Source organism: Triticum urartu, chromosome 3A, assembly GCF_056163025.1.
Source record: "Triticum urartu cultivar PI428250 chromosome 3A, HENAU_Tu73, whole genome shotgun sequence".
In the NCBI taxonomy this organism is placed as follows: domain Eukaryota; kingdom Viridiplantae; phylum Streptophyta; class Magnoliopsida; order Poales; family Poaceae; genus Triticum; species Triticum urartu.
Genome location: NC_141875.1, coordinates 434,322,860 through 434,394,385, shown reverse-complemented (window position 1 = coordinate 434,394,385; position 71,526 = coordinate 434,322,860). Strand labels below are relative to the sequence as shown.

Here is a 71,526-nt window from a genome sequence, read left to right as displayed (position 1 = left end):
ACAAATGTTTGGGTTTCAACTCTTGTGTGATAGTATAGTTTGATGCAATGAACGGACCCCGAATGACAAACCCGCTACACCAGCTCTTGCCTACCTCACCCTTCCATCCCCACCCCCACCGGCGACAACCTCCATCCCCTGCCATTGGATTTTGACATGCATGGTTGTATGTTAAACCTTAAGGATTTCATACACCCGTCAAAGCAGATGATTTATTTCTGATATATACTTGAAAGCCCTTATCTTGGTGCCTCTTAATACATATATATACACCTAATAATCAAGAGAAAATGATGCTTCTTTTGCCAAATGTTTACAAATTTCTAAACTAAATCAAGAAATTTGACGATGTATCTTTTATATTTTTCGGCGAGGAAGTTAGCGTTGTGTCCATGACTAATGGTGAAGTTGTGACATTCTAAGTTTCACAATGATAACCCACAGGTATAGGGGATCGCAACAGTTTTCGAGGGTAGAGTATTCAACCCAAATTTATTGATTCGACACAATGGGAGCCAAAGAATATTCTCAAGTATTAGCAGCTGAGTTGTCAATTCAACCACACCTGGAAACTTAATATCTGCAGCAAAGTATTTAGTAGCAAAGTAATATGATAGTAGTGGTAACGGTAGCAAAAGGTAACGGTAGCAAAAGTAATGTTTTTGGTATTTTGTAGTGATGATAACAATAGCAACGGAAAAGTAAATAAGCGAAGAACAATATATGGAAAGCTCGTAGGAAATGGATCAGTGATGGAGAATTATGTCGGATGAGGTTCATCATGTAATAATCATAACATAGGGTGACACAGAACTAGCTCCAATTCATCAATGTGATGTAGGCATGTATTCCGAACATAGTCATACGTGCTTATGTAAAAGAACTTGCATGACATCTTTTGTCCTACCCTCCCGTGGCAGCGGAGTCCTAACGGAAACTAAGAGATATTAAGGCCTCCTTTTAATAGAGTACCGGACCAAAGCATTAACACATAGTGAATACATGAACTCCTCAAACTATGGTCATCACCGGTAAGTATCCCGATTATTGTCACTTCGGGGTTAACGGATCATAACACATAATAGGTAACTATAGACTTGCAAGATAGGATCAAGAAATCTCATATATTGATGAAAACATAATAGGTTCAGATCTGAAATCATGGCACTCGGGCCCTAGTGACAAGCATTAAGCATAGAAAAGTCATAGCAACATCAATCTCGGAACATAGTGGATACTAGGGATCAAACCCTAACAAAACTAACTCGATTACGTGATAAATCTCATCCAACCCATCACCGTCCAACAAGCCTATGATGGAATTACTCACGCACGGCGGTGAGCATCATGAAATTGGTGATGGAGGAAGGTTGATGATGACGATGGCGACGGATTCCCCTCTCCGGAGCCCCGAACGGACTCCAGATCAGCCCTCCCAAGAGGTTTTAGGGCTTGGCGGCGGCTCCATATCGTAAAACGCGATGAATTCTTCTCTCTGAAACCAAATATATAGAGTTGGAGTTGAGGTCGGAGGAGCTCTAGGGGGCCCACGAGGTAGGGGGCGCGCCCCCCACCCTCGTGGACAGGTGGTGAGCCCCTGGTCTTCATCTTTTGCAAGGATTTCTTATTATTTCTGAATAGATGTTCCGTGAAGTTTCAGGTCATTCTGAGAACTTTTGTTTCTGCACATAAATAACACCATAGCAATTCTGCTGAAAACAACGTCAGTCCGGGTTAGTTCCATTCAAATCATGCAAGTTAGAGTCCAAAACAAGGGCAAAAGTGTTTGGAAAAGTAGATACGACGGAGACGTATCAACTCCCCCAAGCTTAAACATTTGCTTGTCCTCAAGCAATTCAGTTGATAAACTGAAAGTGATAAAGAAAAACTTTTACAAACTCTGATTGCTCATGTTGTTGTAAATATGTAAAGCCAGCATTCAAGTTTTCAGCAAATATTATGACTAACCACATTCACAATAACGCTTAGGTCTCAAGTTTACTCTTATCAATGGCATAATCAACTAGCGAGCACTAATAATAAATCTCGGATGACAACACTTTCTCAAAACAATCATAATATGATATAACAAGATGGTATCTCGCTAGCCCTTTCTGAGACCGCAAAACATAAATGCAGAGCACCTTTAAAGATCAAGGACTGACTAGACATTGTAATTCATGGTAAAAGAGATCCAGTCAAGTCATACTCAATGTAAACTAACAATAATGAGTGCAAATGACAGTGGTGCTCTCCAACTGGTGCTTTTTAATAAGAAGATGATGACTCAACATGAAAGTAAATAGATAGGCCCTTCGCAGAGGAAAGCAGGGATTTGTAGAGGTGCCAGAGCTCGGTTTTGAAATAGAGATGGATAATATTTTGAGCGGTATACTTTCATTGTCAACATAACAACCAAGAGATGGCGATATCTTCCATGCTACACACATTATAGGCGGTTCCCAAACAGAATGGTAAAGTTTATACTCCCCCTCCACCAACAAGCATCAATCCATGGCTTGCTTGAAATAACGAGTGCCTCCAACTAAGAGCAGTCCCGGGGGAGTTTTGTTTGCAATTATTTTGATTTAGTTTGCATAAAGCATGGGACTGGGCATCCCGGTGACCAGCCATTTTCTCGTGAGTGAGGAGCGGAGTCCACTCCTCTTGAGAATAACCCGCCTAACATGGAAGATACGGACAGCCCTAGTTGATACATGAGCTATTCGAGCATACAAAACAGGATATTTATTTGAAGGTTTAGAGTTTGGCACATACAAATTTACTTGGAACGGCAGGTAGATACCGCATATAGGTAGGTATGGTGGACTCATATGGAATAACTTTGGGGTTTAAGGGATTGGATGCACAAGCAGTGTTCCCGCTTAGTACAGGTGAAGGCTAGCAAAAGACTGGGAAGCGACCAGCTAGAGAGCAACAACAGTCATGAACATGCATTAAAATTAATAGAACACCGAATGCAAGCATGAGTAGGATATAATCCACCATGATCCTAAATATCGTGAAGGCTATGTTGATTTTGTTTCAACTACATGCGTGAACATGCGCCAAGTCAAGTCACTTAAACCATTCAGAGAAGGATACCACCCTGTCATACCACATCACAACCATTTTAATAGCATGTTGGCACGCAAGGTAAACCATTATAAGCTCCTAACTAATCAAGCATGGCACAAGAAACTATGATCTCTAGTTGTCATTGCAAACATGTTTATTCATAATAGGCCGAATCAGGAACGATGAACTAATCATATTTACAAAAACAAGAGAGGTCGAGTTCATATCAGCCTTTCTCATCTCAGTCAATCCATCATATATCATCATAATTGCCTTTCACTTGCACGACCGAACGATGTGAATAAAAATAATAGTGCACGTGCATTGGACTAAACTGGAATCTGCAAGCATTCAATAAACAGGAGAAGACAAGGCAATATGGGCCCTTTTGTCAGATCAACAATAATGCATATAAGAGCCACTTCAACAATTTAATCATGGTCTTCTCCTATCGACCCCCAAAGAAAAGAAAAGAAATAAAACTATTTACACGGGAAAACTCCCAACAAGCAAAAGAAGAACAGGAAATCTTTTTGGGTTTTCTTTTTAATTACTACTACAAGCATGGAAAGTAAACTAATTAAAAACTACAACTAAATTTTTTTGGTTTTTCTTAAGGTTTTATTAAACACACAAGAAGAAAGCACAAATAGGAAAATAAACTAGCATGGATGATACAATGAAAAAGTATGAGCACCGACATCTAGCAATGGGTGTGTGAACATGAATATAATGTCGGTGAGAAATACATACTCCCCCAAGCTTAGGCTTTTTGCCTAAGTTGGTCTATGGCCACGGTTGGCCTGGCGGATATCCATAATAATAGTTGTGGTCGTACTGCGATGAAGAAGACTCTGATTGCCACTGGTTGGCAATCATATCTGGATCCCAATGGTAATCATACTGTCGTGGAGGATCAACTTGTGGTTCTGATTTTGGCTTTGTGGCTGATGTAGGGTTCCGGTAGGTGTGAATAGCCTCTAACGGAACAAGGTAGTGGCCTGAAGATAAATCAAACAAGGAAGGAGGAGGCAGGGTAATAGTCTCAGGATGATGTTTATGAAAGAACAATTTGTATTTAAGCTCCCCTTCCCTATTCTTAACAATAAAATCGTGTGCCACCATACTCTTATAATCTAAATAAACACGAGGCAGCAATTTTTCTTCCTTCTCATAATGCCTAATAGGTATGTTAAAATGTGCAGGTAGGCGTGAAGCATAGATGCCTCCAAAGATGGGGCCCTTTGTACGGTTCAGACTTAACCGTTTAGCAATAATACCGCCCATACTAACAGAGTTATCACTGAATAAACCATGGAACAAAATAATAATATCAGGAACACTAAGGTTTCCACAGTTTCCGCGACCAATTAAGCAACGACTAGCAAATATTGCAAAGTAGCGTAAAACAGGAAAATGTATGCTAGTGATTCGTGCATCGGAAACCTTCCTCGTTTCCCCTGCAGTGATGGTATCAATAAACCCATCCACATCGCCGCGATGTGGTTCCTCTGTCGTGCCCTCGAAAGGGACCAAACAAACCCGACAAAAATCATAAAGTGACATCCCCTTATGCTCATCATATAAATAAAACTCTACCATAGGTGGTGAGCTCCTAGAATGGAAATGAACGTTTTGCACAAAGATATTTGTGAGTAAGAGATACTGGTCGCGTTGGTCGTGGAGGAAGGCGGTGAGGCCTGCATTCTCAGCCAATTCATAAAAATCATCATAAATCCCGGCTGCTCTTAAGAAATCATCGGAAGGCCATTCACACGACCGAACCTCCGCGGTGCGAGGCAGATTATATTTGGGCTTCTGTGCCTTTTCCTTCGAGCTTCGGCTCGATGAGCCCCTCAAGATTCTCTTCATTATTTTCTGGAAAATTCTGAAATTTTTAGTAACTTCAAAATAAAAGTAAACCAAACTCAATAATATTGATAGCAACTACTCCTACAAGTGCCTAGAGCCTATATCATGCATCAAAACTACTTTTGACCATATAAATTTGACATGCAAGCTCAAGAACAGGGTCACCTAAGCAGCACAAATTTGCAATGAATAAAGCACTAGAACAAAAACTAATTGGACCAATGGAGGAGTCACATACCAAGGAACAATCTCCCCAAGCAGTTTTTTGAGAGGTGCTTTGAGCAAGGAGATCGAAAATGGCAGCAATGAGCTTGGACTCGGGTTTGAGCTGGATATTCGTGTTTGTGGGAGGAAGAAGGAGTGTGTGGGTGCAGGAATAAGTGGAGGAGGGCCACCGTGAGCCCACGAGGCAGGGGGCGCGCCCCTGACCCTCGTGGCCAGGTGCCAGCTCCTCCTGCTGTGTTCTCAGTGCCAAATATTCTCAAATATTCCAGAAAAAATCATATTTAAATTTCAAGGCATTTGGAGAACTTTATTTTCACGGTATTTTTATATTGCACGGATAAATCAGATGACAGGCAGAAAAATACTTATTTTATTTTATTTAATATAAGTAACAGAAAGTAGAAAGAGGGTACAGAAGGTTATGCCTTCTAGTTTCATCCATCTCATGCTCATCAAAAGGAATCCACTAACAAGGTTGTTCAAGTCTTGTTAACGAACTCATTTCGAATAACATAGAACCAGAGAAATTTCGAATAATACTATGTTACCTCAATGGGGATATGCACATCCCCAATAATAAGAATATCGTATTTCTTCTTGACAGTAGGAAGAGGAAATTCAAAACCTCCAAATATAATCGATGGAATTTTTCCAATAGAGTTGATACTATGAACTTGAGGTTGTTTCCTCGGAAAGTGTACCGTATGCTCATTACCATTAACATGAAAAGTGACATTGCCTTTAGTGCAATCAATAACAGTCCCTGCAGCATTCAAAAAGGGTCTTCCAAGAATAATAGACATACTATCGTCCTCGGAAATATCAAGAATAACAAAGTCCGTTAAAATAGTAACGTTTGCAACTACAACAGGCACATCCTCACAAATACCGACAGGTATAGCAATTGATTTATCAGCCATTTGCAAAGATATTTCAGTAGGTGTCAACTTATTCAAATCGAGTCTACGATATAAAGAGAGAAGCATAACACTAACACCGGCTCCAAGATCACATAAAGCAGTTTTAACATAGTTTCTTTTAATGGAGCATGGTATAGTGGGTACTCTTGGATCTCCAAGTTTCTTTGGTATTCCACCTTTAAAAGTATAATTAGCAAGCATGGTGGAAATTTCAGCTTCCCGTATCTTTCTTTTATTTGTAACAATATCTTTCATGTACTTAGCATAAGGATTCATTTTAAGCATATCAGTTAATCGCATACGCAAAAAGATAGGTCTAATCATTTCAGCAAAGCGCTCAAAATCCTCATCATCCTTTTTCTTGGATGGTTTGGGAGGAAAAGGCATGGGTTTCTGAACCCAAGGCTCTCTTTCCTTACCGTGTTTCCTAGCAACAAAGTCTTTCTTATCATAAAGTTGATTCTTTGATTGTGGGTTATCAAGATCAACAGCAGGTTCAATTTCTACATCATTATCATTACTAGATTGAGCATCATCATGAACATTATCATTAACTTTATCACTAGTTTCAGGTTCATTACCAGATTGTGTTTCAGCATCAGAGATAGAAATATTATTTGGATTCTCACGTGTTTCAGTAATAGGTTCACTAGAAGCATGCAAAGTCCTATCATTTTTCTTTTTCATCCTATTAGAAGGACTAATTGCATCCACATTATTTCTCTGAGAATCTTGCTCAATTCTCTTAGGATGGCCTTCAGGATACAAAGGTTCCTGAGTCATTTTACCACCTCTAGTCATAACTCTAACAGCATTATCATTATTCTTACTATTCAATTCATTGAGCAAATCATTTTGAGCTTTAAGTACTTGTTCTACTTGAGTGGTAACCATAGAAGCATGTTTACTAATAATTTTAAGTTGACCTTTGACATTAGCCATATAATCACCCAAGTGTTCAAGCATATTTGAATTGTATTTCAATTGTCTACCAAAATAAGCATTGAAGTCTTCTTACTTAGCCATAAATTTATCAAACTCATCTAAGTATGGGCTAGCAAATTTAGTAAATGGGATTTGAGCTTTATCATATCTATAGAGAGAATTTACCTTTACTACCTGTGTCGGGTTATCAAGACCATGAATTTCTTCAATAGGTGATGGATTAAGATCATATGTTTCTTCAACATGCGGTAAATTAAGACTGTGTATTTCTTCAATAGGAGGTAAATTCTTAACATCTTTAGCTTTAATACCTTTTTCTTTCATAGATTTCTTTACCTCTTGCATATCTTCAGGCCTGAGAAATAGTATATACCCCTCTTCTTCGGAGTTGGTTTAGGAATAGGCTCAGGGGCTGGCTCGGGAAGTGTCCAATTATTTTCATTTGTCAACATATTATTCAATAGAATTTCAGCTTCATCCGGTGTTCTTTCCCTGAAAACAGAACCAGCACAACTATCCAGGTAATCTCTGGAAGCATCGGTTAGTCCATTATAAAAGATATCAAGTATTTCATTTTTCTTAAGAGGATGATCAGGCAAAGCATTAAGTAACTTGAGAAGCCTCCCCCAAGCTTGTGGGAGACTCTCTTCTTCAATTTGCACAAAATTATATATATTCCTTAAAGCAACTTGTTTCTTATGAGTAGGGAAATATTTAGCAGAGAAGTAATAAATCATATCCTGGGGACTACGCACACAACCAGGATCAAGAGAATTAAACCATATCTTAGCATCACCCTTTAATGAGAACAGAAATATTTTAAGGATATAAAAGTAGCGAGTTCTCTCATCATTAGTGAACAGGGTGGCTATATCATTTAATTTAGTAAGATGTGCCACAACAGTTTTAGATTCATAGCCATGAAAAGAATCAGATTCAACCAAAGTAATTATATCAGGATCAACAGAGAATTCATAATCCTTATCAGTAACAAGGATAGGTGAAGTAGAAAAAGCAGGGTCGGGTTTCATCCTAGCATTTAGAGATTGCTTATTCCATTTAGCTAATAACCTCTTAAGTTCATTGTAACGCCCCAAGACCGGAGCTTCAGGTGCCTTCCATGTTTCCCGGGTTTCGTTGTGTGATTTGTTTGGTCCGTTGCATTTCATCTTTGCATCATGTGCATTGCATCATGTCATCATGCAACCCGTTTTTAAACTCACTAAATAAATTGCATGGATCTTCGGTCCATTTAAACCGAGGGAATTTACATGGTGATTCTCTTTATAACATATCCTCCCGATATTAGGGAGCTATATCAAATCTTCCATTTTCGGAATCACCTATAACACACTTGCAATTTATCACATGCCCTTTTCCGCTTCAAGTTGGTCCCCAAACTTTTCCTGTAATTTCTTTCGTCACGTCCCCGAGCTCCACCTAAATTCTCAACATTTCTGGTGCACTTCAAAACCCTAGCACTAGTTCAAACCATTTGATTAAACTCAAATGAGTTTGAATTCATATCTTCGAATCTTGCCGCTTCTAATTTTCTCGGACCATGCACATTTTTAAGAGTCCGGAAAAATTGTCCTCGTGCCCAGATTCCGCCCCTACCATCTCTTTCTTTTCCTTCTCTTTCTCTGTTTTTGTTTTAAAAAGGAAAAGAGTGAGAGAGGAGGAAAGCCAGCCCAGCTGGGCCTCCCTCCCTCATGCGCCGGCCCAAGGCCAGGCCCAATCAGCAGCCCAGCCGCACCCCACTCCTTTTCTAACCCTAGCCCGATCCCCTCGTCATCTCCCTCTCCCTTGTTTCTCTCCCCTGCCGCCGCCAGGAAGCCGATTCCCTCGATCCCTCTCCTCGCCTCGTCAGTCTCTGCACGCAGGCGCGGCCATCTCCTCGACCCCCTGCACAATCCACATCACCCTCCTCTCCTACCTCGCCCCTCTGCTTCTCCTCGCGTCGCCCGGAGTGCTCTCGCGCCGCCACCGCGGCTCTACTGGACACCGGCGACCAGGGGCGCCGCCACCAGTTCTCCGCCTCGCCTAGAGCTCGAAGACCGCCCGCCATAGGTGCCGTTGCCGGCTGCCGCCCCATCACCATGCGGTCCTCCTCCACCTCCGTTCCATGGCGTTGTGGCCCCGTTGTTTTCCCTGCCTCTCTTTTGCGCCAGGGACTTAAGCCCTCCACCGCGTGGCGCCGCCTTGCTGCCTTCCCCGCCGTCGGCTTGCTACCTTCGCCGGACCTCCTCCGCCTCCAAGGTCGCCGCTGCTCTGGCCGCAACCACCTCCGGTCTTCAACCCCGACGCCCGACCCAGCCATCTTCGGTTACTACCTCGCTGGCTTCGTCGCTCCTCTTGTCACTGCCAAGACGCGACAACCAAGGAAGCCCAAGGCCGCCTTCGTGGCTTTCGTCAAGTTCGAGCGCCGTTGAACGAGGGTTTTCGCCTTGCTCATTTTGGGACGCGACAAGTTCCTCTCCGAAAGTACGTCTACATGATGATACGAGAACAAGTACCGTTGACCTCCGAAGAACATGGTTTTGCCGAGTACCCCTTTGTTTTGTCAAGACCTTCAAGTCCCTTGACGACAAGTGCATGACTATGCGGATTGTACCAAGTACCCCTTCGTTTCAGCGTGACCGGCAAGTCCGAAGACCCCAAGTACCACGACAACCCCGAAGGGATTCAAATCCGTCAAGTTCCTCTACCGATGACTCGAACGGCTACGACCGAGTACCAATATCGTCGACCCTCGAAAAAAACCCGTGGACGTCAAGTTCCGTGTCGTTGACCTCGAACCTCTACGAAAACGTGTACGACTACTTCCATGGCCGAAGATCCGTGTACAACTACCGTCACCGAAGGCCGTCGAGTGAACGTCTACCCACATCGTGTATTTGACCAAGTTCGATGACGACCTCCGAAGAACTCGGATTCGCCAAGTTCTACTACCGTCGCACTCGGGAACCTTGGATTCGTCAAGTACCTCTCTGAAACCGAACGTGATCCACTACTTCCCTCGAAGACCCATGAACGACTACTTCCACTACGAACTCGTTCCACCCGAAATGCATGCTTCGAAGGTATAACCCCGATACGACCGCCCGTGGACCGAATGCTTGCGATGTATGAGTTGAACCATGTGTTGCTCCGTGTCCGAGTTGTTCTTTGCGAGTTCCTCGTTGCCATGCCGTCCACCCGTGGGAACCCGGCAACCGGGATCACCCCATCATCTTGCTTGACACACTCACTCCCACTTCCTTTTGCACCGGTATCCCTGTGAGCTACCGGAACCGATATGTTGTCATGGCATCATTTTCGGATTCATCACCGTGGCACCCTTTCTTTCCACCACGATGACAAAATGCCCCATATATTATAACATGCCAACATTTTCATAAATTCTGCATAAAACTTGCTCATGTCATTCGCATCATGATAATAACATCGAAAATGTTTAAAATTGTTGTTGCACCAAATTGCTAAATGCATATGAGGATTTACCGGATTCGTTATTTGTTATATACGGCCCATTTAAATTGTTTAGATGGTGTAGTTTTGTTATGCCTCATCTCTTGCCATGTTTAACAACATTTAATATTGTTGGGTACCTAAACGAGAGAGAACTAAATAATTGATGTGGTGTTCCGTCAATATGCAACGAGTTGCATATTGAGCTCCACTTAACTTGTAGTTTTGTTTGTGCCCTTTGCCATGTCATGCATATTTAAACCGGACATGCATCATACTTGGTTGTGCATCATGCCATGTTATGTGATGGTTGTTTACTATGTTGTTTGTTTCTTTCCGGTTGTTTCCCTCGTTAGCTTCGGTTCCGTTCCGGAGTTGTGAGGATCCGTTGGCTTTGTCTGTTTGTCTTCTTCATGGAATCGTTCTTCTTCCTTGCGGGATCTCAGGCAAGATGACCATACCCTCGAAATCACTTCTATCTTTGCTTGCTAGATGCTTGCTCTTTTGCTATGCCTATGCTACGATACCTACCACTTGCTTATCATGCCTCCCATATTGTTGAGCCAAGCCTCTAACCCACCTTGTCCTAGCAAACCGTTGTTTGGCTATGTTACCGCTTTGCTCAGCCCCTCTTATAGTGTTGTTAGTTGCAGGTGAAGATTGGAGTTTGTTCCTTGTTGGAACGTGGATATTATTGTTGGGATATCACAATATCTCTTATTTAATTAATGCATCTATATACTTGGTAAAGGGTGGAAGGCTCGACCTTATGCCTAGTGTTTTGTTCCACTCTTGCCACCCTAGTTTCCGTCATATCGTGTATGTTCCCGGATTTTGTGTTCCTTACGTGGTTGGGTTATAATGGGAACCCCTTGACAGTTTGCCTTGAATAAAACTCCTCCAGCAAGGCCCAACCTTGGTTTTACCATTCGCCACCTAGCCTTTTTCCCTTGGGAGTCGCGCATCCCGAGGGTCATCTTTATTTTTAAACCCCCGGGCCAGTGCTTGTCTAAGTGTTGGTCCAACCCAGAGCACCGTGCGGGGCCGTCCCTTGGCAACTTGGGTTACGTTGGCTCCCGTACGCTTAGCTTATCCGGTGTGCCCTGAGAACGAGATATGTGCAGCTCCTATCGGGATTTGTCGGCACAGCGGGTGGTCTTGCTGGACTTGTTTTACCATTGTTGAGGATGTCTTGTAACCAGGATTCCGAGTCTGATCGGGTCTTCCCGCTAGAAGAAGTATCCTTCATTGACCGTGAGAGCTTGTGATGGGCTAAGTTGGGACTCCCCTGTAGGGATTTGAACTTTTGAAAGCCGTGCCCGCGGTTATGGGCAGATGGGAATTTGTTAATGTCCGGTTGTAGACAACCTGAAGTTGATCTTAATTAAAATACATCAACCGCGTGTGTAACCGTGATGGTCTCTTCTCGGCGGAGTCCGGGAAGTGAACATGGTGTTGGAGTAATGCTTGACGTAGGTTGTTCTAGGATCACTTCTTGATCATTAGTTGTTCGACCGTGCTTTTGCCTTCTCTTCTCACTCTCTTTTGCGAATATATTTAGCCACCATATATGCTAGTCGCTTGCTGCAGCTCCACCTCATACCTTTTACCCTTCCTATAAGCTTAAATAGTCTTGATCGCGAGGGTGTGAGATTGCTGAGTCCCCGTGACTCACAGATACTTCCAAAACCAGCTTGCATGTGCCGTTGAATCGTGCAGATGACGCAACCAAGATCAAGGAGGAGCTCGATGAAGATCTCGTCCTTGTGTTGTGTCGTTCTAGTTGATAAGCAGTGGAGCCCAGTCGGGACGATCGGGGATCTGTGTAGCATTTGGGGTAGTCTTCTTTTATTTTGGTTCCGTAGTCGGACCTTGAGTGTATTTGGTTGATGTAATGCTTTAATCATGTAATTGTGTGAAGTGGCGATTGTAAGCCAACTATGTATCTCTTTCCCTTATGTATTACATGGGTTGTGTGAAGATTACCTCACTTGCGACATTGCTTTCAATGTGGTTATGCCTCTAAGTCGTGCTTCGACACGTGGGAGATATAGCCGCATCGAGGGCGTTACAAGTTGGTATCAGAGCCTTCCCCGACCTTAGGAGCCCCCTGCTTGATCGAATCGCTGGCGTTATTGAGTCTAGAAATGTTTTGAGTCATTTAGGATTATATATATCGGAGAGTTAGGAATTCTTTTTACTCCTCAGTCCCTTCGTCGCTCTGGTGAGGCATCCTGACGTAGAGTTTTGACTCTTCTCTTCTCAAATTTCACTAAAAAAATTTAGGATCACGCAGGTATCTTGGAATCGTTCCGATGGTTTTGTGACGAGAACATTGTTCTTGGTGCCTCCTGTCATTTAGGGGTTGTGGCAGTGTCCCGGGGAGTTGAGCTCCGAGGTGTTGTCGTCACAATTTTATCATTGCAGTTCTGGAATACCTGAGATTAGTTTTTGCCGACATCGAAAATCTCTTTTATGCAGTTGTTGGTGAGATAACCTCGACGCCACCCAGTACTGGGGCGGGAGTTCAGGAGTATTGCCATAACTCGTATAACGGATGCTTTTCGAAGGTTGAGGTAGACGATTTCCGAAGGTTTCTTGGTTATGTGTTGAAGGATGGATACAGCTGGATGTAGGATTTGCTAGTTTTGGGTGAGATATTATGCTTCCCCTGTATCCCCAACACCCGATTGCATAACCGAAATTTTTTGGGAGTTTATAAGTGGGAATTCAAGTAGCTCTTAGGATATCTTTCCGATGGATGTATGATATGAAATTGGGGTTCGACGTCTAGTGGTCCGCCTATTCACGGTTGGTTTTACGGTGGTCTCGTTGTGTCTTAAAGAGTCCTTGGCTATGCCGACTCGGGGACGCTTCGTATGTCATGTGCACTGCCTTGTACATGATGGTGTTGTACAATCGAGCCCGTGTAGGCCCCACCACGAAAACTTCAGATGAAATATCTATCATATGTTTGTTCCGGCTTATTCTGCAAACCAATCCTTTGTGTTGTTTTTGAGTTGTGGTATTCGAGTTGCTTCGGAGTCAAATATTGATTCCATACCTTTCTTAAGTGGTGTTCTCATATTTCTATGTGGATACTAATCATTCTTGATCATCGAGAATGTCATGTCAATCCTTTTCAACCGGCGTGTTTCTCTTCAAGTGGATCCGATCATTTCAACATCCGCAAGATCAATTATCAGTTCTTCTCAACGATGTTTGTTTCATCCGTCTCCAAGTTGCTTTTGTTTTCCCTCCCACCCACCCTTCTTCAAGGACTCAGTTTTCTTAATCAAATATCCATTTTATTCATGTGAAGTCTCTTCGTTCTTTTCAGTCAATGTTCGTATCCGGTGTTTGTCATGAAGATTCTAACGGAGCTTCTAGTTTATCATTCTTCGTTCTTTTTTCTTCTCCGGTGGATTCAAGTCAAGCCTTGTCGATCATATCTTTTCCTCGTTACAAATGTTTTCTCTTGCCGGTGCACCTCATATTCATTCACCTCTCGCTATCCATTTGTTCCGGAGTGCTCAAGATATCTCGAAGATTCGTGTTTCCACTCTGCTTTTGTTCCAGCTCTTTCGAGGATGTTATCTCATTCAAGCCATTTAATTCAACCGGTGCAATCTCTCTTTTCAAGTAATCATTCTACGGTGTTTCTTTTGAGTGGGCCCTAACCCACAGGTCTTTTCCCAGGATCTTACCTCACTCTTCTTATTTTTCCGGAGTTATTCTCAAATTCATTTCAAAATTGACGTAAGAATGAATTGTCATCAGTCAATTGCCTTTCTCCAAGATCTTTCAAATTCTTTTCATCGTTGGTCCAACCTTTCCATTTTTCATCCCGGAGTATCTCGACAATTTGATGGTGTTTCTCATCGTCATTCCCAGATATTGAAGACCGAAGAAGAGTTTCTCTTTAACCTTGCTCCATTCTCTTCAAGATTCATGATTCTAGCTTGATGCCTTCCTCTCATAATTGTTTTCTATTGTGAGAATTCTTTTCACCCATCTGGAGTAATTCATAGTATTTTCAGTTTGATTCGCCGAAGGCCATCATTTCTGGATTATTCATTACAGCTTTCAGCTCTCATTTTCAATTCTTACCGGTGCATCCTTCAAGTGTTCTCTAATCAGTTTATGATCTCTTCGTTCTCTTGTATCTAAATTCCCCCAAGCATCTTCATTCGTTCTCTAATTCTTCCCGGTGTTTCACTATCTTTTCCTTGATCGTTTTTAATTCTTACGGTGGTTCATTCAAGTTTCTCTTCTTTCGTTTATCATTCAATTTATTTCTTATTTCTATCCTACCGGTGGTTCGTTCAAGACCTCTCTCAAGCTGACGTTATATCTATCTTAACCCTTTCTACGGGAATAAGTGGTATGCAAAAATCCGTTGATTGTCATCAATTTAATTGGTGAAGGATAAGCATAATGTAATTCTTATTCTTGTTTCATCCAAATGATTCAATTCCTTATTCCGGAGCCTCATCAAAATTCTCGGTCGAACTTGATTCATCCTTTCTTTTCACTGAGTTCCAAGTTCTCTCAATTATCTCGTCACAGAGATCCATCGAAAGCATTACAAGGTTTCACATTGTGTTTTCAACTTCTCTTTCTTTTCGTTATCCTTTTGATTACTGGAGTTCTTCATGGAGGCTCTACATGTCGGTTCATCAAAGATTTAATTCCTTCTCGAAGTGTTCTTTGAGATTCTTTTCAGAGGAACTCAAGCATTCTTCATCTTGCAATCCGGAGTGCAATTCTTTCTTCCGTACCATTTAAGGTGCTGCTATGTCACTCTTGACAATTTGAGTTCATGTTTCATGATTCATATGTCGTTAAGAATGAGATATTTTAAATCCATCAATCTCTTCTTTGGAGTTATCTTGGGTTATATTTCACCTAAAGCCTTCCCTAAGGATTGTTGCTATCTATGGTGCTTATAAAGGACCCAAGTTCTTCTTTATCCTCCCGGTGAAATACTTTCTCGTCTCCTTGTTCATATCAACCCAATTCTTTTCCCGTGAGTGGCAGGTTGTCACCTCATAATTTGAGATGTATTCCACAAGACCATATCAAGCTTATCCTTTCATTGTTGGTTTCCCAACAACTCCGTTCGACCCTTCTCCTAAAGATGCCTCTTCAAGCTCTTTTGTGGCAGAAGTTGGCATTTTCTTCTCCATTCTCCTATCTCAATTATATATCTTCTATTCTTTTGTTCCGGAGGCATTGTGATGTTGCTCTCTTCTACCCATCTTGTTGTTTTGTCATGATAGTGTTCTTTTCTTTGCTTATCCATTCAACCGGAGTGTCGTGTTTTCTTTCAAGCTCTCTCATCTTATCAAATTTTGCATCCCTTCTCAACTGGAGTGCTGTCCAAATTATATCATTCTTATTCCTTCTCTATCTCGTTTTAACCAGAGTGTTGTGACCTTTTTTCTCAAGTTCTTTTCGCCTTATCAAATCTTTCATCTCTTTTCAACCGAAGTGCTACCCGAATCGGCTCTTTCTTTTCCTCTTTCTTAACGGAGTGTCTTCAACTTCGTTCATCTCCGTTTATTCTATTCTCGGAAATGGCTTAACCTTTCAAGGTTCTTTGGTCTCACTCGTTTGTTAAAGAAGCAACTTAGTTTTACCTCTTCTTTTTCCCTCCGGTGCCATCCTAGATCTCAGGACGAGATCCTCTCGTAGTGGTGGAGTGTTGTAATGCCCCAAGACCGGAGCTTCAGGTGCCTTCCATGTTTTCCGGGTTTCGTTGTGTGATTTGTTTGGTCCGTTGCATTTCATCTTTGCATCATGTGCATTGCATCATGTCATCATGCAACCCGTTTTAAAACGCACTAAATAAATTGCATGGATCTTCGGTCCATTTAAACCGAGGGAATTCACATGGTGATTCTCTTCATAACATATCCTCCCGATATTAGGGAGCTATATCAAATCTTCCATTTTCGGAATCACCTATAACACACTTGCAATTTATCACATGCCCTTTTTCGCTTCAAGTTTGGTCCCCAAACTTTTCCTGTAATTTCTTTCGTCATGTCCCCGAGCTCCACCTAAATTCTCAACATTTCTGGTGCACTTCAAAACCCTAGCCCTAGTTCAAACCATTTGATTAAACTCAAATGAGTTTGAATTCATATCTTCGGATCTTGCCACTTCTAATTTTCTCGGACCATGCACATTTTTAAGAGTCCGGGAAAATTGTCCTCGTGCCCAGATTCCGCCCCTACCGTCTCTTTCTTTTCCTTCTCTTTCTCTGTTTTTGTTTTAAAAAGGAAAAGAGTGAGAGAGGAGGAAAGCCAGCCCAGCTGGGCCTCCCTCCCTCACGCGTCGGCCCAAGGCCAGGCCCAATCAGCAGCCTAGCCGCACCCCACTCCTTTTCTAACCCTAGCCCGATCCCCTCGTCATCTCCCTCTCCCTCGTTTCTCTCCCCTGCCGCCGCCAGGAAGCCGATTCCCTCGATCCCTCTCCTCACCTCATCAGTCTCCGCACGCAGGCGCGGCCATCTCCCCGACCCCCCTGCACGATCCACGTCGCCCTCCTCTCCTACCTCGCGCCTCTGCTTCTCCTCGCATCGCCCGGAGTGCTCTCGCGCCGCCACCGCGGCTCTGCCAGACACCGGCGACCAGGAGCGCCGCCACCAGTTCTCCGCCTCGCCTGGAGCTCGAAGACCGCCCGCCACAGGTGCCACTGCCGGCTGCCGCCCCATAACCATGCGGTCCTCCTCCACCTCCGTTCCATGGCGCTGCGGCCCCGTCGTTTTCCCCGCCTCTCTTTTGCGCCAGGGACTTAATCCCTCCGCCGCGTGGCGCCGCCTTGCTGCCTTCCCCGCCGTCGGCTTGCTACCTTCGCCGGACCTCCTCCGCCTCCAAGGTCGCCGCTGCTCTGTCTGCAACCACCTCCGGTCTTCAACCCCGGCGCCCGACCCGGCCATCTTCGGTTACTGCCTCGCTGGCTTCGTCGCTCCTCTTGTCACTGCCAAGACGCGACAACCAGGGAAGCCCAAGGCTGCCTTCGTGGTTTTCATCAAGTTCGAGCGCCGTTGAACAAGGGTTTTCGCCTTGCTCATTTTGGGACGCGACAAGTTCCTCTCCGAAAGTACGTCTACATGATGATACGAGAACAAGTACCGTTGACCTCCGAAGAACATGGTTTTGCCGAGTACCCCTTCGTTTTGTCAAGACCTTCAAGTCCCTCGACGACAAGTGCACGACTACGCGGATTGTACCAAGTACCCCTTCGTTTCGGCGTGACTGGCAATTCCGAAGACCCCAAGTACCACGACAACCCCGAAGGGATTCAAATCCGTCAAGTTCCTCTACCGATGACTCGAACGGCTACGACTAAGTACCAATACCGTCGACCCTCGAAAAAACCCGTGGACGTCAAGTTCCATGTCGTTGACCCCGAACCTCTACGAAAACGTGTACGACTACTTCCGTGGCCGAAGATCCATGTACAACTACCGTCGCCGAAGACCGTTGAGTGAACGTCTACCCACATCGTGTATTTGACCAAGTTCGATGACGACCTCCGAAGAACTCAGATTCGCCAAGTTCTACTACTGTCGCACTCGGGAACCTTGGATTCGTCAAGTACCTCTCCGAAAACGAATGTGATCCACTACTTCCCTCGAAGACCCATGAACGACTACTTCCACTACGAACTCGTTCCGCCCGAAACGCATGCTTCGAAGGTATAACCCCGAGACGACCGCCCGTGGACCGAATGCTTGCGATGTATGAGTTGAACCGTGTGTTGCTCCGTGTCCGAGTTGTTCTTTGCGAGTTCCTCTTTGCCATGCCGTCCACCCGTGGGAACCCGGGAACCGGGATCACCCCATCATCTTGCTTGATACACTCACTCCCACTTCCTTTTGCACCGGTATCCCTGTGAGCTACCGGAACCGATATGTTGTCATGGCATCATTTTCGAATTCATCACCGTGGCACCCTTTCTTTCCACCACGATGACAAAATGCCCCATATATTATAACATGCCAACATTTTCATAAATTCTGCATAAAACTTGCTCATGTCATTCGCATCATGATAATAACATCGAAAATGTTTAAAATTGTTGTTGCACCAAATTGCTAAATGCATATGGGGATTTACCGGATTTGTTATCTGTTGTATCCGACCCCATTTAAATTGTTTAGATGGTGTAGTTTTGTTATGCCTCATCTCTTGCCATGTTTAACAACATTTAATATTGTTGGGTACCTAAACCAGAGAGAACTAAATAATTGATGTGGTGTTCCGTCAATATGCAACGAGTTGCATATTGAGCTCCACTTAACTTGTAGTTTTGTTTGTGCCCTTTGCCATGTCATGCATATTTAAACCGGACATGCATCATACTTGGTTGTGCATCATGCCATGTTATGTGATGGTTGTTTACTATGTTGTTTGTTTCTTTCCGGTTGTTTCCCTCGTTAGCTTCAGTTCCGTTCCGGAGTTGTGAGGATCCGTTGGCTTTGTCCGTTTGTCTTCTTCATGGACTCGTTCTTCTTCCTTGCGGGATCTCAGGCAAGATGACCATACTCTCAAAATCACTTCTATCTTTGCTTGCTAGATGCTCGCTCTTTTGCTATGCCTATGCTACAATACCTACCACTTGCTTATCATGCCTCCCATATTGTTGAGCCAAGCCTCTAACCCACCTTGTCCTAGCAAACCGTTGTTTGGCTATGTTACCGCTTTGCTCAGCCCCTCTTATAGCGTTGTTAGTTGCAGGTGAAGATTGGAGTTTGTTCCTTGTTGGAACGTGGATATTATTGTTGGGATATCACAATATCTCTTATTTAATTAATGCATCTATATACTTGGTAAAGGGTGGAAGGCTCGACCTTATGCCTAGTGTTTTGTTCCACTCTTGCCGCCCTTGTTTCCGTCATATCGGTGTTATGTTCCCGGATTTTGCGTTCCTTACGCGGTTGGGTTATAATGGGAACCCCTTGACAGTTTGCCTTGAATAAAACTCCTCCAGCAAGGCCCAACCTTGGTTTTACCATTCGCCACCTAGCCTTTTTCCCTTGGGAGTCGCGCATCCCGAGGGTCATCTTTATTTTTAAACCCCCGGGCCAGTGCTTGTCTAAGTGTTGGTCCAATCCAGAGCACCGTGCGGGGCCGTCCCTTGACAAACTTGGGTTACATTGGCTCCCGTACGCTTAGCTTATTCGGTGTGCCCTGAGAACGAGATATATGCAGCTCCTATCGGGATTTGTCGGCACAGCGGGTGGTCTTGCTGGACTTGTTTTACCATTGTCGAGGATGTCTTGTAACCGGGATTCCGAGTCTGATAGGGTCTTCCCGCTAGAAGGAATATCCTTCGTTGACCGTGAGAGCTTGTGATGGGCTAAGTTGGGACTCCCCTGCAGGGATTTGAACTTTCGAAAGCCGTGCCCGCGGTTATAGGCAGATGGGAATTTGTTAATGTCCGGTTGTAGAAAATCGGAAGTTGATCTTAACTAAAATACATCAACCGCGTGTGTAACAGTGATGGTCTCTTCTCGGCGGAGTCCGGGAAGTGAACATGGTGTTGGAGTAATGCTTGACGTAGGTTGTTCTAGGATCACTTCTTGATCATTAGTTGTTCGACCGTGCTTTTGCCTTCTCTTCTCGCTCTCTTTTGCGAATATGTTTAGCCACCATATATGCCAGTCGCTTGTTGCAGCTCCACCTCATACATTTTACCCTTCCTATAAGCTTAAATAGTCTTGATCGCGAGGGTGTGAGATTGCTGAGTCCCCGTGACTCACAGATACTTCCAAAACCAGCTTGCAGGTGCCGTTGAACCGTGCAGATGACGCAACCAAGCTCAAGGAGGAGCTCGATGAAGATCTTGTCCTTGTGTTGTTTCGTTCCAGTTGATAAGCAGTGGAGCCCAGTCGGGACGATCGGGGATCTGTGTAGCATTTGGGGTAGTCTTTTTTTATTTTGGTTCCGTAGTCGGACCTTGAGTGTATTTGGTTGATGTAATGCTTTAATCATGTAATTGTGTGAAGTGGCGATTGTAAGCCAACTATGTATCTCTTTCCCTTATGTATTACATGGGTTGTGTGAAGATTACCTCACTTGCGACATTGCTTTCAATGCGGTTATGCCTCTAAGTCGTGCTTCGACACGTGGGAGATATAGCCGCATCGAGGGCGTTACATTCATAACTATCTTTGCAAGCTAGCTAAAGAAGCTTCTTTATCAAAAACATAACCCTTAGGAATAACGGGCAAGTCTTCATCATCACTTTCATCAATATTATCAGATTCAATATTTTCACTCTCTCTAACCCTAACAAGTTGTTCATCAAGAAATTCACCAAGTGGCACAGTAGTATCAAGCATAGAAGTAGTTTCATCATAAGTATCATGCATAGTAGAAGTGGCATCATCAATAACATGCGACATATCAGAACGAATAGCAGAAGTAGGTTTAGGTGTCACAAGCTTACTCAAAACAGAAGGTGAATCAAGTGTAGAGCTAGATGGCAGTTCCCTACCTCCCCTCGTAGTTGAGGGATAAATCTTGGTTTTTGGATCTCTCAAGTTCTTCATAATGATAAGCAGATATAAATCCCAAGTGAATCAAAGAATAGAGCTATGCTCTCCGTCAACGGCGCCAGAAAATAGTCTTGATAACCCACAAGTATAGGGGATCGCAACAGTTTTCGAGGGTAGAGTATTCAACCCAAATTTATTGATTCGACACAAGGGGAGCCAAAGAATATTCTCAAGTATTAGCAGCTGAGTTGTCAATTCAACCACACCTGGAAACTTAATATCTGCAGCAAAGTATTTAGTAGCAAAGTAATATGATAGTAGTGGTAACGGTAGCAAAAGGTAACGGTAGCAAAAGTAATGTTTTTGGTATTTTGTAGTGATGATAACAATAGCAACGGAAAAGTAAATAAGCGAAGAACAATATATGGAAAGCTCGTAGGAAATGGATCAGTGATGGAGAATTATGTCGGGTGAGGTTCATCATGTAATAATCATAACATAGGGTGACACAGAACTAGCTCCAATTCATCAATGTGATGTAGGCATGTATTCCGAACATAGTCATACGTGCTTATGTAAAAGAACTTGCATGACATCTTTTGTCCTACCCTCCCGTGGCAGCGGGGTCCTAACGGAAACTAAGGGATATTAAGGCCTCCTTTTAATAGAGTACCGGACCAAAGCATTAACACATAGTGAATACATGAACTCCTCAAACTACGGTCATCACCGGTAAGTATCCCGATTATTGTCACTTCGGGGTTAATGGATCATAACACATAATAGGTGACTATAGACTTGCAAGATAGGATCAAGAACTCTCATATATTGATGAAAACATAATAGGTTCAGATCTGAAATCATGGCACTCGGGCCATAGTGACAAGCATTAAGCATAGCAAAGTCATAGCAACATCAATCTCAGAACATAGTGGATACTAGGGATCAAACCCTAACAAAACTAACTCGATTACATGATAAATCTCATCCAACCCATCACCGTCCAGCAAGCCTACGATGGAATTACTCACGCACGGCGGTGAGCATCATGAAATTGGTGATGGAGGAAGGTTGATGATGACGATGGCGATGGATTCCCCTCTCCGGAGCCCCGAACGGACTCCAGATCAGCCCTCCCGAGAGGTTTTAGGGCTTGGCGGCGGCTCCGTATCGTAAAACGCGATGAATCCTTCTCTCTGATTTTTTTTCTCTCCGAAACCAAATATATAGAGTTGGAGTTGAGGTCAGAGGAGCTCCAGGGGGCCCACGAGGTAGGGGGGCGCGCCCTAGGGGGGCAGGCACGCCCCCACCCTCGTGGACAGGTGGTGCCCCCTGGTCTTCATCTTTTGCAAGAATTTTTTATTATTTCTGAATAGATGTTCCGTGAAGTTTCAGGTCATTCCGAAAACTTTTGTTTCTGCACATAAATAACACCATAGCAATTCTGCTGAAAACAGCGTCAGTCCGGGTTAGTTCCATTCAAATCATGCAAGTTAGAATCCAAAACAAGGGCAAAAGTGTTTGGAAAAGTAGATACGATGGAGACGTATCACACAACTATATGTCAAAGCATCAATGTCAACCAATGAGGGTTTGACTAATTTTGAAGTATCAGTAGGTTCTGCACAACATGACCCGCAAACATGTGCACTCCTTTCTTCTTTGCCTGCATAATGTCATCCTGCTCCAGCTTACTTGTGGCCTATATTGTATATATTGATGGCAAGTACCAAAAATGAAAAGGTTTCTTCGCTAGAACATGAATAATGAAGTTTTTTATGCCCATTGGCGGATTAAAAAATTGATGTAGCATTTCTATGCCTAAATTATTTGCCGACACCGAATATATTACATAGCAATATATTCTCTACTCTATATATGGCAACTATTAATCCAGATACAGTACCCTTGGTCATCTGTAAGCACCAACCACCCAACAAGTATCTGATGAGGTTTATATGCACTTGTTAATATCCATAATATGATTGTTTAATCTACATGTGTTGCTTTTTTGCTGGTTTGTTCTATTTGAAATGCCAGTTCCTTCACGATAACATCAAATAATACACATAACACACTAGTAAGTACAAATAGGAGAGTGGAAGGGGCGTGTCCTACCTGGCATCGCCTCAGCTTTCTCTCAGGAGGCGCCACAGGAGTGGCGCCCCAACCACTAGTATGCTCTAAGGGCAATACCAATGTCATTGCAAGAGGCCCACCATCATTCTTAAAGCGACCACCTCTCAATCTTTTCTTGTGATGCCCGAGTCACATAATGACACCGACGTGTTACAACGGTCTCCATCGTTTGCAAAGTTGTGTATGGAAGAAGTTTCTCTATGCAACTACACCATCACTAGTCACGAGTACAACATGGACTATTATCTTTGAGATGTTATATCTTTTTGTGCGTGACCTTCCTTGAGACCATCTCTAAGCCATTGGATGAGAAAATATATCACTTTTTCCAAAGACAATAATAAGCCACAAAGGAAGAAGGCATTTGGAGTGCTCCAAGTCTGTTTTGCAGTTGTCCGAGACATTGTGGGAGGACATGCAAAGTATGGGATGCGGAGACATTATAGGAGGTCATGACTCATGACAGTTTGTGTGATCATGCATAATGTAATTGTGGAGTATAAGGGTGACGAAGTATATCACCATATGAAATTTGAGCAGATGTGTGATTCTTTCCGACTTCCTGGGCAGAATCTAGCGACAAATACTCGTGAGCATGAAGTGGGCGATTCGAGAGGAAAACTATATGTCTGAATAAGTTGAATTCAAATTTGAACTTTATTGCAGAACTCCATGTTTGGGTTGTACTTCGTAATATTTATTTTTTGAATTATTGTTGCATTCAGATATTCGCACAATATAATTATGGACAAAGGAATGTGCCCACGGACGTTTTTGGGTGTCCAATGTTTTTTATGTTGTTGAGAAAATTTGGGTGTCCATTTTGAATTATTATTTTTTGAGATTTTGGTCCATTGTGATGGACGAGATGCTGCTTACACGGGTCAAGCCCGACAACCCACTTGCAGGTGGTTCACTCTCTGAACCTGGGCCTGAGGGTACGGATACTCATTCTCAACAGATTGAGCCCATTCGCAGCTGGCGTCGATCCTGACGCAGAAGAGGATCCGCCTGACTGAAGGAGGCGCACGTCCGTCGACAGAGAGGGAGCCACCTGACCTGATCCACAGGCGCGCCGCGGCCAAGCCGCCCGGATGTGTGGTTCTCCCGGCGCCCCTCGATTCCCTCGTCCCCACTGCTGCTCTCCCCGTCGACGACAACGCCAGCGCCACCACTCTCAAGAGTCTTAAACCCTCACTCCTCTCCTTCCACCACCTCTCCACACACACCATCTCTGTCAGACATGGCGCCTTCCGCGACCTGCCCTCTCCACTCCATGGCATCCGTCTCCCGCGCTCTCCGCCCGCGCCCGCGTCTCGCCGCTCCTCGTCTCGGTACGAGCCCCTTTGAAGGGTTTTTCCCCCCACTTCTCCGTTTGTTTGTCTGACCTGGTTTTGCTCGCGTGGATGCAGGGTGCGGACTGAGAGTTGGATGCTCTGTGCCAGCATATGGAAGTGCTGCCACGGAGAAGGCCGAGTGGGGATTGGCCATTGCGCCCTCACCAGCGACCACTCTTGTTCCGGTTGTCAGGTATAATGCTAATTGGACTTGTGAAATTGATCGTGTCTGGGAATGGATTGCCTAATTGCTGGGTTTTATTTTGTCAACACAGTTGCTTTTGTCGAGTGTTGACTGGTCACTATATATACGCTAATGTGAGGTAGGGGAGTTCTATATTCCCACCTTCAACTATATAGTTTTTTTTTACCAAGATAAAATTCTGAACGCTTTATTTTAGTGGTCAAAGAAATAAAGATCCTGTGTCAGAGCTTGCCAGGTTGCAAGTTTTGCAACATGGGAAGATCAAGCTACAGTGTGGGTCATGGTCATGCTCAATTTGGTCCTAGGGTGTGGGGTTCAGGCGCATTGCATGTTTTGGTCCTGGCCTATTGGGGTAGTAGGCATAGGGAGACGTTCGTTTCTTAGGTTTATTGCACTGAACAAACAGTACTCAATGAGTGACTGCAGTGAAATGCGTACAGTTATAGGTGCAATGGAATTCATTTACCTCTTTGCAAACTGATTGCACTTGTCTGTATCTTTTGGTTTGAAGTAAATGGCCATTTTATAGTGATACAACACCAACCAACATTTTTTCCCTTTTGTATTAATAACTCTAGTGGTCAAATTGTTGCTTTGCCATTAGTCCATTACCCACCAGTGAAGCTACTGGTATTTACATTAGTCATGCAATGGAATTCATTTACCTCTTTGCAATCTGTTGAACTTCCATTTCACGCTTTAATCATAGTGCAATTTCTTTTCTAAACTGCATTTTTTTCAATACTTAAATTGAAAATCAGGTGAACAAGTTGTTAAAATTTGTTGCAATGTCTCAACATAAAAGATACTTTATCATGCCCGCCTACCAATACTCTTCAACCACATTTATGCATCACGAAAAGATCCCAAGAAACTCATAGATGTGCAACAGGTAGACAGGTTTTTGCAGGTGCATGCTTAGTTAGTTCTATTCAGGTGCTCACTTAGTTATCCTTTTGCAGGTGCCCACTTAGTTATTTCTTTGCAGGTGCACATTTTCTAAAATGAGGCACATCAATGATTTTATCTTAGATGCACATCTATGCAATTCGGAATTGTGTGTATCTAGACCTACCCATGCAAGCGAAAAATCCACATTCCTCGTTGCTATGTCATGACATCTTCAGTTTTTATTTGAGAGCATTATCGACTATTTGTAACTTTCTGATTAATTTCGCTGATCACTTTTGATAGCTATAAATTATCTCTCCAATTCGTGATATTTGGCGGACTCAGTTTGCCCGTATAGTTTCGTATGAAGATTGAAGAACCATCATCAAATAGCATTAACTTTCTCCAAATAATTTGATTTCGCAAGAACCATCTTAGCTGTGATTTTTGGTCTTTCTTGATTCTCTCATTTGTTTATGCTCCTTGATTGAAGCCACCTGGGCTCAAGGCTCCGTAACCTACTTTAAACGCGATAAGGGAGGGTTCTTCCTCCTTGCTCGCATTTTTTGTATGCTTATTGACCAGATAATTCAAAAATATAATTAGTTTCCGTAAAATTTAAAAACAATTTGTTGTTTTCTCAGGAGCCGTCAAATTTTCTGCAAGGCAGAAGCTAACATTTCTAGTAACCTGCCAGCGAGCAAGCCTACTGGAGCAAGCCAGTACGAGAAAATAGTTGAGCTACTCACTACTCTTTTCCCTGTCTGGGTAAGTTGCTATGAGAGCTTCTGAAAAATTTCAGTTCTCTTGTCTTTAACTGTGTAGTCTCTTTCATTAATTTGATGCAAATCTTTGTAAATCTAGTAACGTGGAGATCACCTTTTGCAGGTCATATTAGGTACAGTTATTGGCATCTACAAGCCATCAATGGTAAACTTTCTCTCACCTATCAACTCTATTACTATGTACTCACAGCTAATGCCTTAACATATTGTATGTATGGTTTCCTACTTTCCTTGGACCTACAGGTCACCTGGTTGGAGACTGATCTTTTTACCGTGGGCCTAGGATTCCTAATGTTGTCAATGGGACTAACATTAACATTTGAAGATTTCAGGAGATGTTTAAGGAATCCATGGACAGTATGTTTCTGCCCCTTGGCCGCATGTATTTGTATAGAAATATTGACGCAGTTCTGTACTTAATACCTTATGAATTGATGTAGAATCTCTTTTGTATGTTCACTGACGTAATAGCTTCTTTGCAGGTTGGTGTGGGATTTCTTGCGCAGTATTTGATCAAACCTATGCTAGGATATGCTATCGCATTGGTAATGCTGACAATAGACATGCATAATACTGTTGATTCAGTTTTACATAATTTAGTGATTGTGGATGTTTAAATTTGTGATGAATAGTCGTATTGTTAGTTTGTTTCTTAACCAACAATTTCTGTATTGCGAAATGAAGTATTTAATTTAAATATTATAATACGTACTAACAATGTATGCACCAAAGGACCAACCGATGTAAAGTTTGATCACTGATCGCATAGTAGCAGGCTCAAGCAATTGTTCAGTCTTCATGACATGCTAAAATGACACTCTCTTTATACATGAGTAACAAGTGTACATGCGATATTCCTGTTTCATCTTTTAGTTTTTTCAAAAGCAAGCAGGTCTCTGAAGAAGTTTTCTTACTTTTGCTACTTACAAACTAATAATGTAGTAATAAGTTAATGTAGTAATAAGTAACAAACAACATATGGTTTCTCATAAATTGTTGCACCTTTGCATGGTGTTATGCAGACCATTTTCTGTGCTAAACAGACTTATGTGAGGACTTCCCAGTTCCCATGTAAAGTTTAAATGAAAACGAGGATAAATGACTCAAATTAATGAACCGGTCTAATATGCTATGCCCCGAAAAGATTTTAAAGTTCAAGAGTTATCCCTGGTTTCAAACTTTCTGATGTTTTCCTCTTATTATATGTCTTGAATTTAGTCAGCGTGACTGACTTTGCTCATTTTATTGTGCACCTCATTATCTTCTTAGTTTTTCAATTACTTTATGCTTGAGTTTAGAAATGTATGAGTTATGTTGGCAAATTGTTTCTCTTTGTTCATGGCTAATCTATTTTTAAACCTAGAATTGCTTGTACAAATGAATATTTGCACTAACATGTGTGCATAAGCCTTCTTCTTTCAGTGTATAATTATCTGCACCTAATTTGCTTTCCTATTTTACAGTCATTGAAGTTATCTGCTCCTCTTGCAACTGGTCTTATTTTGGTCTCATGTTGTCCTGGTGGTCAAGCATCAAACGTTGCAACTTACATATCCAAAGGAAATGTGGCACTTTCAGTTCTTATGACCACGTAAGCTTTGGATATTCTTTGAGAAAAGGCATTTGTTTGGTGCTTGTTTTAATCTATTTATCCATATACGGATGTACCTCCGTCTCTCTTGAATCCCTTCGCCCATTGTGGAAATGAAGCCTTTAGTATTGACTTCTGTTGCAGTTATTAGAATTCCACTAGTGTGCTAACTGTTTTCAAAATTCGCTGTATTATGCGTCACAGAATTTGGGTTATTTTGCATAAAAAGATTGATCTACATTGGTTATTGATATTCTCGCCTGCTTCCATCATAAGTACTAGCTGTCAAATTTATCTGAAGCGATCAACTTAGCACTTTCTGTAGTCCGTACCAAAAATTGCTGCCTACCATGATGGCACACACTGGTTTCAGGCTGCAAATAGGACTTACTATTGAGGATAACATGGTGTAAGTGAAAGTGCAGAATACTTTTTGAATGGGTATAATGCGCCATGTCAATCATGAGATTCTTCTAGCTGTGATTTTTCTTTAAGAAGTTTCTCTGCTGAAACTGAGCAGTGAGCAGCAAACTGTTACTTGCAAATTACTTATGTGGTGCCATTCTGTTTGATTTAATCCAGTAACCTCTTAGATGCCCTCTTACTTTATCTGCTTCCAGTACTATTCTAACAAGATTTTTCTGAATCTTCCAGTTGCTCGACTATTGGTGCTATAGCGATGACACCACTCCTTACTAAACTCCTTGCTGGTCAATTAGTCCCTGTTGATGCTGCAGTAAACACACTATGATCCGTATCTTGAATCAACTGCTTGCTAGTTTAATTGATCAAATCTTAGTTAAAATAAACTCTTTTTGTGCAGGGCTTGGCCATCAGTACTTTTCAGGTTGTTTTAGTACCGACTATCGTTGGAGGTGAATCTTAATTGAAGATCCATTGTACATTATTGTGGCATCATAGAAATGCCTTGTTTGACATATGTTGTGACACTATTTCTGTTTAATTTGCAGTGTTGGCACATGAGTATTTTCCCAAGTTTACCGAGCGGATTATCTCCATAACACCACTGATAGGGGTCATCCTCACCACCTTGCTTTGTGCTAGCCCTGTAAGTCTGTAAACAAACGATCTAATGCTTCAAGCCTTTCTTTCAGCCCATAGTCCACGCTTTGTGTCCTGATGAGAAGACGAGTGGAGTTGTTGCTTGAGTTAATTAGAATGCATTTTGTTGAACTTTAACCTAAATAATGTGTGCTCTCCACAAAGTTTGCAACTTTTATCCCATGAAATGGTGACATTGCCGACATGTAGTACTCATATACTGTTTTGAAGTTCTTATTTTTCAAGTAAATGTTATGCTCTTGTTTGTGATACAGTGCTACTTTCTTTCACTATTATTAATTGAAATTTTACATACAAGATTGGGCAAGTCGCAGAAGTGTTGAAAACTCAAGGTGCTCAACTTATTCTCCCTGTTGCTCTGCTGCATGCTGTTGCATTCGCTCTTGGCTATTGGATCTCGAAATGGTCTTCTTTCGGGGAATCAACTTCTAGAACCATCTCAATTGAGTGTGGGATGCAGGTACACAGATATTCAAATGCTCAGATTTAATATTTTTCTTATCTAGCCGTAGCACTTGTAAGGCCTTTAATAACATTATGGTTCTTGTATTATTTACCTGGATATTAGGAAGGTAAATGTAGTCAATGTATCTATTTAATGCAGTCTTTCGTGCAGTTCCTCATGTAGTTGTTGCTGAAATATTGATGTCTAAATGTGCAAATATGTTATATCTGTTTAATTGTGGTGCACACCAAAAGACCCAAGGATAAGGATAAAGATTTGCCTAGGTTTACATTATCAACACCCTGCTAATTGACCGAGGTAGTTGATAATGTACCTCTTATTCTCGAGTAGTAAATTTCAGTTTGCAGAGCATCAGAATGTGCATTAGCTGGATTGATTTTACTAGTGCATATGAAGTTTACAGCCATTTTGAACACACTCCATGTGTTTAATGCCCTTTTTGTGCTTAATAGTGACATACATTCTTCATGTTTGCAGAGTTCTGCGCTTGGATTTTTACTTGCCCAAAAGCACTTCACAAACCCTCTTGTTGCTGTTCCTTCTGCTGTCAGTGTTGTGTGCATGGCGGTAGGTTTTCTTGTCCTCTCCCCCTCATAATTCTGTAGTCACTAGTAAGTACATTATTGCGTGGTGGTTCATGTCAATATCTGACTGTTCTTTTCTTCACGACAGCTCGGAGGCAGTGCTCTCGCAGTATTCTGGAGAAACAGAGGCCTTCCAGCAGATGACAAGGACGATTTCAAGGAATGAATGAAGCAAAAACAATCCTAGGCTCCAGCTTCTAGTCGTTCCATGTTTTAGTTGAGCGTGGTTACGTCAGAGAATTTTTTATATTCCCATATTTTAGGTATGTAAAACACAAAACAGGATAAGGACGTTTGTTTATTCTAGATAATTGATTATTGGTAGGAAGGACCCTTGTTAATGATTTAGGCAAGGCTTTGCAATTAAGTTTGGTGTGTAATGTATTTTTCATCTTCTAAATAAATAAGCTGCTTCTCAGACAAAGCAGTAATTCGTTTATATATATGGTGTTATGTAGTAGGCCGGTCATATTTGTTGATTGGGTAGCAATTTAATTTGTGAGTCTCTTTGTAGGTTTTTAAAAAAAGGAGGTTTGGTTCTCAAATATTCGGTTACCGTACGTAAAAGCCTGCATCCATACCTGGGCCAGCTGGAAACAGAAGACATTACAGTGAACTATTGTTAGGCAGAATCATGATGAAATCAGTAACGCTGAACTCTGATGTCCCTCCCTAGTCTATTTATCTGTTCCTTTCCTCTTTTGTTTCTTTGTTGCGAGACGAGAGGACCGTGGGTTTTATTCCACAGAAGAAGATGAAAGGGTTACCTTCAGCTGACACTAGCTGCTCGATGCACGGCTGAACTCGCGGTGGACAACTCCGTTGTACTCCTACCAAAATTTGCCACGGCCAGCAACCCTATTCTGCCTCAAATGATTAATCTTACAGAGAATAAACTCGCTAATTCCCTCTGGGACGACGTGTCTCATCATTAGATGACCATGCAAGAACAGCAGAAACAGACGACGTGTCTCATCATTAGATGACCATGCAAGAACAGCAGAAACGCATGTATATGTTCTTGAGGCCATGTTTGTTTAGACTTTTGCTTCTGCTTTTGCACCTTTTCTATTTTGGCAAAAATGCAAAAAAAAACTTTTAAATAGGTGTGTTTTGCTTTGGCTTTTGAATTATATCATCATTTTTTTAGGCAAACTTATCCACCATATAACAATATTGATTCATAAGCCAAAAGACGAAGCAAAAGGCCCCTATTAGGAGCTTTTGTGGCTTTTTTATCTAAGTGAAAAAACATCAAAAGGAGGATGGGGCGTCGACCCGTTGGCTGAGCAGCTGGGGTAGCTGCCAGCCCGCCTGGGTTCAAGCCTCGGCTCTAACAAGCGGCGCTCGTGGAGTTTCTTCTACATAAAAAAAGCCAACAAGAGTTAATCCTTGGATTGATTTCATTTTTTTTAAAACAGCAAAAGCAGAAGTAAAAGCCCACACAAAGAAGGCATGTGAGTTTGATCTTCGGTAACCCCTCACACAAGATTTATAAATCTCCAACGGGTAACTCACAGCCCAATGACATTACAAGGCCCACTTGGCCCACACTAGTTTCCTAGTTTAATTTGAGTACTTAGCGCCTCCACCAGATGATCCTGGATGTCGTGTACTGATCACGGTAGTAACGGTGGGCTGGTGCTGACACCAACTTCTTTCGTGTTCCTCTCCCTGCGGCTGCGGTCGCGCCACCAGCTCTAACCCTAGCTGCAGCCTATCGGATCGGAGCGGAGCGGAGCGGAGGAGGAGCAACCATGGCCTCGTCCAGGGAGGCCTTCCATGCGGATACGGAGGAGAGTACTCCCCTTGTCGGAGTCGGGCAAGCAGCGCTGGAGACCGAGGAGAGGGTGATCCACACCCCAGCTGAGGAGTACGAGGAGAGGTTCCATCGCTTGATTCTAGTCCCGCCCAAGCCGTTCCCGTGGTGGCGGCGGCTCCCCTTCCTCGGACCGGATCCCAACTCCATCCCCGTCCGTCAGCCGCTGAACGATGAACAACTCGAGATGCTTCGCAAGTAAGTAACCCAACCCCTCGCTCCATCCCCGCCCATCCTGTTGAGTATATGTGTTATGTGCATACTGTGTATTGGGCCCGCCTCATAGTTCCTTGTATAGTTGAGATCCATGACCCACCTTTGTACATCATATATACACGCCTATGCACGAAGAGCAATACATCGTGCAATCATACATGGTATCAGTTTTTAGGTTTTCATCCTAGTCTTCCACTGCCGCCGCCGCGCGTCTTCTCCGCGCCGCCGCCGCCGCCACCCAGCCGTCGTTGTCTGCGCGCCGGCCGCCGCTCCTTCCCTCCCTGTGCGCGCTTCCCCAGCCGCCCCGCTAGCCTCGCTCGTGTCGCCTGTGTAGATCGTCGAGGCTCTACACACGTACGTACGGCCAGAATTCATTGAGCTGCCTGCTAGCTTGCTAGCTAGCTGGTTGCACGTACGTGGATCTCGCCTCTCGCATCGCCAGTCGCTCGCCTCGCCAGCTCCTCGCATCGCCCGCTGACGCCACTCGCCTGCATCGCCCTATCGCCTCGCCTGCCGCTGTTTTCACCCCGCATCATCCGAGCCACCGAGCCATGTCGTCCGTCACCTCCTCCGCGTCCACCAACTGCAACCCATTCGCCGACTGTTGGGGATATAACTATTAGGTATGACTCGCCCAGGAGGGGCCGGGTTATACCAACGGCGGTTCATTGTCACAAAGCCCATGAAGGAATCCAAGATGGCGGTTCATGAGGATGACTTATGAGGAGCCCAAGCCCCAAAGGCGGCTTAAGGCCCGTAGGTATAAACCGCCATATATGCATGACTTGTATCGTAAGGCAAGTGTAACTAGTCACCAGGCCGGACCTGTTTATGAGCCGGCCGGGACTCTGTAAGCTGCAGGGCGTCAACCCGTGTATATAAAGGGACGACCCAGCGGTGGTTTAGGAGGAGAGAGAACAAATCGAAAACTAGGTCAAGCGTATTCGCTCCCTGGTGATCGAGACATAAGCAATACCACCTCAAACTGGATTAGGCCTTTACCTTCACCACAAGGGGCCGAACCAGTATAAATTCCTGTGTCCTTTGTCCCGTTTAACCCCTTTAGGCTAACCTAGTGCGATGGCTCCATGACTAAGTCCTCACACTAGGACATCCGCCGTGACAATTCCACGACAGTTGGCGCCCACCGTGGGGCCAGCGCACAGTGGTTTCAAGTTCTTAAAGGACAACTTTGAAGGGATCAAGGGATCCGCCGTGGGCCGGATGACCAAGAGTCACCGCGGCAAGCTCTACATCGACGATGTAGGCTAGGGCCCCGAGGCCGGCTCAATTGAGTACAGGTACCGGGTCCCCTTCGGCGGGATTCATGTTTTCATTGGCAAGATCGGCGAACCGGGCCCTGAGCCGGACATCCGCACTGACATCATCGAGATGGCTCAGCATGCACGACCCGCCTGGGTTCAACCCGCCGTGAAGCACGCCTTCGTTGGATTCCATGGGGCGGAATTTGAAGAAGGATCTGTGTCTGGCGGTGAGACGGCCATCTATTCCGATGGTGAGTCGTGCACATGTGAGACTACTTCATTGTATCAACTGCAAGACGGCAAGCTTGGGGGCTGTTCCGATGGTGACAGTATTCCGGACCCCTATAAGCCGCCAAACCGGGTTGCAATTTTCATGGCCGGTACACAACTGGTGCAGAATTCTTCGACTACGGCGGCAATGATTTCCTGGTCAGTAGCGGCAACGACGGTCGGGGCAGGAGACCCTGTGCGCCTGCCGGCTCAGGTCTTGTCCGACTTATTGGACACTTTGATAACATTGTTGACAACAGAGGTTAATCCGGCGAATCAAGTTCAACATAACGAGGAGGTCGCAAAACTGAGAGATGAGATAGCTCAAGCCAAGGAAGATCTGGCAACTGAGAACGCAAGGATGACTGCGGAGCGAGCCACTTTGGATGCTCACGTGCAACGAATCCAGGCCGATTCCTTCCGGCTCTCGTTGGATCAGAACGCTTCAAACGAAGTCCTGAGGAGAAGGCACTGGAGTCGTCTGCCTTCGGTTTACGAGGCGAGGAACCTCTTCAACCCGCCTGGTGCGGGGACCAGTGACCCGCCAGGGGTAAACCAGGCAGTAGCCGCACTTGGGACTGGAGCGCCGGCTCAACCACGCACGACGGACCTGCCTCGTCAGAATAATATCACACGACATGTGCCGACACCACCGGGTCATTATTCTAACCCTTTGAATAACATGATCGCTGCGGTGTCGCGATTGGCGGCTCTCCCAGTTGAAGGCGAGTCTCCAGCTGCGGTTGAAACACGGAGGGCTAGAGAGCTTCTTCAGACAGCATTGGTGCAACAGGAGGCTTATTCTTATAGTCGTGAGAGGATCCATTCAACCCCTCGCCCAAGCCGAAGTTATAGCAGACACATGGACTCCCCGGCGGTGTCAAGCAGTGAGAAGCGTCGTAACCTGCCCCGTAATACTAAGGCCCTGATGGATCAGGATAGAGCACGTCAGGAGGTTGACCTGGCGGCTCAGTACGCGGCTCATCAACCATCTCCGATTTATCCGACAACTTCGGTGGAGGCAGGCGTGACCTCTAGAAGCACGGGTGTACCATGTTTAGTGATGGCTCTGCGTAATGAGCGTCTGCCCAAGGATTTCAAAGGACCTTGTAAGGTTCCCAACTACACAGCCGACTTACCCCCTGAGGCGTGGATTGAGAGTTATGAGATGGCCATGGACCTGCTGGAGGTTAGCGATGCTGCATGTGCCAAATACTTCACCATGATGCTGGATGGGACAGCTCGTACTTGGTTAAAAGGGCTGCCTGCCAACTCCATCGGGTCGTGGGCCGAGTTAAAAGCCCGGTTTATCCAAAATTTTAAGGATACATGCAAGCAGCCCATGTCGATTGTGGATTTGGATGCCTGCGCCCAAGAAGAGGGCGAGTCAACGACCCATTGGGTGCGCCGGATCAAAGCCATCTTGCATTCATCGGATAACATCAATGCCGGCTCAGCAGTCCTCATGTTAGAGAAGAATTGCCCTTTTTTGCCTCTTAAACAAAAGCTAGGGCGGCTCAAGCGCCACTGCAATGATATGGGGGAGCTGATGGCGGCTCTAATTAAATATGCCGACTCTGATAGTACCAAGGACCCCGAGTCTGATGATGAAAAGCCGGGAAAGGGAAAAAAGAGTGGCAACACCAAGGGTCAGCATCATAACCCGGCAAGCCAGGGGGCAATGGTAAGCGCAAGGCCAATAATAATTCAGATTTTGTGGCCAATACCGATACACAGAATAATGGTCAGCGTCGTAAGGGGAAGCCACCTCCTCGGGCAGGAGGGTCAGGTCTCAATCTTGAGTAGATGCTGAATCAGCCCTGCCCAAAGCATGGTTCGCGGGAAAGACCGTCCAATCACCTTTGGAAGGACTGCTACATTATGAAGGAGTTCAAAAATCCAATTTTTTCCAGAACAATCATGGGCTGGGCGGCGGCTCAGGTTCCCGCTCTCATGGTCCGGGTTACGGTGGTGTCCGTTCTAATTCCGGTTTCCAGGGTCACCCAAGTAATCAAAGCATTCAGAGTGGTTATCACCAACAGTCCGGTCAGGGGAATCAGCAACAGCAATCTGGGTATCAGAGTAACCCAAAACAGTTGAATAGTGGGCAGTACCACGTCTTCACCACAAGTTTATGCAAGCGGGATTAGAAGCTCCATAAAAGGGCGGTGAACGCCGTTGAGCCGGCAGTTCCCCGTTAGTTGCGTTGGTCTGAGCGGCCCATTATGTGGAGTCGTGAGGACCACCAGCCCCGGATTGATAATCCGGGTCACTTGTCCTTGGTGGTGGTGCCTCAGGTTGGAGGATATAAATTCACTAAGGTACTCATGGATGGAGGTAGCAGCATCAATATCCTTTATTATGAAACTTTCCGTCGCATGGGATTGACTGATAAAAATCTTAAACCGTCGAACACTGTCTTTCACGGTGTGGTGCCTGGTAAGTCGGCATACCTAGTTGGTAAGATAGCCCTGGCGGTTGCTTTTGGAGATGATTACGATTCCAGATCTGAGACATTGACCTTCGAAGTGGTTAAGATCAAGAGCCCTTATCATGCTCTGTTTGGGCGGCCGGCTTATGCTAAGTTTATGGCAAGGCCTTGTTATGTTTACTTGCAGCTAAAGATGCCGGGTCACAAGGGCACTATAACAGTGCATGGGAGTCGTAAGATAGCCTTGGAGTGTGAAGAAGGTGACGCTACTTACGCTGAGTCTGTGTGCGCAACAGAGGAGTTGAAGTTTTATAAATACAATGTTAACCCGGCAGACATGACATCTTTGAAAAAGCCAACTACGGAGCATGATCCGGTCTTGAAGTTTAAGTCGGCAGATGACACCAAGCTGGTTGATTTCGTTCCTGGCGATTCATCCAAGAAGTTCAGTGATACGTCTTCGTCGTATCTATAATTTTTGATTGTTCCATGCCAATATTCTACAACTTTCATATACTTTTGGCAACTTTTTATACTATTTTGGGACTAACATATTGATCCAGTGCCCAGTACCAGTTCCTGTTTGTTGCATATTTTTTGTTTCGTAGAATATCCATATCAAACGGAGTCCAAACGGGATAAAACTGACGGAGATTTTTTTTGGAATATATATGATTTTTGGGAAGAAAAATCCACGCGAGACGGTGCCCGAGGGAGGCACGAGGCAGGGGGCGCCCCTAACCCTCGTGGCCACCCTGTAAGGATGTTGATGCCAAGAAAGATAATATCCGGATAGAGATCGTGTTAAAATTTCAGCCCAATCGGAGTTACGGATCTCCGGGAATATAAGAAACGGTGAAAGGAAGAATGTGAGAACGCAGAAACAGAGAGAGACAGAGAGACAGATCCAATCTCGGAGGGTCTCTCGCCCCTCCCACGCCATGGAGGCCAAGGACCAGAGGGGAAACCCTTCTCCCATCTAGAGAGGAGGTCAAGGAAGAAGAAGATGAAGGGCCCCCCTCTCCCCTTCTTTTCCGGTGGCGCCGGAACGCTGCCGTGGCCATCATCATCACCACAATCTTCACCAACAACTTCACCGCCATCATCACCAACTCTTCCCCCCTCTATGAAGTGGTGTAACCTCTCTCTTACCCGCTATAATCTCTACTTAAACATGGTGCTCAACGCTATATATTATTTCCCAATAATGTATGGCTATCCTATGATGTTTGAGTAGATCTGTTTTGTCCTATGGGCTATTTGATGATCAATATTGGTTTGAGTTGCATGTTTTATTACTGGTGCTCTCCGTGTCACGCAAGCGTGAGGTATCCCCACTGTAGGGTGTTGCAATACGTTCATGATTCGCTTATAGTGGGTTGCGTGAGTGATTGAAACACAAACCCGAGTAAGGGGGTTGTTGCATATGGGATAAAGAGGACTTGATGCTTTAATGCTATGGCTGGGTTTTACCTTAATGATCTTTAGTAGTTGTGGATGCTTGCTAGAGTTCTAATCATAAGTGCATATGATGCAAGTAGAGAAATTATGTTAGCTTATGCCTCTCCCTCATATAAAATTGCAATAATGATTACCGGTCTAGTTATCGATTGCCTAGGGACAAATAACTTTCTCGTAACAAAAATCTCTTTACTAAAAATAACTTAGTTGTGTCTTTATCTAAACAGCCCCTACTTTCTATTTACGTGTTCTTTATTATCTTGCAAACCTATCCAAAAACACCTATAAAATACTTCTAGTTTCATACTTGTTCTAGGTAAAGCGAACATTAAGCGTGCGTAGAGTTGTATCGGTGGTCGATAGAACTTGAGGGAATATTTGTTCTACCTTTAGCTCCTTGTTGGGTTCGACACGCCTACTTATCGAAAACTGTTGCGACCCCCTACACTTGTGGGTTATCAAGACCTTTTTCTGGCGCCGTTGCCGGGGAGTAATAGCGTGGGGTGAATATTCTCGTGTGTGCTTGTTTGCTTTATCACTAAGTAACTTTTATTTGCTGTTCTTAGTTGTTATTTATCTTTAGTTATGGATATGGAACACGAAATACCAAAAAAATAGGTGTACTTGCTGCTCATGGAGACGAGGAACCTCCTAAAACCCTCGATGCTCGTTATGTGACAGATATTATGTACTACTTTGATAATCCAGAGAAAACCCCATTCAATTTGGTAATGGGAGACACGTTGGATCAACATGAATACTTTAGGGATTATCGCATGAATCAAAAAGGGAAACTATTATGGGATCAAATTTATATGTTGTATTGGTATGCTAGGCAACTATGCTTGAGATATGATTATACTTGTTGCTCTAGGATGAAGGCTCCACACCTTCCCTTTTCATGTGAATTTAATGATAATGAAACTTTGGCTTCTTATGCTAGAGGTATATATGACTACTATGTTGTGGAACAAATAGAAGAATTTGTTGCTTTTATGGGTGCTTATGAAATTGAATCTATGTTCAAAGAATATCAAAATCTTTATGATTCTCTCTACAGACCTGAAAATTTAGCTATCCTTAAATATTGTTATGAGAATTATGAATACAATTCCGATATTGATGCGTTTATTGAGAAAGTCTCCGCTGTCCCAGAAGAAACTAATATTTTGGAGGAATCTATGGAAGAAGAAATTGATGAAACTGTGAGCTCATTGGATGAAAAAGATGAGGAGGAGAGCGAAGAACAAAAGGATGAAGAGCAGATTGATCACCCGTGCCCACCTTCTAATGAGAGTAACTCTTCAACTCATACATTGTTTAATTTCCCTTCGTGCTTACCGAAGGATGAATGCTATGATAATTGCTATGATCCCATTGATTCTTTTGAAATATCCCTTTTTGATGATGCTTGCTATGCTTGTGGCCAAGATGACAATATGAATTATACTTATGGAGATGAACTTGCTATAGTTCCTTATGTTAAACATGAAATTGTTGCTATTGCACCCACACATGATAGTCCTATTATCTTTTTGAATTCTCCAAACTACACTATATCGGAGAAGTTTGTGCTTATTAAGGATTATATTGATGGGTTGCCTTTTACTACTACACACGATGATTTTGATAGATATAATATACATGTGCTTGCTGCTCCTACTTGCAATTATTATGAGAAAGGAACTATATCTCCACCTCTCTATGTTTCCCACACGATAAAATTTCAAGAAACTGTTTATACTATGCATTGACCTTTACTTTGTGTGCATGAATTGTTCTTTTATGACATGCCGATGCATAGGAAGAGATTTAGACTTTGTTATTTCATGATATATGTTACTTTTTGCTCACTACTAAATTACAAATCATTGTTAATTAAAATTGGCTTTGATATACCTTGGGATCCGGGTGGATTCATTACTTGAGCACTATAGGCCTAGCTTAATGGCTTTAAAGATAGCGCTGCCAGGGAGACAACCCGAAAGTTTTAGAGTCATTTACTTCTGTTGAGTGATTTTATATAGTTTAAAAACAACAAAAATAAAGAGGGGAACCCGAAACTTTTCAAAAAGAGAAGCGAAAGTGAGAAAGACAAGCATTGTTGAAGTGGGAGCTAGCCTTGAACTTTGTTCATGCTCACGGAAACTTTGTGAATCTTGATTACAGAAACTTTTCAGCAAAAATAATTATCCCTTTGTACAATTCCATTGTATTATAAAATAATGTGCCAAGGTTTGCCTTTAGGATGTTTTAGATGCTTGTTGGTTTGTACGGTGCAGGATAGAAACTTTGGCTGTAGTGTGCGATTTTACATTTTTTACTGGAACGTCAAATGGTTCTGATTATTTTTGCACTGTCTTTCTATACAAATTGTTTATTTTTCCTAATTTTGGTAGAATTTTTCAAGTATTAGAAGTATGGTGAATGTTCAGATTATTACAGACTGTTCTGTTTTAGACAGATTCTGTTTTTGATGCATAGTTTGCTTGTTTTGATGAAACTATCGATTCATATCAGTGTATTAAGCCATGACAAAGTTATATTACAGTATACATAATGCAAAAAAATATGAATTGGTTTTCAACAGTACTTAGAGTAGTGATTTGCTTTATTATACTAACGGATCTTACCGAGTTTTCTGTTGAAGTTTTGTGTGGATGAAGTGTTCGATGATCGAGAAGGTCTCGATGTGAGAAGAAGGAAGAGAGGCAAGAGCTCAAGCTTGGGGATTCCTGAGGCACCCCTGTCAGATGTGGGGCTCCGGCTAACCCTTAAGGTTCGAACACTGGGGTGCGCGCGCAGTCTTTCCCTCCCACCAATCAACGCTCTAGCTCGCTAGATCTCACGGACGAACTCGACGAACTCGCAACACAGAAAGACACGGGGTTTATACTGGTTCGGGCCACCGTTGTGGTGTAATACCCTACTCCAGTGTGGTGGTGGTGGATTGCCTCTTGGGCTGATGATGAACAGTACAAGGAAAGAACAGCTTCCTGAGGTTGAGGTGTTCTTGAGCTCGGTGAGCTTGCGTGTGTGGGGTGGTCTGAATGATCCGTCCCACTCTAAGGTGGTGGCTAGTACTATTTATAGAGGCCCTGGTCCTCTTCCCAAATATCGAGCGGGAAGGGAGCCAACAATGGCAGGCTAATTTGAAGGGGACAACTAGTACAAGCTATCCTGACAAAAGTAGTCTTCGCCTGCACAAAGCTCTGGTGGTGACGCCATCTTGGGCTCCACGATGACCTCCGTCTTGCAGTCCATGGTATTGGTCTTGTTGCACCGAAATGGCAACCTTTTCCTGATGCCTCGGTACTCCGTGGCTGCGCTTGCCTCCTTTGCACCAAAGGGGAAACAAGGACGCTGCGCGCGCTGGCGCCCGCCTGGTGTCGATCGTCATGACTCACGTCACGAGAGCCTCTTGAGGTTCGCCTCACCTTGATATTGAAGGAAATATGCCCTAGAGGCAATAATAAAGTTATTATTTATTTCCTTATTTCATGATAAATGTTTATTATTCATGCTAGAATTGTATTAACCGAAAACATAATACATGTGTGAATACATAGACAAACAGAGTGTCACTAGTATGCCTCTACTTGACTAGCTCGTTAATCAAAGATGGTTATGTTTCCTAACCATAGACATGAGTTGTCATTTGATTAATAGGGTCACATCAATAGGAGAATGATGTGATTGACTTGACCCATTCCGTTAGCTTAGCACTTCATTGTTTAGTATGTTGCTATTGCTTTCTTCATGACTTATACATGTTCCTATGACTATGAGATTATGCAACTCCCGTTTACCGGAGGAACACTTTGTGTGCTACCAAACGTCACAATGTAACTAGGTGATTATAAAGGTGCTCTACAGGTGTCTCCGAAGGTACTTGTTGGGTTGGCGTATTTCAAGATTAGGATTTGTCACTCCGATTGTCGGAGAGGTATGTCTGGGCCCTCTCGGTAATGCACATCACTTAAGCCTTGCAAGCATTGCAACTAATGAGTTAGTTGCAGGATGATGTATCACGGAAACGAGTAAAGAGACTTGACGGTAACGAGATTGAACTAGGTATTGAGATACCGACGATCGAATCTCGGGCAAGTAACATACCGATGACAAAGGGAACAACGTATGTTGTTATGCGGTTTGACCGATAAAGATCTTCGTAGAATATGTGGGAGCCAATATGAGCATCTAGGTTCCTCTATTGGTTATTGACCGGAGACGTGTCTCGGTCATGTCTGCATAGTTCTCGAACACGTAGGGTCCACAGGCTTAACGTTTCGATGACGGTTATATTATGAGTTTATGAGTTTTGATGTACCGAAGGTTGTTAGGAGTCTCGGATATGATCACGTACATGAAGAGGAGACTCGAAATGATTGAGACATAAAGATTGATATATTGGAAGCCTATATTTGGATATCGGAAGTGTTCCGGGTGAAATCGGGATTTTACCGGAGTACCGGGGGTTACCGGAACCTCCCCGGGGGCTTATTGGGCCTACATGGGCCTTAGTGGAAATAGAGGGCAGCAAGGGGAGTGTGGGGCGCGCCCCCCCAAGGCCCAAACCGAATTGGTTTAGGGCAAAGGGGGCCGGCCCCCTCTTTCATTCTCCTCCTCTCCCTTTTCTTCCTCCTCTCCTACTCCTACTAGGAATTGGAGGAGTCCTACTCCTAGTGGGAGTAGGACTCCCCCTTTGCGCGCCTCTCCCTGACCGGCCGCCTCCTCCCCTTGCTCCTTTATATACGGGGGCAGGGGACACCCCATAGACACAACAATTGATCATTGATCTCTTAGCCGTGTGCGGTGCCCCCATCCACCATAGTCCACCTCGATAATACTATAGCGGTGCTTAGGCGAAGCCCTGCGTTGGTAAAACATCAATGTCATCACCATGTCGTCGTGTTGACGAAACTCTCCCTCAACACTCGGCTGGATCGGAGTTCGAGGGACGTCATCAGGTTGAACGTGTGCTGAACTCGGAGGTGCCATGCGTTCGGTAGTTGATCGGTCGGATCATGAAGACGTACGACTACATCAACCGCGTTGTGCTAACGCTTCCGCTTTCGGTCTAGAAGGGTACGTGGACAACACTCTCCCCTCTCGTTGCTATGCATTATCATGATCTTGCGTGTGCGTATGATTTTTTTTTTGAAATTACTACGTTCCCCAATAGTGGCATCCGAGCCTGGTTTTATGCGTTGATGTTATATGCACGAGTAGAACACAAGTGAGTCGTGGGCGATATAAGTCATACTGCTTACCAGCATGTCATTCTTTGGTTCGCCGGTATTGTTGGATGAAGCGGCCCGGACCGACATTACGCGTACGCTTACGCGAGACTGGTTCTACCGATGTGCTTTGCACATAGGTGGCTGGCAGGTGTCAGTTTCTCCAACTTTAGTTGAACCGAGTGTGGCTACGCCCGGTCCTTGCAAAGGTTAAAACAACATCAACTTGACAAACTATCGTTGTGGTTTTGATGCGTAGGTAAGAACGGTTCTTGCTAAGCCCGTAGCAGCCACGTAAAACTTGCAACAACAAAGTAGAAGACGTCTAACTTGTTTTTGCAGGGCATGTTGTGATGTGATATGGTCAAGACATGATGCTAAATTTTATTGTATGAGATGATCATGTTTTGTAACCGAGTTATCGGCAACTGGCAGGAGCCATATGGTTGTCGCTTTATTGTATGCAATGCAATCGCCCTGTGATGCTTTACTTTATCTCTAAGCGGTAGCGATAGTTGTAGAAGCATAAGATTGGCGAGACGACAACGATACTACGATGGAGATCAAGGTGTCGCGCCGGTGACGATGGCGATCATGGAGGTGCTTCGGAGATGGAGATCACAAGCACAAGATGATGATGGCCATATCATATCACTTATATTGATTGCATGTGATGTTTATCTTTTATGCATCTTATCTTGCTTTGATTGACGGTAGCATTATAAGATGATCTCTCACTAAATTTCAAGATAAAAGTGTTCTCCCTGAGTATGCACCGTTGCCAAAGTTCGTCGTGCCCAGACACCACATGATGATCGGGTGTGATAAGCTCTACGTCCATCTACAATGGGTGCAAGCCAGTTTTGCACACGCAGAATACTCAGGTTAAACTTGACGAGCCTAGCATATGCAGATATGGCCTCGGAGCACTGAGACCGAAAGGTCGAGCGTGAATCATATAGTAGATATGATAAACATAGTGATGTTCACCATTGAAAACTACTCCATTTCACGTGATGATCGGTTATGGTTTAGTTGATTTGGATCACGTGATCACTTAGAGGATTGGAGGGATGTCTTTCTAAGTGGGAGTTCTTAAGTAATATGATTAATTGAACTTAAATTTATCATGAACTTAGTCCTGGTAGTATTAGCATATCTATGTTGTAGATCAATAGCTCGCGTTTAGCTCCCCTGTTTTATTTTTGATATGTTCCTAGAGAAAACTAAGTTGAAGGATGTTAGTAGAAATGATGCGGATTGGATCCGTGATCTGAGGTTTATCCTCATTGCTGCACAGAAGAATTATGTCCTTGATGCACCGCTAGGTGACAAACCTATTGCAGGAGCAGATGCAGATGTTATGAACGTTTGGCTAGCTCAATATGATGACTACTTGATAGTTTAGGGCACCATGCTTAAACGGCTTAGAATTGAGACTTCAAAGACGTTTTGAACATCATGGACGATATGAGATGTTCCAGGAGTTGAAGTTAATATTTCAAGCAAATACCCGAGTTGAGAGATATGAGGTCTCCAACAAGTTCTATAGCTAAAAGATGGAGGAGAATAGCTCAAGCAATGAGCATGTGCTCAGATTGTCTGGGTACTACAATCGCTTGAATCAAGTGGGAGTTAATCTTCCAGATAAAATAGTGATTGACAGAATTCTCTAGTCACCATCACCAAGTTAGTAGAACTTCATGATGAACTATAATATGCAAGGGATAACGGAAACGATTCCCAAGCTCTTTGTGATGCTGAAATCGACGAAGGTAGAAATCAAGAAAAGCATCAAGTGTTGATGGTAAACAAAACCACTAGTTTCAAGTAAAGGGACAAAGGGAAGAAAGGGCAACTTCAAGAAGAACGACAAGCAAGTTGCTGCTCAAGTGAAAAAACCCAAGTCTGGACCTAAGCTAGAAACTGAGTGCTTCTACTGCAAAGGGACTGGTCACTGGAAGCGGAACTACCCCAAGTAATTAGCGGATAAGAAGGATGGCAAAGTGAACAAAGGTATATTTGATATACATGTTATTGATGTGTACTTTACTAGTGTTTATAGCAACCCCTTAGTATTTGATACTAGTTCAGTTGCTAAGAGTAGTAACTCGAAACAGGAGTTGCAGAATGAACAAAGACTAGTTAAGGGTGAAGTGACGATGTGTATTGGAAGTGGTTCCAAGATTGATATGATCATCATCGCACACTCCCTATACTTTCGGGATTAGTGTTGAACCTAAAATAAATGTTATTTAGTGTTTGCGTTGAGCATGAATATGATTGGATCATGTTTATTGCAATATGGTTATTCATGTAAACTAGAGAATAATTGTTGTTTTGTTTACATGAATAAAACCTTCTATGGTCATACACCCAATGAAAATGGTTTGTTGGATCTCGATCATAGTGATACACATATTCATAATATTGAAGTCAAAAGATGCAAATTTAATAATGATAGTGCAACTTATTTGTGGCACTGCCGTTTAGGTCATATTGGTGTAAAGCGTATGAAGAAACTCCATGCTGATGGGATTTTGGAACCACTTGATTATGAATCACTTGATGCTTGCGAACCATGCCTCATGGGCAAGATGACTAAAACTCCGTTCTCTGGAATAATGGAGCGAGGAATTGACTTATTGGAAATAATACTTACTAATGTATGCGGTCTGATGAGTGTTGAGGCTCGTGGCGGATATCATTATTTTCCGACCTTCACAGATGATTTGAGCAGATATGGGTATATCTACTTGATGAAACACAAGTCTGAAACATTTGAAAAGTTCAAAGTATTTCAGAGTAAAGTGGAGAATCATCGTAACAAGAAAATAAAAGTTTCTATGATATGATCACAGAAGTAAAATATTTGAGTTAACGAGTTTGGCCTTCAGTTAAAACAATGTGAAATAGTTTCACTACTCACGCCACCTGGAACACCATAGTGTAATGGTGTGTCCGAACGTCATAACCGTACTTTATTAGATATAGTGCGATCTATGATGTCTCTTACCGATCTACCACTATCGTTTTGGGGTTATGCATTAGAGACAAATACATTCACGTTAAATAGGGCACCATCTAAATCCGTGGAGATGACACCGTATGAACTGTGGTTTGGCGAGAAACCTAAGTTATCGTTTCTTAAAGTTTGGGACTGCGATGCTTATGAGGAAAAGTTTCAACATGATAAGCTTGACCCAAATTGGAGAAGTAAATCTTCATAGGATACCCAAAAGAAATTGTTGGGTACACCTTCTATCACAGATCCGAAGGCAAGATATTCGTTGCTGAGAATGGATCCTTTGTAGAGAAGGAGTTTCTCTCGAAAGAAGTGAGTGGGAGGAAAGTGGAACTTGATAAGGTAATTGTACCTTCTCCCAAATTGGAAAATAGTTCATCACAGAAATCAGTTCCAGTGATGTCTACGCCAACAAGAGAGGAAGTTAATGATGATAATCATGAAACTTTAGATCAAGTTACTACAGAACTTCGTAGATCAACCAGAGTGAGATCCGCACCAGAGTGGAATTGTCGCAAAAGGTTTTCGACAAGTTCAAGGTGTTGACTACGATGAGAGTTTCTCACTCGTATCTATGCTTAAGTCTGTCCGAATCATGTTAGCAATTGTCACATTTTATGAAATTTGGCAAATGGATAAACAAAGCTGCATTCCTTAATGGACTTATTAAAGAAAAGTTGTATATGATGCAACCAGAAGGTTTTGTCAATCCTAAAGGTACTAACAAAATATGCAAGCTCCAGCGATCCATCTATGGACTGGTGCAACATCTCGGAGTTGGAATATATGCTTTGATAAGTTGATCAAAGCATATAGTTTTATACAGACTTACGGTGAAGCCTGTATTTACAAGAAAGTGAGTGGGAGCACTACAACATTTCTGATAAGTATATGTGAGTGACATATTGTTGATCAGAAATACTGTAGAATTTTCTGGAAAGCATAAAGGAGTATTTGAGAGGAGTTTTTGAAAGAAATACCTCGGTGAAGCTGCTTACATATTGAGCATCAAAATCTATAGAGATAGATCAAGACGCTTGAAAGTTTTTTCAATGAGTACATACCTTGACAAGATTTTGAAGTAGTTCAAAATGGAACAGTCAAAGAAAGAGTTCTTTCCTGTGTTACAAGGTTTGAAATTGAGTAAGACTCAAAGCCCGACCACGGCAGAAGATAGAAAGAGAATGAAAGTCATTCCCTATGCCTCAGCCATAGGTTCTATAAAGTATGCCATGCTGTGTACCAGACCTATTGTATACCCTACACTATGTTTAGCAAGGGAGTACAATAGTGATCTAGGAGTAGATCACTGTACAGCGGTCAAAATTATCCTTACTGGCATAAGGATATATTTCTCGATTATGGAGGTGACAAAAGGTTCGTCGTAAAGGGTTACGTCGATGCAAATTTTGACACTGATCCAGGTGACTCTAAGTCTCAATCTGGATGCATATTGAAAGTGGGAGCAATTAGCTAGAGTAGCTCCGTGCAGAGCATTATTGACATAGAATTTGCCAAATACATACAGATCTGAATGTGGCAGACCCGTTGACTAAACTTCTCTCACAAGCAAATCATGATCACACCTAAGTACTCTTTGGGTATTAATCACATAGCGATGTGAACTAGATTATTGACTCTAGTAAACCCTTTGGGTGTTGGTCACATGACGATGTGAACTATGGGTGTTAATCACATGGTGGTGTGAACTATTGATGTTAAATCACATGGCGATGTGATCTAGATTATTGACTCTAGTGCAAGTGGGAGACTGAAGGAAATATGCCCTAGAGGCAATAATAAATTTATTATTTATTTCCTTATTTCATGATAAATGTTTATTATTCATGCTAGAATTGTATTAACCGGAAACATAATACATGTGTGAATACATAGACAAACAGAGTGTCACTAGTATGCCTCTACTTGACTAGCTCGTTAATCAAAGATGGTTATGTTTCCTAACCATAGACATGAGTTGTCATTTGATTAATGGGATCACATCATTAGGAGAATGATGTGATTGACTTGACCCATTCCGTTAGCTTAGCACTTGATCGTTTAGTATGTTGGTATTGCTTTCTTCATGACTTATACATGTTCCTATGACTATGAGATTATGCAACTCCCGTTTACCGGAGGAACACTTTGTGTGCTACCAAACGTCACAATGTAACTGGGTGATTATAAAGGTGCTCTACAGGTGTCTCCGAAGGTACTTGTTGGGTTGGCGTATTTCGAGATTAGGATTTGTCACTCCGATTGTCGGAGAGGTATCTCTGGGCCCTCTCGGTAATGCACACCACTTAAGCCTTGCAAGCATTGCAACTAATGAGTTAGTTGTAGGATGATGTATTATGGAAACGAGTAAAGAGACTTTCCGGTAACGAGATTGAACTAGGTATTGAGATACCAACGATCGAATCTCGGGCAAGTAACATACCGATGACAAAGGGAACAATGTATGTTGTTATGCGGTCTGACCGATAAAGATCTTCGTAGAATATGTGGGAGCCAATATGAGCATCCAGGTTCTACTATTGGTTATTGATCGGAGACGTGTCTCGGTCATGTCTGCATAGTTCTCAAACCCGTAGGGTCCGCACGCTTAACGTTTCGATGACGGTTATATTATGAGTTTATGAGTTTTGATGCACCGAAGGTTTTTCGGAGTCCCGGATGTGATCACGGACATGACAAGGAGTCTCGAAATGGCCGAGACATAATGATTGATATATTGGAAGCCTATATTTGGATATCGGAAGTGTTCCGGGTGAAATCGGGATTTTACCGGAGTACCGGGGGTTACCGGAACCTCCCCGGGGGCTTAATGGGCCTACATGGGCCTTAGTGGAAATAGAGGGCAGCAAGGGGAGTGTGGGGTGCGCCCCCAAGGCCCAAACCGAATTGGTTTAGGGCAAAGGGGGCCGACCCCCTCTTTCCTTCTCCTCCTCTCCCTTTCCTTCCCCCTCTCCTACTCCTACTAGGAATAGGAGGAGTCCTACTCCTAGTGGGAGTAGGACTCCCCCTTCGCGCGCCTCTCCCTGGCCGTCCGCCTCCTCCCCTTGCTCCTTTATATACGGGGGCAGGGGGCACCCCATAGACACAACAATTGATCATTGATCTCTTAGCCGTGTGCGGTGCCCCCCTCCACCATAGTCTACCTCGATAATACTGTAGCGGTGCTTAGGCGAAGCCCTACGTCGGTAGAACATCAACATCGTCACCACGCCGCCGTGCTGACGAAACTCTCCCTCAACACTCGGCTGGATCGGATTTCGAGGGACGTTATCAGGCTGAATGTGTGCTGAACTCGGAGGTGTCGTGCGTTTAGTACTTCATCGGTCGGATCGTGAAGACGTACGACTACATCAACCGCGTTGTGCTAACGCTTCCGCTTTCGGTCTACAAGGGTACGTGGACAACACTCTCCCCTCTCGTTGCTATGCATCACCATGATCTTGCATGTGTGTAGGAAATTTTCTGAAATTACTACGTTCCCCAACAAATATCTCCGCCCCTCGCGAGCCTGCCTGACTGGACCGCTCGGGAGGAGGTCTTGCGTCGTGCGCCTCGCGAGACTTGGCCCCTCGCGAGGGTCTTGGATGCTTTGTTGGTGAAGATGGGCCGTACGGCCTGCTAGCTCAGCTACGCCGTGGGCCGCAAGCAGGCAAGTCTGGGGACCCCTGTTCCCAGAACACCGGCAGTAGCCCCCGGGCCCAAGGTGCGCTCGAGCTTGGCTTTGCGGCGAAGCCAAGGGTCATGTTCAGAGCAACGCGGGCCCCAAAAGCCTGCGGCCTCGGTTGACGCATGGCGGTTGGTTGGACGTGGGCGTCTTCGCTTCCCCATGCTGCCTCGTCGACTGCACGACTTGACAAGTCCCTGCGACATGCAAGGGGAACCATCATTACCTGCGATCGTGGGAGACACCGGTTGGCCTTCTCTTGCTATAAATGGGGAGGGGGGCGGAGCCCCCGTTGCCCATCTCTTCCTCGCTTGCTCGCTTCTTCTTTGCTTCATTTCTTGCAGTGCCTCCGATGGTGCCATGAAGTAATTTCTCTGCCGCCGAGAAGGGGAAGGCCCCTCACGAGGGCCCCGGTTCCTCGGCGCCCAAGCGCAGTCGTGGCCTTCCGCATAAGCACGCTGTGACCCCCGCCGTGGCCCACCGTCAAGGCGGCGCCGCGGCACATGGAGGGGACCGTCCCGACCATGGTGGTCCAGCTGACAAGGGGAGGCGCGCGATGGTGCGCGGCCTCCCCGCCCGCGCTTCCATTCAGCGGAGGTGCCGCCGGAGTTCGTTGTCTAGTTGGAGAACCCGGCCGGCAACTGGCTCCAGCTTCCGCGCTTTCTTGTCGATGAACTGTCGGCCCCTGGTCCAGGTGGGCTCTGGTTGCAGGCAGATGGTTGCTGCAGCAAGGCCTCCTGGGTCGCGGTCGAGACTTCCGCCGTGGGCAACATAGCCCTGGCCCGCGGCTGGCAGACGTTCGCCCGGGCGCGCGGCCTGGGCAGGCGGTGCACGCTCCACTTCAAGTATGACGGCGGGTCGACCCTCTATGTGAGGGTGTTCGGGGAAGATGGTCGCCGCGCCGGGTGCTGGCCCAAGACGAACGACGGTGAGGAGGTGCTCGGCCTTGGTGACGGTCACGACGAGGATGAGGGTGAGCCTGCCCTCGGCGGCGACCGCATCTCTTCCAGCTACGGCGGCTCCTCCTCCAGTGACAGCTCCAGCAACAATGGCTACGACCAGCCGTCGCGCCGCCACGCCCACTTCGAAGGAGGCAGTGGGTCATCTCGTCACCGCGCCTCCGTGAAGCGCGAGGAGGGGTCTGGCTAGGCTCAGGCGTCGCTAAGGGCCCACCCCCTCGGATTGCTGAAACGCCACTTTGTTTAGCTTTTTCCCTTTTTTCCTGCATCAGAAAATGAAACCAGTATGGGCCCAGAGGGGCGTGTATCAAACTATGGTTCTTGGTTAATGCAACGTGCATGTTATTCCCATGCCATGTTGTTATTTTGCGCGAAGGTAACCTAACCTGGTGCGTTTGGGACGCCCTTTCCTTCACGAGATGTCTGCGTTTGCTCAGGAACTGCAAAAAATTTGTTAGGGGCACGCTAGAGGATTTGCTGTTCACCCAAACCTTGACTTGGCGCTTTGCATCGCGGTACCCGAGGGGCACGGATTAGGGGAGATGGGCCAGCTTCCAGGCTCGAACGAGGGTGGCTTGCGAGAAGGCAGAGAGAAGAAAAAAAAGCTCGCGAGGGCACCTGCCCGGTGGCTCGCGAGAAGACAGAGAGAAGAAAAATCCTCGCGAGGGCACCTGCCTAGCCCCCTCGCGAGGTATGCGAGAGAGAGATCATGAAGGCAAGGCAAAGGAACCAGAGCCGAAAAACGCGGTAAAAGGCGAAGGAACCAAATCAGCAAGGAACGCCAAAGGCAAACTCGATTAAGGAGAAGCAAGCCAAATGCGGAAAGCAAATAAAAAGCCGCGTCCGGCACCTAATCTAGTCTTCAAGTCTTCTCACCAGCGCGGAGCTAAGTGTTCTCCACTAGGCATGGGAGGGAGCCCCAGGGCCTGAGGCCAGCGCTCCTGAGACTCCGGGGTGTGTATAGCCCCAACTCATTATTACGTGAGAGTGTCACGGGTACAGGCACCGGGCCTTGCTTCACAGGCTCTCGGCCTTTTTCATAGGCTCTCGGCCTTTCTTCACAGGCTCTGGGCCTTGCTTCACAGGATCTGGGCCTTGCTTCATAGGTAGAACTTCCGGAGATGCTGGATGTTCCAGGCGTTTTGGATAGGTGTCCCCTCTTGCGTCTCCAAGCGCACGGTGCCAGGCCTGGAGATGTGGACGACCCTGAATGGGCCCTCCCACATGGGTGAAAGCTTGTGCAACCCTTCCCTGGAGAGGACCCGCCTTAGGACTAGGTCACCCGTCTCGAGCGTCCTGGAGCAAATGTTGTGGCAGTGGTAGCGCCGCAGCGCTTGCTGGTACCTTACCGCCCTTAATGCAGCTTCGCGACGACGTTCCTCCCCCAGCACAAGGTCCATTCCCCGCATGGCGTCCTGCTGCGTTTCGTCGAACGCCAGGACCTGCGCGGAGCGATGCTTGACCTCGTGAGGGAGGACTGCTTCAGCTCCGTAGACGAGGAATAACGGAGTCTCGCCCCTTGGCATGGTAGCGGTGGTGCGGATGGACCACAGCACGGACTGGAGCTCGTCGTGCCAGCCCCTGCCGCAGGCCTCCAGCTTCTTCTGGAAGGTTCTGGTCTTGAGACCCCTCAGGACCTCCGCATTGGCGCGCTCAGCCTGACCATTGCTCCAGGGGTGGGCTACCAAAGCATAGCAGATATGTGTTCCAAGGTTAGCACAGTAGGTTTTAAAGAGGTTACTAGTAAACTATGAGCCGTTATCTGTGATGATGCGGTTGGGGACCCCGAAGCGACTCACGAGGCCCTTGATGAACTTGACAGCAGAGCCGGCTGGAATGGTTCGGACGGCTTCCACTTCCGCCCACTTGGTGAACTTGTCGATGGTGGCGTAGAGATAACGGTAGCCCCCTGGCGCTCGTGGGAACGGGCCTAAGATGTCTAGCCCCCAGACCGCGAACGGCCACGTGAGCGGGATGGTTTGGAGGCCCTGAGCAGTCTGATGGATTTGCTTGGCGTCGGATTGGCAAGCTTCGTAGGACTTCACTGTCGGATTTCGGGTTCCGGCAGACCCTTGAGGTTCGAACACTGGGGTGCGCGCGGAGATTTCGCCTCCTACCTACCTGCACCCCTCCGCCATGCTAGGATCTAAACTACGGAAAGAACAACGCAAGAGACTCAAGGTTTATACTGGTTCGGGCCACCGTTGGGGTGTAATACCCTACTCCAATGTGTGGTGTGTGGATTGCCTCTTGGGCTGATGATGGCGAACAATACAAGGAAGAAAGGCCTTGCGAGGGCCTGTTCTTGGCTGGGGCGATGAACTGCTGGGTGGAGTTCAGTCACCTTTCTCTCTCTCTCTCTCTCTCTCAACCAACCGACCGAAAAACCCCTCAGCCCCCAGCTAACCGACCTAACCGACCTAACCCACCCCTTGCTATGTGGGTGGCTGGTCCTATTTATAGAGGCCCTGGTCCTCTTCCCAAATATTGAGAGGGAAGGGAGCCAACAATGGCGGGCTAATTTGAAGGGGGATAGCAAGTATCAGCTATCCTGACAAAAGTAGTCTTCGCCTGCGCAAAGCTCTGGTGACGACGCCGTCTTGGGCTCCACGATGACCTCCGTCTCGTAGTCCTCCTGGTCTTGGTCTCGTTGCACCGAAATGGCAACCTTTGCCTGTTGCCTCGGTACTCCGCGGCTGCGCTTGCCCCCTTTGCACCAAAGAGGAAAGGAGGACGCTGCGCGGGCTGGCACCCGCCTGGCGCCCTGAGTCGTCATGGCTTGCATCACGGGCACCTCATGAGGTACCCCGCCTTGATCTCTCCGCCTCCTCGTGAGCCAGCCTGACGAGGCCGTGCTTGAGGAAGCTCCGCATCGTCCGCCCCGCGAGGCTTGGCTCCTCGCAAGGGTCTTGGGTTTGTGTTGGTGAAGACGGGCCGTGCTGGGCCCCCCTTTGAGCCACACCGCAGGCCGCAGGCAGGCAAGTCTGGGGACCCCCGTTCCCAGAACGCCGACAGTAGCCCCCGGGCCCAAGGCGCGCCCGGACTTGGCCGTGCAGGGAGGCGGAAGGGCAAGAGCGAAGTGCCGAGGGCCCTAACAGCCGGCGGCCTTGGGCGCCGCGTGGCAGTTGATTGGACGTGGGCGCCTTAGCAACCGCGCGAGTTGATAAGGGAGTGGCATCCGCCTAGGCCCTACTTCTTGCTTTCCCCGGTTGCTGCTCAGATCCCCTTTCTTGCGCCTCTCCCTCCTCCCTCCGAAATTTCCAGATCTGCTCTGACCGCGCGACCTAGGAAGCCATGGCGCCTCGCGAGCCCCCGGCCACAGCTTGGTACTCGTCTGCCCTGGACCCGCCGAACGTGTCGGAGGCGGGCCTTGCCCGGTTGCGCCGGATGGCGACGGCATGGGGCATCGACGGGGCGAAGGTGTTCAAGGCCGGCTCCGCCACCCCTGAGGGTCAAAGGAGCACCTTCTATCCGCTCTTCGTAAGTGCCATTGTTGCTGGCCTGGTGCCTCCCTTCTCCGAGTTCTTCTTCTCTGTCCTCCGCCATTACAAGCTACAGGCCCTGCATCTCCATCCCAACTCCGTTCTTCTCCTGGCAGTCTTTGCTTATTATTGCGAGGCCCACGTTGGGGTGCAGCCCTCAGTGGCCTTACTGCGCCACTACTTCTACCTCCGGACCTCTCGTGGGACTGCTTCCGCGTGCGCGAGCTTCGTCGCGTACGGCGGCGCCATTGCCATCTCGAACTCTAGGAAGAGGATTGAGGGCTTTAGGAGCAAGTGGATCTTGGTGGATGCTGGGCGCATCCACCCTTGGCTGATCCTGCCCACGGAGCAGCCCACGAGCTCTAGCGACTGGGGTCGAGCGGAGCTCACGGATCCCCGCGCGAAGATGGTGTTGGAGAAGATGGACGCGGATCTGAGGCCGACCGACATGGCGGCGGCGAAGCTGACCGGCGCGTCGCTGCTGAGGGAGTTCCTGGAGCACCAGCTGGCTCCGCTTCGGCAGTACTCGCTTCCAATGTGGAGGCCCCGTCCGAGCCTCGCGGCCTTGGCCGACGGAGACCTGGCTGTGGTTCTCCAATCTCTGGTCGGGGGCAATGTGGCGAGGTTGGAGGGCGCTCCTACGCCCTTGTTCCTCCGCGACGACTGGGAGCGGGTGGTGAAGTCCATGCCCGTCTTCAACGGGGAGGGGCCCGTGCCCCTGGAAGCTCCCGAGGGACCGGTGGACGTGCCCTCCGACGACTCCAGCAAAGAGGAGGAAGGAGGGGAGCAGGGAAAAGGGCCTGACTCCGAGGCGACTGACAGAGAGTCGAGGGCTCCCCTCCCCCGACGCAGGTCCCGCGCTCTCCGCCTTCCTCCGAGCGATGACGACGAGGATGACGACGTGGACGACGACGAGCAGGACGGCGGGAGCTCTCCCCCGATCCCGAAGAAGGACAGGACCGGGCTGATCTCCCGCAGGTCTGCCCTGGCCCCGGGGCGGACCGCAGACGCACCTTCCGCCTCCAAGCTTCCCGAGGTTGACCCTTCCAGCCGGCTTTCAGGCTTCAAATTTGGCCGAAGGCCGCTCGAGCTCGCTGGCGACGACCCATAAGTGTTCGATTCTTGTCTTTATTTCTTGCCCTGCTTCTGCGGCTTGACGTCCGCATCTCTTGGATAGGCTGGCACCCGCAACAAAGAAGCCGAAGGGGGCTCCCGAGGTTCCACCCGTGGCAGCGTCCCTGCCTGCGAAGGAGGGTGACCGCGACGCACAAGCTTCTCCTGCCCGGTCGTCCTCGCGAGGCCTGGCTGAGCTGGCTGGGGCGAGGTCAGCCCCCATGGCCCAAGTGGCTCCCAAGGTGCTCTCGCCTGCCGCCGCCACCACAGCTGTCGGGGCGCGGCAAACTCCGCCTCAGGATGCTGCGGCCGCGCTGCCGCCTTCTCCTCCTACTCCACCGTCCGCTGTCTCTCCAACTCCTTCTGCCGTTCTGGATCGTGCTGTTGCTGAGCTGGACCGACTGCGACAGGATCTTCTTGGCGCCGACCCTCGCTTGGTGGCCGGGCGCCTGGAGCTGGCTTCTGGATGGGTTCGCTCCGACGCTTCGGTTCGGGCGGCGATGGTCCAGGCCTCGACGGCATGCGACGAGGAGAAGCAGGCCGTCCTTGAAACAAAGGCTGCTCGTGACGCAGCCCTGGGGAAGGTGGTCGACGTCCGTGGTCGCTGCAAGGCGCTGGAGGACGAGCTGCAAGGCCTGCGGGACCAGCTCGCAGAAGAGGTCCGCCTTCGCCAAGAGCAAGAAGAAAGCGTGAAGGCTCGCTAGGCGGCCGTCGAGGGCCGGGAGGCCAAGCTCAGGAAGCGCCGCGACCGCCTAGGCGCGCTGGAGTAGGAGTTGAGGGCGAGGAAGGCCGAGCAGGATGACAAAGCCTTGGTTCTTGCCGAGGACCGCGCGGCCTTCGCGGAGTTGGAGGCGAGGGCTCGCTCCTCACTGAGGACGCTTTACGACAGCAGCCTGGAGAGCCCGCTGGCTGGCGCCGAGGATGGCCCCGCCAAGCTGCTTCCCTTCCTGGTTCATGCTCTTAAAGATGTCGCCCTTGGCCTTGGCCCCATGGCCGAGGCTGAGGCACGTGTCCTGTCTTCTGCTGCGCTGACGCGGGTCCTCACCCACATCCACCTTCGCGATCCCGGCGTCGACCTCGACAGCCTGCTGGAGCCAGTGAGCGGCGAGCGTGCCGCTGCCGCTGCCGAGGCCGTGAAGGGTCGCGCAGAAGCTCTGCTGTGGAAGTTCCGGGCCTTCAGCACCAAGACGGAGCAAGGCGCTGCCGACCCCGCTGCTCCATGAGGTGAACCCACTCCGCGCTGCTCCCCCGCCGCCAAGTGACTCCGTCGTGGCTCCTGTCCTGCTTTTAATTCCTGCACACGTATCATGCCTCGGGGAGGCGTTTAAACTTGCGTTTGGCATTGAGATAACAGTGTGGACTGTAATATTTGCTTTTGAATTACTTGAAATTTGTGCTTTTCCTTCCTACTTGCTTATGTTCTACGCCGGCAGAGCCCGGCCCCGCGCGTACCTCACCCAGCAATAGTCCCGACCGGAAACCAGGACGGGACCAAGGAGTGAGGGGCTACGTGACAAGTTAGGCTCCTGAGTCGCGATGCTCAGGAGTCCCCCTTGACGCTCAAACGGCCTTCGTACCTTGGCTCCACTCGGGGAGAGACGCGCGACGAACCAGGCCCGGGGGGACCTGGCTGGGCGGCGTGCGTCTGGGTGTCACCCAGGCGCAGCCCCCGTGCCCAGCCCCCTCGCGCGGCACTCCCGAGGGGAGGTGTTACGATGAGGCTAGACACTGAGCTCTGGGCTCCCTGAGGTTGATGTGGCCCGGGGGCCACCCTCAGTTGTTTATCACTAGCGCGGAGCATAGTGCTACCGTATGTGTACGTGCATAGCCGCTCCTCGGCAGTGTCGTCAGCCAGCGCGGAGCATGGTGCTTCCACTGGTACGTGGGAGGGGGCCCCCCTCCGGGAGGATCCCCGGGGCGTGTACAGCCCCGCCTTGACACGTGGCTGGCACGGTAGGGCCTGGCAAGGTGTATCTGGGCACCCGTGAGCCAGCACGGGACTCACGGGGCCCTACCTCTAGGCGGGTTGCGCCTGGCACTGGGCCTTATCTTGTGATGTGTCCCTACAAATTGGGTAAGATGCCTGCACTCTACGTCCTCGGGTCCCGGCCCTCGAGCTGGTCTTAGCCGTCGCTGGTATGCCAGGTCGCGATGCCGTGGTCAAGGCCAGAGGGTGAGGGCTGGAGAGCCAGTAAGAGCCCTGAGTCGCGATGCTCAGGTACCCCCCCTTTAACGTGCAAGTGGTCAGCATGGAGAAGAAGAGGTGCCGTGGACCGGCATCAAATAATCAAGCATGGTGGATCTAACGCATAATCGGAAATAAACGCACATGGGATACATGCCGCTGGGCCTGGCCTCAGCGGCTTGGGGATCGTGCAGCCCAAGGGGCGCCCCCGACAAGGTAAGCTAACAACATGGAATAAAAAGGGGATACACGCCGCAGGGACGGACCCACACGGCCTGGGAATGACGTAGCCCTGGGGGCGCTCCCAGCTGGAAGTGAAACTTGAAAGATGTCACCTGATGATGCTGAAGACGAAAGGGTGTTGGTGTAGCAGGCTCGGTGGGCTGCGGAAGCCGATCCTCATGAGCCCCCAGGCCCGGGGGCCTCGGGAGGCTCGGGAGGCGCTGGTGGCCCCTCGCGGACCATCTCCATCTCTGCCAGGGCTGTGGAACGCCTGGCCTCTTGTGCCTCCGTGGTGCCCCTCATGAGGCGCTGGTATGTATCAGCCGCGCTCGGCAAGCCATAAGGCATGCGAACGCAGCTGTGGGGTGGACCTCCGCAGCGCCCCACTCGTGAGGGCCAGAGGCGCTCCAGGGAGGCGACTTGGTTGAGCCCTGGTACGTCGATGCGGACGCGCAGCCCGCCATCCTCGCCTGGATGGGGGGCCACTGCTGGTAGGCGACGGCCGCCTCTCGTGACCCTTGACTCCTATAACTCCTGAATGGCCTTGCTGACGAACTCCTAAGGGTCTGGATCTCCTTGCCTCGCTCCTTCTTGAGGGAAACGTGCTTCGAAACATGCCTCCACGTGGTGCCCAAGCGCCTCCCTCGTGACCCTAGCTAGGTCGGCGGCCCTCCAGGGGAGAGCCCCCGAGCCCTGCCTGAGGAGGGCGCCGGGCGCGCTTTCCTATGCGATGGAAGGAGGTTCCCCCTGGGCAGGCATGGGCCCAGAGGGGCCTGCCTCCTGAGGGGCCAGGCCGGATGATGTCTTCTTCTTCTTAGGAGCGGTCTCGGGAGGCCTCCTGCTTCCACGGTCCGGGTCTTCCAGTGATGCGGCCTGAAAGGCCTGTTCCAGGGAACACACCGCGCCCTTCTCTTCGCAGGGCACCATGATGACCCCGCCGCTTCCTGGCATCTTGAGGATGTTGTAGCCATGGTGAGTTACGGCCATGAACTTGGCCAGCACTGGGTACCCAAGGATGGCATTGTACGGCAGGCGAATGTGAGCGACGTCGAAGTCGATGAGCTCGGTGCGGTAGTTGTCGCGTGCCCCGAAGGTGACAGGGAGGCGGACCTGCCCGATCGGGACTGTGGAGCCGTCGGTGATACCGGAGAAGGGCTTGGTTGGCTGAAGCTGGCTGTAGGGCACTTGGAGGTTGTTGAACGTCTCCATGGATAAGACGTTGAGCCCTGCCCCGCCATCGATGAGGGTCTTGGTGACCACCACGTTGCTGATGATTGGGGAACAAAGCATCGGGAGGACTCCGGCCGTAGCCGCACACTTGAGCTGATCCGCTGAGCTGAACGTGATGGCGCACGCCGACCACCTGAGAGGGCGCGTGGCTTCGAGCCTGGGGAGGACTGCGTTCACTTCGCGGGCGAACTGCTTGAAGATGCATTGAGAGGCTGGGGCTTGAGCCCCGCCCAGGATGCAGGCGATTGTGTGCGGCTCCTGGAAGCCCCCAGCCTCCTCGTCTTGGTGGCGGTCCTTGTTTCTCCTTGGCTGCGGCGACAGCGGTGGGAGGCCTGCGTTGCCTTGCGGGCGATCCTCGCGAGGCTGATCCCTCCATCCTCTCTCGCGAGGCGGGTCTTGCCAGCGATCCTTGCGAGGTTGGTCGCGCCACCCTTGGCGCGGGCCACGGTCTTCCCAGCGTCCTGCGTTCCTTCCTCCTCCTCGGCCGTAGCCCCGGTCACCGCGGTCAGGGCGACGGTCGATCTTTCCTTCACGCACGGCTCGGAGTTCTTGACATTCGTTGGTGTTGTGGGTGTGGAGGTCGTGGTACACACAGTACCGGCTGCCCTTGGAAGGTTCAGACTAATCTCTGCCCCGCTTGGTGTCTGGTTCTGCCGCAAGCACGACAGCCCCCTTACGCTTCACATCCTTGGCCTTGAGCTTCTTCTCTTCTGGGTCTGCGGCAGGCTGCTCGAGGAGGGAGAGACGCCCTTCCTCAGCCCTGGCGCACTTGTTTGCCAGGTTGAACAGCTCCAAGGAAGTGCACAGGTCTTCATGCATCGCCAGCTCCTCCTTCATCTTGACGTCGCGCACGCCGTCGGAGAAGGCCGAGATGATGGCCTCTTCAGTCACCTTGGGAATCTTGAGGCATGCGTTGTTGAAGCGCTGGATGTATTTCCGCAGGGTCTCCCCGGGTTGTTGCTTGATGCGGCGCATGTCGCTCACGGCGGGTGGCCGGTCGCGAGTGCCTTGGAAGTTGGCGATGAAGCGGGTGCGCATCTCCTCCCAGGAGGAGATTGTGCCTGGAGCCAGGTTCAGGAGCCAGGTGCGGACCCCGTCCTTGAGCGCCATGGGGAACCAGTTCGCCATGACCTTCTCGTCTCCGTTGGCAGCTTCGATGCCCAACTCGTAGAGCTGGAGGAACTCCTCAGGGTCGGCCGTGCCATCGTAGCGAGGAGGCAGGTCTGGCTTGAATTTGCTGGGCCACGCGACGCTGCGTAGTTCGGTGGTGTAGGCGCGGCAACCTGCTATGGCCACGGGAGGCCTTGGGTGACAGAGAGCCTGGTCTTGCATGTCCCCACGCGCTGCAGCTGAGAGCAGCGTGGGGTCTTGGCGCGCGGGAGCAGGAGCATGGTCGCGACGTGCTAGAGCAGGGAGCGCCCAGGCAGCTTCTTGCGGGCGAGGGACTTCTTGACAGCTCTGCTCTTGCCGCGCTGGCGCCTGACAGAGCGGGTTCCGCCCAGGGGCCACGCGCCTTGGAGCCATGGCGTCTTCTTGAGGAGGAGGCGGCCGGGGCGCCGCCGGAGCCTCGTCGCCCGCGCGGGGCGGGGTGTGGTGCAGCGGAACAGACGGCGCGGAAGAGCCCCCTGCGGCGCGGATTAGCTCGGCGACGCGGTCGAGCCATTCTTCGTAGACGTCGTCGACGGGACAGTAGCGCAGGAGCTCATTTGCCGCGATGAGCGCAGCTCGAGCCTCCATGGGCGCGCGGAGCGCGCGGGGTGCGAAGATCCAGCCGGGGCGAGCGAGGGAGTTGCGGTGCGGCCGTCTTGCCGCACGGAAGGATGCTGAGACGATGCTTGTTGCTCGTCCCCCGCCGGGCCGGTGGTAGCGTTGACGGCAGGTGACGGGGAACGGCGAGGACGCCCGCCGACAGGGGCCGTCTGGGCAACGCGGGAAGCGAGGGCGGCCCGGCGCTCCACGCGGGCCCAACGAGCGTCAGACATGGGCGCGATGGTCGAAGGAGAACGGGGTGGTGGGCGACGAATTCCGGCGCACCCCTACCTGGCGCGCCAAATGTCGGATTTCGGGTTCCGGCAGACCCTTGAGGTTCGAACACTGGGGTGCGCGCGGAGATTTCGCCTCCTACCTACCTGCACCCCTCCGCCATGCTAGGATCTAAACTACGGAAAGAACAACACAAGAGACTCAAGGTTTATACTGGTTCGGGCCACCGTTGTGGTGTAATACCCTACTCCAGTGTGTGGTGTGTGGATTGCCTCTTGGGCTGATGATGGCGAACAATACAAGGAAGAAAGGCCTCGCGAGGGCCTGTTCTTGGCTGGGGCGATGAACTGCTGGGTGGAGTTCAGTCACCTTTCTCTCTCTCTCTCTCTCTCAACCAACCGACTGAAAACCCCCTCAGCCCCCAGCTAACCAACCTAACCGACCTAACCCACCCCTTGCTATGTGGGTGGCTGGTCCTATTTATAGAGGCCCTGGTCCTCTTCCCAAATATTGAGCGGGAAGGGAGCCAACAATGGCGGGCTAATTTGAAGGGGACGGCAAGTATCAGCTATCTTGACAAAAGTAGTCTTCGCCTGCGCAAAGCTCTGGTGACGATGCCGTCTTGGGATCCACGATGACCTCCGTCTCGTAGTCCTCCTGGTCTTGGTCTCGTTGCACCGAAATGACAAACTTTGCCTGTTGCTTCGGTACTCCGCGGCTGCGCTTGCCCCCTTTGCACCAAAGAGGAAAGGAGGACGCTGCGCGGGCTGGCACCCGCTTGGCGCCCTGAGTCGTCATGGCTTGCGTCACGGGCACCTCGTGAGGTACCCTGCCTTGATCTCTCCGCCTCCTCGTGAGCCAGCCTGACGAGGCCGTGCCTGAGGAAGCTCCGCGTCATCCGCCCCGCGAGGCTTGGCCCCTCGCGAGGGTCTTGGGTTTGTGTTGGTGAATACGGGCCGTGCTGTGCCCCTCTTTGAGCCACGCCGTGGCCTGTCGGGCCATGCGCTCCGCGTCTTCTTCCTTCTCCGGCGGTGTCCCGTGCATCAGGTACTCCTTGAATTCCTTGGTCCAGCACTCCCCCTGGGGCTCGTGCGCCAAGAGCAGCCGAGCTCCTGAGGTTGGGCCGCAAGCTGGGGCTCCCGATGCCGGGGGCTGAGGGAGCTCCTCCCAAGGCTGAGTCATGCTTGAAAGAGGTGGCATAGCTGACGGCTTGAAGATCCGCTCTTCGAAGATGCCGGGATCTTGCGGTTGCCGCCTGGATGCTCTCTTGGCGATGTCGTCGGCTTCCTTGTTGGTGCCTCAAGGCACGTGCCGCAGCTCCAAGCCTGCGAACTGCTTTTCCATTTTGCGCACCTCCGCAAGGTAGGCCTCCATGTGCTCGTCCTTTGGCTCGTACACTTTGTTGGAGAAGTTGACGAGGAGCTACGAGTCGCCCTTGACAGTAAGGCGCCTCACCCCCATAGCCACCGCAGCCTTTAGGCCGGCTATGAGGCCTTCATATTATGCGATGTTGTTGGAGACCTTCTTGCCATGCTGGAAGCAGAGTTGCACGGCGTAGCAAAGCTTGTCCTGAGTGGGCGAGATGCGCACTGCTCCAGCCCCCGCGCCCTGGTGCACAAAGGCGCCATCAAAATACATGACCCAGCCGTCTGGCGCCTCACTTCCTGGGGAGGTGGATCGGTCTTTTCTGCCGCCTCCAGCTTGCGTGTCTCTTGGACGATGAAGGCCTGCTTCTCAGTGGACTGCCGTCTTGCTTGCTGCTTCATGGGGCGCACGTTGGGGCACACCTTTAGATGATGCTGGATTACCTCTCTCGGGACCCCTACCAGTTGATTGGGCTCCCACGCGAGTATCTCCTTGTTCACGCACAAAAACCTCACCAAAGCTTCTTCTTGTCCCGGGTCAAGGCCGGTTCCTATGGTGAAGGTGGCTCCTGAAGACCCGTCCTCGTTGACCGGCACCTGCTTCGTCTCCGCCTTGTCTTGGGTGAACAGCTGCTTTTTCTTGGTGGGCGCGGTCTCCTTGGCCTCTGGCGCACCGGCGCCGGCTGGCTGCGCCGCTGCCGCGGTCTTGAAGGCGAGCCTGAGCGCCATCACGGCCTCCTTAGCGTCCCCCTGGATGGTGAGGACGCCCTTGCTCCATGGCATCTTCATGCGGTTGTAGGCCGGGTGAGTCGCTGCCATGAGCTGAGCGAGAGCCGGGTACCCGAGGATGGCATTGTACGGGAGATCGATGCGGGCGATTTCAAAGTCCACCAGCTCGGTGCGATAGTTGTCTCGCGTGCCAAAGGTGACAGGGAGGCGGATCTGCCCCAAAGGGTGAGCAGCTCCACCACCCACTCCTGTGAAGGGCTTGCTGAGGCCAAGCCGTTCGAGCGGCACATGAAGAAGGCTGAAGGCTTCCACGTAGAGCAAGTTGAGGCCGGCACCGCCGTCGATGAGGGTCTTGGTGACGGCTATGTTGCAGATGGTGGGAGTGCAGAGCATCGGGAGCATCCCTGAGCTGGCGGTGGAGCCGGGGTGGTCTTCCGAGTCGAAGGTGAGGTCGGCCTCCGGCGCGGCCCAACCCGGCGGAGCCCCCGGGCGCTTACAGGCTGCCCCAATATGACGGAAGAAAGGCTTGATGTGGCGATTTGAAGGAGGTGCTTGGGAGACACCCAGCAGTGCCGCGACTGTGTGGTGTGCCGGCGCCTCGTAGCGCGCAGTGAAGAGGTCGCGGAGTTCCCCCCAGGACGTCCCCGTGGATCCCGGGAGGTTGAGCAGCCAAGCGCGTGGCTCGTCGGCGAGGGCCAGGGGGAACAAGTTTGCCATGATCTTGTTGCCTCCGGCTTCAAGGACGGCCTCCTCGTATGCTAGCAAGAACAGCACCGAGTCTGCCGTGCCATCGTAGCGCGGCGGCATCTCCAGCCTGAACTTGGCTGACCACTGCACTCGCCACAGAGCGGGGTCCAGGGCTCGGTACCCAGACTCCCTGCTGCTGGTGTTGACCGCGGAGGTTGGCAGCGGGGCACCTGCCATGGGATCGTAGTGCAGCGGTACAGGGCGCTGGTTGGTGGAGACAAGCCCCGGCGCACCCCTACCTGGTGCGCCAAATGTCGGATGTGGGGCTCTGGCAAACCCTTAAGGTTCGAACACTGGGGTGCGTGCGAAGTCTTTCCCTCCCACCAATCAATGCTCTAGCTCGCTAGATCTTGCGAACGAACTCGACGAACTCGCAACACAGAAAGACACAGGGTTTATACTGGTTTGGGCCACCATTGTGGTGTAATACCCTACTCCAGTGTGGTGGTGGTGGATTGCCTCTTGGGCTGATGATGAACAGTACAAGGAAAGAACAGCCTCCTGAGGTTGAGGTGTTCTTGAGCTCGGTGAGCTTGCGTGTGTGGGGTGGTATGAATGATCCGTCCCACTCTAAGGTGGTGGCTAGTCCTATTTATAGAGGCCCTGGTCCTCTTCCCAAATATCAAGCGGGAAGGGAGCCAACAATACCAGGCTAATTTGAAGGGGGATAGCTAGTACAAGCTATCCCGACAAAAGTAGTCTTCGCCTGCACAAAGCTCTGGTGGTGACGCCGTCTTGGGCTCCACGATGACCTCCGTCTTGCAGTCCATGGTCTTGGTCTTTTTGCACTGAAATAGCAACCTTTGCCTGATGCCTCGGTACTCCGCGGCTGCGCTTGCCTCCTTTGCACCAAAGGGGAAACAAGGACGTTGCACGCGCTGGCGCCCGCCTGGTGTCGATCGTCATGGCTCACGTCACGAGAGCCTCATGAGGTTCGCCTCGCCTTGATATCTCCGCCCCTCGGGAGCCTGCCTGACTGGACCGCTCGGGAGGAGGTCTTGTGTCGTCCGCCTCGCGAGACTTGGCCCCTCGCAAGGGTCTTGGATGCTTTGTTGGTGAAGATGGGTCGTACGGCCTGCTGGCTCAGCCACGCCGCGGGCCACAGGCAGGCAAGTCTGGGGACCCCCTTTCCCAGAACGCCGACAACCCCAAGTAAATATTCAAGGAGACTCAAGCGTCTAAGCTTGGGGATGCCCCGGAAGGCATCCCCTCTTTCTTCAACAAGTATCGGTATGTTTTCGGATTCGTTTCGTTCATGCGATATGTGCAATCTTGGAGCGTCTTTAGCATTTAGTTTTCATTTTTTTATGCACCATGCTGGTATGAGATAATCCTTGGTTGATTTATAGAATGCTCTATGCACTTCACTTATATCTTTTGAGTATGGCTTTATAGAATGCTTCATGTGCTTTACTTATATCATTTGAAGTTTGGATTGCATATTTCTCTTTACATAGAAAACCACCATTTATAGAATGCTCTTTTGCTTCACTTATATTTGTTAGAGCATGGGCATATCTTTTGTAGAAATAATTAAACTCTCTTGCTTCACTTATATCCATTTAGAGAGATGATAGGAATTGGTCATTCACATGGTTAGTCATAAAATCCTACATAAAACTTGTAGCTCACTGAATATGATATGTTCGATTCCTTGCAGTAGTTTTGCGATATAAAGATGGTGATATTAGAGTCATGCTAGTGGGTAGTTGTGGATTAGTAGAAATACTTATGTTGAGGTTTGTGATTCCCGTAGCATGCACGTATGGTGAACCGTTATGTGATGAAGTCAGAGCATGATTTATTTATTGATTGTCTTCCTTATGAGTGGCAGTCGGGGACGAGCGATGGTCTTTTCCTACCAATCTATCCCCCTAGGAGCATGCACGTAGTACTTTGTTTCAATAGCTAATAGACCTTTGCAATAAGTATGTGAGTTCTTTATGACTAATGTTGAGTCCATGGATTATACGCACTCTCACCCTTCCATCATTGCTGGCCTCTCTAGTATCACGCAACTTTTGCCAGTACCTTAAACCCACCATATACCTTCCTCAAAACAGCCACCATACCTACCTATCATGGCATTTCCATAGCCATTCCGAGATATATTGCCATGCAACTTCCATCCTCATCATATACATGACTTGAGCATTTATTGTCATATTGCTTTGCATGATCGTAAGATAGCTAGCATGATATTTTCATGGCTTGTCCGTTTTTTGATGTCATTGCTACGCTAGATCATTGCACATCCCGGTACATCGTCGGAGGCATTCATATAGAGTCATATCTTTGTTCTAGTATCGAGTTGTAATATCGAGTTGTAAGTAAATAAAAGTGTGATGATCATCATTATTAGAACATTGCCCCAGTGAGGAAAGGATGATGGAGACTATGATTCCCCCACAAGTCGGGATGAGACTCCGGACGAAAAAATAAAAAAAATAAAAAAAAGAGAAAGGCCAAAAAAAGAGAAGGCCCCCAAAAAAATAAAAAATATATATAAATGAGAGAAAAAGAGAGAAGGGGCAATGCTACTATCCTTTTACCACACTTGTGCTTCAGAGTAGCACCATGTTCTTCATTTAGAGAGACTCTTGAGTTATCACTTTCATATACTAGTGGGAATTATAGAACTTGGCTTGTATATTCCGATGATGGGCTTCCTCAAACGCCCGAGGTCCTCATGAGCAAGCAAGTTGGATGCACACCCACTTAGTTTTCAGTTTGAGCTTTCATACACTTATAGCTCTTAGTGCATCCGTTGCATGGAAATCCCTACTCACTCACATTGATATCTACTGATGGGCATCTCCATAGCCCGTTGATACGCCTAGTTGATGTGAGACTATCTTCTCCTTTTTTTCCTCTCCACAACCATCATTCTATTCCACCTATAGTGCTATGTCCATGGCTCATGCTCATGTATTGCGTGAAAGTTGAAAAGGTTTGAGAACGTCAAAAGTATGAAACAATTGCTTGGCTTGTCATCGGGGTTGTGCATGATGTGAATATTTTGTGTGGTGAAGATGGAGCATAGCCAGACTATATGATTTTGTAGGGATAACTTTCTTTGGCCATATTATTTCGAAAAGACATGATTGCTTTATTAGTAGGCTTGAAGTATTATTGTTTTTATGTCAAATGATAGACTATTGCTTCGAATCGCTCGTATCTTAATATTCATGCCATTATTAGATATGTGCTCAAGATTATGCTAGGTAGCATTCCACATCAAAAATTATCTTTTTTATCATTTACCTACTCGAGGACGAGCATGAATTAAGCTTGGGGATGCTGATACGTCTCCGTCGTATCTATAATTTTTGATTGTTCCATGCCAATATTCTACAAGTTTCATATACTTTTGGCAGCTTTTTATACTATTTTTGGGACTAACATATTGATCCAGTGCCCAGTGCCTGTTCCTGTTTGTTGCATGTTTTTTGTTTCGCAGAATATCCATATCAAACGGAGTCCAAACGGGATAAAAAATGACGGAGATTTTTTTGGAATATATATGATTTTTTGGAATAAAAATCCACGCCACACGGTGCCCGAGGGAGGCACGAGGTAGGGGGGCGCGCCCCACCCCTCTGGGCGCGCCCCTGACCCTCGTGGCCACCCCGTAAGGCAGTTGATGCCCTTATTTCGCCGCAAGAAAGCTAATATCCGGATAGAGATCGTGTTAAAATTTTAGCCCAATCGGAGTTACGGATCTCCGGGAATATAAGAAACGGTGAAAGGAAGAATGTGAGAACGCAGAAACAGAGAGACAGATCCAATCTCGGAGGGGCTCTCGCCCCTCCCACGCCATGGAGGCCAAGGACCATAGGGGAAACCCTTCTCCCATATAGGGAGGAGGTCAAGGAAGAAGAAGACGAAGGGGCCCCCTCTCCCCTTCTTTTCCGGTTGTGCCGGAACGCTGCCGTGGCCATCATCATCACCACAATCTTCACCAACAACTTCACCGCCATCATCACCAACTCTTCCCCCCTCTATGAAGTGGTGTAACCTCTCTCTTACCCGCTATAATCTCTACTTAAACATGGTGCTCAACGCTATATATTATTTCCCAATTATGTATGGCTATCCTATGATGTTTGAGTAGATCTATTTTGTCCTATGGGCTATTTGATGATCAAGATTGGTTTGAGTTGCATGTTTTATTATTGGTGCTATCCTATGGTGCTCTCTGTGCCACGCAAGCGTGAGGGATCCCCGCTGTAGGGTGTTGCAATACGTTCATGATTCGCTTATAGTGGGTTGAGTGAGTGACTGAAACACAAACCCGAGTAAGGGGGTTGTTGCGTATGCGATAAAGAGGACTTGATGCTTTAATGCTATGGTTGGGTTTTACCTTAATGATCTTTAGTAGTTGTGGATGCTTGCTAGAGTTCCAATCATAAGTGCATATGATCCAAGTAGAGAAAGTATGTTAGCTTATGCCTCTCCCTCATATAAAATTGCAATAATGATTACCGGTCTAGTTATCGATTGCCTAGGGACAAATAACTTTCTCGTAACAAAAAGCCTTTACTAAAACTAACTTAGTTGTGTCTTTATCTAAACAGCCCCTACTTTCTATTTACGCGTTCTTTATTATCTTGCAAACCTATCCAAAAACACCTATAAAATACTTCTAGTTTCATACTTGTTCTAGGTAAAGCGAACGTTAAGCGTGCGTAGAGTTGTATCGGTGGTCGATAGAACTTGAGGGAATATTTTTTCTACCTTTAGCTCCTCGCTGGGTTCGACACTCTTACTTATCGAAAACTGTTGCAATCCTCTACACTTGTGGATTATCATTCAACATCTGTGCTAATCTGGATCCGAAATAGGAAAGTGCGCTCATCGAGTTCATCCGTGAGAACCGAGACATTTTTGCATGGAAACCTTCTGACATGCCAGGTGTACCGAGGGAACTCGCTGAGCACACTCTTAATATTGATCCGAAGTTTAAGCCAGTCAAGCAATCCCTTCGTTGTTTTAATGAAGAGAGGCGTAAGGCCATTGGTGAAGAAGTGGCCCGGCTCTTGGCGGCTGGGTTCATTGTTGAAGTTTTTCATCCTGAGTGGTTGGCTAACCCGATGTTAGTGCTTAAGACGAATGACACTTGGCGTATGTGTGTGGATTACACGGACTTCAATAAGGCTTGTCCGGCTGATCCTTTCGCTCTCCCTCGTATTGATCAAATTATTGGTGCTACGGCGGGTTGTGAGCGTTTGAGTTTTTTGGATGCTTATTCTGGTTATCATCAGATCAAGATGGCAATTAAGGACCAGGAGAAGACAGCTTTCATCACTCCGTTTGGAGCCTTCTGCTATGTGTCTATGCCTTTTGGGATCAAGAGCGCCCAGGCGACTTACCAGCGATGTGTGCAGAATTGTCTTCATAATCAGATTGGGCGCAATGTTCATGCCTATGTGGATGATATTGTGGTGAAGTCTAGGAACAAGGAGACCCTGATTGATGATTTGAAGGAAACCTTTGACAACCTCCGGGTTTATAAGATGATGCTTAAGCCGACCAAGTGTGTTTTGGTGTGCCAGCTAGTAAGCTTTTGGGTTTTCTGGTTTCAGAATGGGGTATTGTGGCTAACCCGGAGAAAATAAAAGCTATCACCTCTCTGGCTAAGCCGGCGTGTATCAATGATGTTCAGCGTTTGGCGGGTCGTATTGCGGCCTTGAGACGGTTCGTAAGCCGGTTGGGTGAGAAGGCTATCCCTCTGTACCAGATGATGAAGGAGATAGATCACTTTGTCTGGAGTGATGTTGTTGATCAGGAATTTGAGGCCTTGAAGAGACAATTGGCTAAGCCGCCGGTTCTCGCTGCTCCCATTGACAAGGAGCCTTTGCTGTTATATGTGGCTGCTAATAGCCGAGATGTTAGTGTGGCCATTGTGGTGGAAAGGAAGGAAACAAGCAAAGAATATCCGGTTCAAAGGCCAGTTTACTATATTAGTGAGGTCCTTATTGAGTCCAAACAGAGGTATCCACATTAGCAGAAGCTTGTGTGCGGGTTTTTTATGGCTAGCCGGAAGCTTAAGCAGTATTTTGTGGGTCATCATATCACTGTGGTTAGTTCTGCCCCCTTAGGGGATATCATTCAAAACAGAGAAGCCATAGGCCGGGTAGCCAAGTGGGACATTGAGCTTGGACCTCATGGTTTAAAATATGTGCCCCATACAGCCCTCAAATCTCAAGCACGTGTGGACTTTATCAACGATTGGACAGCATTGCAGATGCCTGAGGAGAAGTCTGATAATACATATTGGACTATTCAGTTTGATGGGTCTAGGCAGTTGGAAGGCTCGGGGGCCGGAGTTGTATTAACTTCCCCACGAGGTGATAAATTTTCTTTTGTTCTCCGGCTGATGTTCCCTTATACTAACAATGCAGCTGAGTATGATGCCTTGCTCCATGGTCTTCGGATGGCTAAGGAGATGAGCTTAAGCTGGGTAAGGTGTTTCGGTGACTCAGATCTGGTGGCTCAGCAAGTTTTTGGCACTTGGGATTCTAAGGATCCACTCATGGCGACTTACCATCGAGAGGTTGATGCTATTGCAGGTCACTTTAAAGGTTATCAAGTTGAACATGTTGATCATAGGAAAAATGAGGCGGCTGATGCTTTAAGCCGGTTAGGGTCTCAGCATAAGCTGGTGCCACCTAACACTTTCCTGGATATTCTGCATAACCCTTCTGTCAAATTGCCTACAGAGGAGGATCTTGCTATTCCTGACCCGGAGGCACAGCTGGTGTTGGCTCTTCATGCTATTCCTGATTGGACAGTTCCCTATTTGGTTTGTATGACCCGGGGCGATTTACCTGAGGACGAAACTATGGCCAGACAGATAACCCGGTGGTCTAAGTCAATGACTATTGTCAATGGGGAATTGCATCATCGTAGTGTTACAGGGGCGTTTCAACATTGTGTTTCTCCTGAAGAAGGCTGTGAGATTCTACGAGAGATTCATGAAGGGGATTGTGGTCATCATGCCGGGTCTAAATCTCTCATAGCAAAGGCTTTCCGTCATGGGTTCTATTGGCTAACGGCGCACACCGATGCGGAGGATCTAGTTAGTAGATGTGATGGTTGTCAGAAGTTCTCACGGCGCGCTCATGTGCCGACTCAAGAATTGAGGATGATTCCAATTACTTGGTTGTTTGCAGTCTGGGGGCTTGACATGGTTGGGCCTTTCAAAAGGTCCAAGGACAAAAAGACGCACCTCCTGGTGGCGGTTTATAAGTTTACAAAGCGGGTTGAAGCAGAGCCGGTCAGTAAATGTGACGCAGCAACGGCGGTTCAATTCATGAAAAAGGTGATTTTCCGTTTTGGTTTTCCCCACGGTATTATAACTGATAATGGCACTAATCTATCCAAGGGTTCCTTGAAGGAATTTTGTCAACGTGAGCACATCCGGCTTGATGTATCATCAGTGGCTCACCCCCAGTCTAATGGTCAAGACGAGAGAGCCAATCAAGAGATCCCGAGAGGCATCAAGCCCCGGTTTATGGTTCCCTTATAGAGGACACCGGGTTGTTGGGTGGAGGAGTTACCTTCCGTGTTATGGGGCATTAATACCAGCCCCAACAGATCTATGGGTTATACGCCTTTCTTCATGGTTTACGGAGTAGAGACAGTTCTCCCTAGTGACATCCGTCATGACTCGCCCCGTGTGGCAGCTTATGTTGAAGCTGACAATGAAAAAGCACATTAGGATGCACTTGACCTGTTAGATGAGGAGTGTGACATTGTGGCGGCTCGTTCGGTGATTTACCAGCAAGATCTGCGCCGTTATCACAGTCGCCGGGTTAAAACCAGAACTTTTCAAGAAGGTGACCTGGTGCTCTGGCTTATTCAGGATCAGACTGATGTGCATAAGCTATCCCCATCTTGGGAAGGGCCTTTTGTGGTTAGCAAGAATTTGAATAATGGATCATACTACCTTATCGATGTTCGAGACCACAAGGACTCACGCACGTCGGAGGA

General features: G+C 47.5%; 1 protein-coding gene across 1 annotated transcript; it reads left to right on the top strand.

Annotated features, from left to right (window-relative positions):
* The first annotated feature begins 24,173 nt into the window (after positions 1–24,173).
* Positions 24,174–30,544, top strand: BASS2 (Sodium Bile acid symporter family). The gene is made up of 13 exons (XM_048707856.2): positions 24,174–24,497; positions 24,576–24,693; positions 26,241–26,364; positions 26,485–26,526; positions 26,625–26,738; positions 26,864–26,926; positions 27,845–27,972; positions 28,627–28,708; positions 28,796–28,847; positions 28,944–29,041; positions 29,354–29,515; positions 29,999–30,088; positions 30,194–30,544. The coding sequence occupies exons 1-13, from the start codon at positions 24,407–24,409 to the stop codon at positions 30,269–30,271; spliced, it is 1,242 nt and encodes a 413-aa protein (XP_048563813.1). The 5' UTR covers positions 24,174–24,406; the 3' UTR covers positions 30,272–30,544.
* Positions 30,545–71,526: the final 40,982 nt, after the last annotated feature.

Coding starts and splice junctions, on each gene's coding strand:
- BASS2 (XM_048707856.2), top strand. CDS start 24,407: ATGGCGCCTTCCGCGACCTGCCCTCTCCACTCCATGGCATCCGTCTCC. Junction 29,042..29,353: donor CCTTGCTTTGTGCTAGCCCT/GTAAGTCTGTAA, acceptor TTTACATACAAG/ATTGGGCAAGTCGCAGAAGT. Junction 30,089..30,193: donor TCAGTGTTGTGTGCATGGCG/GTAGGTTTTCTT, acceptor TCTTCACGACAG/CTCGGAGGCAGTGCTCTCGC.